This window comes from Pseudophryne corroboree, chromosome 6 (assembly GCF_028390025.1).
Source record: "Pseudophryne corroboree isolate aPseCor3 chromosome 6, aPseCor3.hap2, whole genome shotgun sequence".
Classification (NCBI taxonomy): domain Eukaryota; kingdom Metazoa; phylum Chordata; class Amphibia; order Anura; family Myobatrachidae; genus Pseudophryne; species Pseudophryne corroboree.
Window position 1 is genome coordinate 782,862,334 of NC_086449.1, and position 72,089 is coordinate 782,934,422.

Below are 72,089 nucleotides of genomic sequence, written 5' to 3' on the forward strand. Positions count from 1 at the left end.
ATTATTCCAGTAAAGTGGTCAGGTGATGCGGATTCCAAACGGCATTTGGAAGTATTGCCTTAAAAGAGGGGATGTACCCCAGGTCGCCTCTCAAAATAAGACGCCGTATTATCAGGCGCAGTCCTGGTTGGCAAGCGGACAAAAGGGTTCCTCTTTTCTGCTCGTGACAGAGGGAGAGGAAAATGGCTGCAGAGATCAGCCAGTTCCAAGGAACAGAAACCCTTTTCCGCCTCTGCCAAGCCCTCAGTATGACGCTAGGGCTTTACAAGTTCAGGCACGGTGGGGTCCCGTTCTCAATGAATTTCAGTGCGCAGTGGGCTCACTCGCAAGTAGACCCCTGGATCCTTCAGATAATATTTCAGGGGTACAAATTGGAATTCGAGACGTATTCCCCTCGCCGTTTCCAAAAGTCTGTTTTACCGACGTCTCCCGCTGACAGGGAGGCAGTTTTGGAAGCCATTCACAAGCTGTATTCCCAGCAGGTGATAATCAAGGTACCCCTCCTGCAACAGGGAACGGGGTATTATTCCACACTATTGTGGTACCGAAGCCAGACGGCTCGGTGAGACCGATTTTAAAATCTAAAATCTTTGAACACTTGCATACAGAGGTTCAAATTCAAAATTGAGTCACTCAGAGCAGTGATTGCAAACCTGGAAGAAGGGGACTACATGATGTCTCGGGACATCAAGGATGCTTACCTTCATGTCACCAAGGGTATTTCAGGTTATGGTACAGAACTGTATCAGTTCGGACGCTGCCGTAGGGATGGTCCACGGCACCCCGGGTCTTTACTGAAGTAATGACCGAAATGATGATATTCCTTCGAAGGAAGGGAATTTTAGTTATCCTTTACTTGGATGATTCCCTGATAAGGGTAAGATCCAGGGAACAGTTGGAGATCGGTGTAGCACTATATCAGGTAGTGTTGCGGCAGCACGATTGGATTTTCAATATTCCAAAATCGCAGCTGGTTCCGACGACTTGTCTTCTGTTCCTAGGGATGATCCTGGACACAGTCCAGAAAGAAGGTGCTTCTCCCGGAGGAGAAAGCCAGGGAGTTATCCGAGCTAGTCAGGAACCTCCTAAAACCGAACCAAGTCTCAGTGCATCAATGCACAAGGGTTCTGGGTAAAAATGGTGGCTTCCTACGAAGCAATCCCATTCGGCAGATTCCACGCACAGTGGAACCTTCTGGACAAATGGTCCGGGTCGCATCTTCAGATGCTTCAGCGGATAACCCTGTCACCAGGGACAAGGGTATCCCTCCTGTGGTGGTTGCAGAGTGCTCATCTTCTAGAGGGCCGCAGATTCGGCATTCGGGACTGGGTCCTGGTGGCCACGGATGCCAGCCTGCGAGGCTGGGGAGCAGTCACACAGGGAAGGAATTTCCAGGGCTTATGGTCAAGCCTGGAGACATCTCTTCATATAAACATTCTGGAACTAAGGGCCATTTACAATGCCCTAAGTCAAGCGAAACCCCTGCTTCAGGGTCAGGCGGTATTGATCCAATCGGACAACATCACGTCAGTCGCCCACGTAAACAGACAGGGCGGCACGAGAAGCAGGAGGGCAATGGCAGAAGCTGCAAGGATTTTCGCTGGGCGGAAAATCATGTGATAGCACTGTCAGCAGTGTTCATTCCGGGAGTGGACAACTGGGAAGCAGACTTCCTCAGCAGACACGACCTTCACCCGGGAGAGTGGGGACTTCACCCAGAAGTCTTCCACCTGATTGTAAACCGTTGGGAAAAACCAAAGGTGGACATAATGGCGTCCCGTCTAAACAAAAAACTAGACAGATATTGCGCCAGGTCAAGGGACCCTCAGGCAATAGCGGTGGACGCTCTGGTAACACCGTGGGTGTACCAGTCAGGGTATGTGTTCCCTCCTCTGCCCCTCATACCAAAAGTACTGAGAATCATAAGAAGGAGAGGAGTAAGAACTATACTCGTGGTTCCGGATTGGCCAAGAAGGACTTGGTATCCGGAACTTCAAGAGATGCTCACGGACGAACCGTGGCCTCTACCTCTAAGAAAGGACCTGCTCCAGCAGGGGCCTTGTCTGTTCCAAGACTTACCGCGGCTGCGTTTGACGGCATGGCGGTTGAACGCCGGATCCTGAAGGAAAAAGGCATTCCAGATGAAGTCATCCCTACCCTGGTCAAGGCCAGGAAGGACGTAACCGCAAAACATTATCACCGCATTTGGCGAAAATATGTTGCGTGGGGTGAGGCCAAGAAGGCCCCTACAGAGGAATTTCAACTGGGTCGTTTCCTCCATTTCCTGCAAACAGGACTGTCTATGGGCCTAAAATTAGGGTCCATTAAGGTTCAAATTTCGGCCCTGTCGATTTTCTTCCAAAAAGAACTGGCTTCAGTGCCTGAAGTTCAGACATTTGTAAAAGGGGTACTGCATATACAGCCTCCTTTTGTGCCTCCAGTGGCACCTTGGGATCTCAATGTTGTGTTGAGTTTCCTAAAGTCACATTGGTTTGAACCACTCACCACTGTGGACTTAAAATATCTCACATGGAAGTGACGAGTTAGCCCTGGTTTCAGCCAGGCGTGTGTCAGAATTGGCGGCTTTATCATATAAAAGCCCTTACTTAATATTTCATTCTGAAAGGGCAGAATTGAGGACTCGTCCTCAATTTCTACCTAAGGTGGTTTCTGCATTTCACATGAACCAACCTATTGTGGTACCTGCGGCTACTAAGGACTTGGAGGATTCCAAGTTGCTTGACGTGGTCAGGACCCTGAAAATATATGTTTCCAGGACGGCTGGAGTCAGAAAATCTGACTCGCTGTTTATCCTGTATGCACCCAACAAACTGGGTGCTCCTGCTTCTAAGCAGACGATTGCTCGTTGGATTTGTAGTACAATTCAGCTTGCACATTCTGTGGCAGGCCTGCCACAGCCAAAAATCTTAAAATGCCCACTCCACAAGGAAGGTGGGCTCATCTTGGGCAGCTGCCCGAGGGGTCTCGGCTTTACAACTTTGCCGAGCAGTTACTTGGTCAGGAGCAAATACGTTTGTAAAATTCTACAAATTTGATACCCTGGCTGAGGAGGACCTGGAGTTCTCTCATTCGGTGCTGCAGAGTCATCCGCACTCTCCCGCCCGTTTGGGAGCTTTGGTATAATCCCCATGGTCCTTACGGAGTTCCCAGCATCCACTAGGACGTCAGAGAAAATAAGAATTTACTTACCGATAATTCTATTTCTCGTAGTCCGTAGTGGATGCTGGGCGCCCATCCCAAGTGCGGATTGTCTGCAATACTGGTACATAATTATTGTTACCAAAAAAATTCGGGTTATTGTTGTAGTGAGCCATCTTTTCTAGAGGCTCCTCTATTATCATGCTGTTAACTGGGTTCAGATCACAAGTTGTACAGTGTGATTGGTGTGGCTGGTATGAGTCTTACCCGGGATTCAAAATCCTTCCTTATTGTGTACGCTCGTCCGGGCACAGTATCCTAACTGAGGCTTGGAGGAGGGTCATAGGGGGAGGAGCCAGTGCACACCAGGTGATCCTAAAGCTTTCTTTAGATGTGCCCAGTCTCCTGCGGAGCCGCTATTCCCCATGGTCCTTACGGAGTTCCCAGCATCCACTACGGACTACGAGAAATAGAATTATCGGTAAGTAAATTCTTATTTATACAAGCAAATCATATTCAATCTTTATTATTGGTTAGTTTATTATTTTCTGGCTTTGAATAAAGGAAGGAAAATATTTTTTGTAGTGTTGTGGTTTATAGTGGAACCATCGGTCAAAAGACCAACAGCAGCATCCCAATAGTGAGAGTCCCGACAGGGGTCTGGTCAGTATATTTACCTCCCCTCCTCCTAACCCTAACCTACACCCCCCACCCTCCCCCCACAGCCTAACCCTAATTCTCCCCGGTGGTTTGAATTTAAGCCACTTGCCAAGAGAAGGGGGATGGGGGGGTTTCTGGGCAACCGGAACCACTCTGCATTTACCTGTGCCACTGACCATACATGCACAGCGGACATTTCCAGGGAGGGTCCCTTTGCCGACTGAATCCGCGATCTGTAGCCAAAAGGCTACAACGAGCTGCCGCCATTACCAACTTTGCATTATGGATGTTGGAAAATCTGGCAGCTTGGGATGCGGCTGCAGGCGGGAATAGAGGGATTGCAGCAGTTAAGCCGCAAATATACTGTGATTAATGTGCTCGTGAGCGAGAGAGAGACAGACTGAGAGAGACAGGGAGAGGGAGAGACAGAGAGAGGGAGAGAAGGAGAGACAGACACTGAGGAAAATGTGTTGTAGGTATAATCTGCAGGGGTGTGGTATGCAAGGTCGATCCCAACTAGGTCGACCACTATTGGTCGACAGGGTCTCTAAGTCGACAGGGACTATGTAGACAGGTCAAAAGGTTGACATGTTTTTTTAATGTATTTTTGGTGTCGTTTTCTCTGTACAGCGACCGGGAACCCCAATTAGTGCACCGTGTCCCCTCGCATGGCTCGCTGCGCTCGGCACAGGTTACTATTCCCAATCGTAGTCCACGTGGTTTATAAAGTATGAAAAAGGTCAAAAAAAGAAAAAAATTGTGAAAAAATCATGTCGCCCTTGTGACCTGTCGACCTAGAGATCCTGTCAACCTAGAGAGCCTGTCGACCTAGTTACTGTCGACCAATAGAGGTCGACCTAGATACTGTCGATCTAGAGACCGGATCCCAGTCTGCAGCATGCTGGGGAAGTGGCCTTAGTTAAAAGATGGAAATACTATACTATATACTAAACGCAAAAGTCTCTCTGCAATGTGTGGTTTGTGCAGTATTGTCTACATAATGGTGTTGGAAATATTGTTGGTAACTGTGCTTTGCAATCTCGTTATTGTACGATTGTTCCTGCACTCTCCATGTTATTGACCCTGGCCCAACCAGAGTTTAGGTTGCCTTATCCTGTGCACAGCCCTGCCCCTGACAGACATCCTCCTTGTGCCATATTGCACATATTTCCAGCACATTGTTGATGAGGATATTAGTACAGGTTGAGTCTCCCTTATCCAAAATGCTTGGGACCAGAGGTATTTTGGATATGGGATTTTTCCGTATTTTGGAATAATTGCATACTATAATGAGATATCATGGTGCTGGGACCTAAATCTAAGCACAGAATACATTTATGTTACATATACACCTTATACACAAAGCCTGAAGGTCATTTTAGACAATATTTTTTATAACTTTGTGCATTAAACAAAGTGTGTCTACATTCACAAAAATCATTTATGTTTCATATACACCTTATACACACAGCCTGAAGGTCATTTATTACAATATTTTTAATAACTTTGTGTATTAAACAAAGTTTGTGTACATTGAACCATCAAAAAACAAAGGTTTTACTATCTCACTCTCACTAAAAAAAGTCCGTATTTCGGAATATTCCGTATTTCGGAATATTTGGATATGGGATACTCAACCTGTAATTGTATAGCTGAGCACCAGTGCTAGGTATTTTATATCTTTTTGATACTTACAGAGCATAATATATAATTCTACTGTACGTCAATCCTTTAGACGCCCTTGTACAGAAACCATACTAAAAAAGAGGATTCGAGCAGTCGGAAAACTGGCATCGGTATCCTGACACCCGTCAGACTGTCGATACCGGAATCCCGGCAGTGTCAGGAGGCCGAGACCGGAATCCCAACAGCAGACCTCCCGACCATAAGGTGGGTTATGTTGCGCGGGGGGAGGAGGTTAAGGATAGTCTGCTGGGAGGTAGGGTTAGGGTTAGGCACCACCATAGGGAGGTTAGGTTTAGGCTCTAAAGGGGGGAGAGTTAGGGTTAGGCTGCGGGAAAGGGGGGGGCGATAGGTTTAGTCACCACCAGGGGAGGTTGTGATTAGGTACTAAGGGGGAGGTTAGGTTGCAAGGGGTTTGGGGGGAGGTAGGGTTAGGATGCAGGGCGGTTGGGGGGAGGTTAGGCTGCGGGGAAGGGAGGGTTAGGGGATGACATAGTTACCTTTTCCCTGTCAGCATTTCAAAGATCGGGATGCCCCCAGTAGTAATGCTTCTTGTAGTAGTGCCACTAGCAATGGCCCCTGTAGTTGTGCCCCCAGTGTTAATGCCCCCTGTAGTATTGCCCCCATTAGTATTGCCCCCAGTAGTAATGCCCCTTTGGTAGTGCCCCCTGTAGTTGTGCCCCAATATTAATGACCCTTTGGTAGTGCCCTTAACACACACACACACACACACACACACACACACACACACCTCCCCCCCCCCCCCCCTCCACAATACTTACCTTAAGCCCTGCTCCTGTGTCCGACCGCTGCAGCCTGTCTGCTCTAGCCGTCCACTTCTCGGTACTATGGGAGAGACGTCATGGTGTCTCTCCCATAGTGCACACTGCGTGACTCGGAAGCCGGAGCTCAGGAGTGAACTCCTGCCTCCGGCTGCCACTGTGGGGAAGGAGCCAGTCGCTTGCTGGTAAAAGAAACTCAGTGGGCGCCTGGCATCTCCCTGGGTGCCGGGCAGACATTCTGGGTTAGGTGGGCAAGAGGAGGCAGAACTGGTTATGTCTCCAAATGGAACTGACTGAACGCAATTCCGTCCCGTTACGGCTCACTTTAACCTCTGCGAATACCACGGCTAAGTTATATCTGTATCTCTATTCTATGATTTAAATTTTAGAAAATCCTAACATTTTCTTGTAAAATAGTTTAAGTACATTTGTATAAATCTTTGCTGGAGTTTGCTGAGGTAGTTTATCAGAGTTAACTTACATTTCTTTTATAATGTAAGAAATCATAATGCTTTTACTTTTTGAACCTTCATTAAGGTGGTCATTCCGAGTTGTTCGCTCTGTAAATTTTTTCGCATCGCAGCGATTTTCCGCTTAGTGCGCATGCGCAATGTCCACACTGCGACTGCGCCAAGTAAATTTGCTATGCAGTTAGGTATTTTACTCACGTTTTTTTCTTCGTTCTGGTGATCGTACTGTGATTGACAGGAAGTGGTTGTTTCTGGGCGGAAACAGGCCGTTTTATGGGTGTGTGGGAAAAAAACGCTGCCGTTTCTGGGAAAAACGCGGGAGTGGCTGGAGAAACGGAGGAGTGTCTGGACGAACGCTGGGTGTGTTTGTGACGTCAAACCAGGAACGACAAGCACTGAACTGATCGCAGATGCCGAGTAAGTCTCGAGCTACTCAGAAACTGCACAGAGAAGTCTTTTCGCAATATTGCGAATCTTTCGTTCGCAATTTTAAGAAGCTAAGATTCACTCCCAGTAGGCGGTGGCTTAGCGTGTGTAAAGCTGCAAAAAGCAGCTTGCGAGCGAACAACTCGGAATGAGGGCCTATGTTTGAAATTGATTCTGCTGTAGAAGATGATAATTGTAAATAACTAGTTTGTTTTCTATTTCCACTTAATACAGTTCTTCTATGAACCTCATCGTACTGTGCACACTTTTCTTCTTCACATTATTCTACATGTGCTGCATTATTCAAGCTGTTCATTATAAGCTCTTCTTTCTTCTATTCATAGTTAAAGTTATGCGCTAAAAATTTTTTTGCTGCCCTCCTTTCTCTCCCCCATACAGTCCACAGCCCATGCATATCTGGGATCTGGTCGGTATCCCGGCGGTAATCCCAGTGTCGGAACACTGAGCGCCGACATCCCAAAGGTAAGTATCAGGGTGTCGGTTAGGGTTGGAGCCCGGGGGTGGGGATAGGGTTAGGCACTAGAGGGGGGTTTGATGTAGCCACTGTCCCCCCAAGTCTTAGCCCTAGCCTCCTCCTCCACTATCTTAGCCCTAGCCACCACCCCAGGTGGGCTAGGGTAGGGGACAGAGGAGGGGTAAAATAATTACCTCATCCTCTGTCTGCATTCTAATTGTAGGGATGCCAGTCCCCAACCACCGGGATTCTGTATCACACCCACATATCTCAACTACTTTGTCCCTGGGCCATTTGTCTGTCATTGTACCCATTTTATTTTTGTCTGTCAGAATACCATAAATCCCACAGTTCTGTGTCTATGAACTGTGTAAGTGGCCCCACTGTTATGTGTGAAGCAGGTTACCATTAGTATACTGACGATCAATGTACATGTGATCTACTCTCTTGTATTAAACAATGGTCCTGATTCAGAGATGTATGTATACCCAATGGTTTGTGGGACTGGGCATGTGCACAATCCATTCTGCATATGTGTAGAACTCAGGGTTTAAAGTGGTCCTGGAGAGGTGGTGGAGCTCATTAACCCGCCACCTACAAAGCCCCCCCCTCACCCCCGCCTCACATTAAGCGGAGCCAGGGCCAGTGCTGGTGTTTTCGGCAGCCCCCTGCAAACTATAAATTAGTGTCCTACTTCTCATACTTTGTAAAGGGACATTGATCTCACAAAGCAGCAGCATGGTCACACAATAGTGCCCCCATTTCCAACTACACCACACAGTGGCACAATCTTATCACATTACACTGCATGTAGAGCCCCTGATTCATATTACACCACATACAGTAGTAATGGTCATTATTATGGTTACATCCTTCAGTAGTATTCACATTGCGCTACACTATGGTACCCAGTTTATATACATTATGCCACACAGTAGTGCCCCTTATATACAGTACAATGTCCACAGCAGTGTCTCTTATACACAATTCCCACAGTAGTAGTGCACCTTACACATAATGTCCACAGTTGTAGTGCCCCTTACACATAATGTCCACAGTTGTAGTGCCCCTTACACATAATGACCGCAGTAGTTTCCCCTTATACACATAATGCCCATAGAAGTCCTGCTTATATACAGAATGACCAAAGTAGCAGTGCTCCTTGCACATAATGCCCTCAATAGTAGTGCCGCTTATACACATAATGCCCACACTGGTGCCCCTTATACACATCTCTGCCTCTGTCACTCCAGCAGCTCCATGACCTGTATCCCTCCAGTAGCTTCTCCACCTCTCTTGTCCCTCCAGTCTCCTCTCATCTTGTCTTTAAGATGCACAGCGCCTGCTTCTCTTCATGGCTCCTCTTCACTTCAGCAGCGGTGACAGCATGACCTCACATTTGCCGTGCCGAAAAAGGAAGCCACTGGGACCTGAGGAGGGGATGAATGCTGTCCAACAGACTCAGCATGTGTGAGTACCAGGAGGGGTGGGCTGTAGATGGAGGAGTGCCATGGAGCTGCCAGGACCTGAGGAAGGGGGAGGTGGCTGTAGATCATCAGTAACACTAGCGCCGCCTGCATCATCGATTAACGTAGGTGATGGGGCAGATTTTTCTGTTGGAATTACTGTGCAAGGCTATGGAGGAGGTGGAACTATTTCCCCCTACCATTACAGGTGGTGGAACTCAGTTCCACCTCGTTCCCCCCCACTTTAACCCCTGGCAGAACTAGTCCTGCCTGATCGCTCACAGTCCACACTAACGCTGTATGACTGACATGCTGCGGTGGTTGGGAGCGGAGCTGGGGTGGAAACTGATGCTGGCAATGGTGAGCCTATGCTGTGTCTTTGTCTGCAGCACTCGGATCAGCTCTGCAAACAGGAGGCATCTTTTTCCTACAGACGTCTCCTGCTGCATTAGCGATGCTCCTTCTCTGAATCAGGCCAAATATACCTTGTGTCCAGGGCCAGCGGGATGCACTTAGTGAGGTCAGCAATGCAGACAGGCATCGGGCTACAGAGGAGCTCTCCCTGCTCCAGTGCTGACCGGCGCCTGTTATAGCAATGCAAACAAGCAGAGCGGCCGCAGTGTGTAGCTATTAAGACAGAGCCCCTCTCCATTGATGTACTTACTTACATGGAGAACGTGGCTTCTGGCTGCCGTTAAGTTAAAGCTCCACCTACCTCCTCACCCTGGAGCCCACAGCAATCTATCATCAGCAGACCCAGTGGATCCCCAAGCCCTGTAGACCTGCTGATGCTCCGCTGGGTGTACACTGCTTTGCATCTACCATTGATGGGGGAGGGGGCCCGGAGGTACTGTGAGTGGGGGAGGGGCAGGTAATGCGTCTCCTGCTTCTCCTCATGGAAGCAGCGATAATACAAAGGGAGGCGGCATTTAAACTAACTTCAATTCATTAATAATCCATACTGTGATTACAGCAAATGTGTTCTAACATATTCAGAGAACCTGAAGGAATAAAATTCTGAAATGTTAGAACATATCTGCTGTAATCACAGTATGGATTAGTAATGTATTGAAGTCCATTCTGCATATTACTATTACATATATACAGTATAGCAGAGTGCCCAGTTGACTATATATATATATATATATATATATATATATATATATATATATAATGTGACAAGGATCACAAACACGGGGACTCAGATGAGCACTTTTGGTGTTTATTTTGAACAGCAGGTCACCACATAGCAAGTTAAATCCACATGCAGTCGGTATTACAGGCAGTAGCATACAGGCACTCTCAGCATGGCGGACTCTTGATAGGCTCCAGTGGTCCCTAGTCTAACCCACACAACCCGGCCTATCACTTGGGTAGCTATTCCACCATCTAGAGCAAGGTGACTCTGCCCTGGAAACCCTTATATCAGGAAATCGCAGGTGCTGCTGATCACACACCTGGGATTAGGCTACTGCTTCCAAAACCTGGTCTGGATCCTCCACATTATTTTCACATGGAAAAATGCTGTCTCTACCACACTTCTCCCCCCTTAGATTCAACCACCCTGGTGAAGCTACATTATTTTCAGGCAAGCTCTCTGCCTTGCCCACCCCTACCTGTGTCATCCGCCCAGGTACGCAGCCTTCCACTACCTTACAGAGGTCACCCACCTCGCCTTCTTCCTCCTCCCCTAGCTTCACCATAGGGCTGCTTGGAGGAACAGGACCTACAAACCTCCTGGAAAGGGCATCGGCATTGAGGTGCTGTTTCCCCAGATGATGCCTCACCTCAAACTTAAATGGCTGCAAAGCCAAAAACCAACAGGTCACACGAGCATTCACCTCTTTGTATGCATTCACTGTAAGGGTGCATGGTCTGTGACCAACAAAAACTCTTGCCCCAATAAATAATACCTTAATGACTCAACAGCCCATTTAATGGCCAAGCACTCCTGCTCTACAGTTGAGTAACGGCGCTCCCTGGGCAATAATTTACGGCTAAGATAGAGGATGGGCTTCTCCTCTCCATCTACCTCTTGGGATAGGACTGCTCCTAATCCTGTCCCAGAGGCATCCGTTTGTAACACAAATTGCTTTTTAAAGTCAGGAGCTCGCAAGACAGGCTCAGTACACAAAGATCGTCTTAAATCCTGCCAAGCAGTTTCCACTGGTTCAGACCACGTTATCTTGTCTGGGAATAGTTTTTTAAGACATTCGGTTAGTGGAGACGCTCTAGTGGCGAAATCTCGAATGAACCTGCGATAATATCTGACCAAACCGAGAAATGTCCTAAGTTGTGATTTACATTTAGGTCTAGACCAGGTGATCCTCAAATGATCCTGAAGAAGCCTTATGGTGAAACGTTGGTGAAAGGAGCTTGGAAGTTCCAGGACTATGGACAACCAGTTTTGCCGGCAAAACAGCCCTCCGTCGACTGAGACAAGGTACAAAATGCAATATTGATTGCTAACCAAATTTGAAGAAGTGACTCAATTCTAGAAATTCTCTATATGAAAAAATGTCACTATTAAGATACTATCAATTGGGATTGCGACTCACATCTAGGAATTTCATACATATGTTTTCACTAACATTTTTTTGATGGACAATTTTTGTTAAGCATCCAAGAGGATCCTCAATTTTTATCAATTATTTTCAATTTTTATAAAATTCTTTCACAAAGACAAATATAAAAAAAAAAATATATTTTTAATATTTTTATTTTTGTATAATTTTTTTTCTCTTTTCCCCCCCTCTTTTCTCTTACGTCCTAGAGGATGCTGGGGACTCCGTAAGGACCATGGGGTATAGACGGGCTCTGCAGGAGACATGGGCACTCTAAGGGGTATATGCAATAGCGGGCGAATCGCGTCATTTAATCCGCCCCTGTAAAATTCGCCCGCACTCGCCAGCCGCAGCCCTGTCGCCGGGACCCTGAATTCACCATATGCAATGTAAAACGGATTCGACCCACCCCCAGGCGGATAACGGCCAATCGGCGAGTAGTGGGCGTCCAGAATTCGCCTTCCCGCCGAAAGCAGCCCTTTATTAGGGCTTGTTTGCTGCGTGCTCTGCAGCCATTTTGTGAACCTGCAGAGAGGTGTGAGGAGGTGCAGAGCTAGCAATTTGGTTGTTTGCTGTGGATATCGTTTGGACACCCCAGCAGGCTTTATTCCAGGACAGTCAGGAGGATTCCTGTTACCCCGGAGGAGAGCCATTTTAGGAGCTTTTACAACATTTGTAGGTAAGTACCACATGTGTGTCTGGTGTTGCATGTATGTGTTTGTGTAGTGGGGGTTGCCATGAGGTGTACATGGGGTGTTTGTGTATGTGTGCATGTGTGCAGGTATGTGTATAGCCCCTTGCTTGTGTTGCTGCATTTTTTTGGGGGAGACTTGTATTTTGGGGTAGTTTTTCACGTTTTTTTTTTATTCTTTAAATGACTTTTTGGGTCTTCTATTAGCATTGGTGTACCTCCTGAGTGTGCTGGGATGTTTTTTGGCTATTTTGGGGTGATTTGGAGCAAGTTTGGTCGACAGCCTGGTCGACATGTGCTGTGGACTGTTTGGCAAACATGTGTTTTCCCTCCTCATTTAGCATTGGTGTACCTCCTGAGTGTGCTGGGATGCTTTCTGGCCATTTTGGGGTGATTTGGAGCAAGTTTGGTCGACAGCCTGGTCGACATGTGCTGTGGACTGTTTGGCAAACATGTGTTTTCCCTCCTAATTTAGCTGTGGTGTACCTCCTGAGTGTGCTGGGATGCTTTCTGGCCAGTTTTGGGTGATTTGGAGCAAGTTTGGTCGACAGCCTGGTCGACATGTGCTGTGGACTGTTTGGCAAACATGTGTTTTCCCTCCTAATTTAGCTGTGGTGTACCTCCTGAGTGTGCTGGGATGCTTTCTGGCCATTTTGGAGTGATTTGGAGCAAGTTTGGTCGACAGTCTGGTCGACATGTGCTGTCGGCTGTTTGGCAAACATGTGTTTTCCCTCCTAATTTAGCTGTGGTGTACCTCCTGAGTGTGCTGGGATGCTTTCTGGCCAGTTTTGGGTGATTTGGAGCAAGTTTGGTCGACAGCCTGGTCGACATGTGCTGTGGACTGTTTGGCAAACATGTGTTTTCCCTCCTAATTTAGCTGTGGTGTACCTCCTGAGTGTGCTGGGATGCTTTCTGGCCAGTTTTGGGTGATTTGGAGCAAGTTTGGTCGACAGCCTGGTCGACATGTGCTGTGGACTGTTTGGCAAACATGTGTTTTCCCTCCTAATTTAGCTGTGGTGTACCTCCTGAGTGTGCTGGGATGCTTTCTGGACAGTTTTGGGTGATTTGGAGCAAGTTTGGTCGACAGCCTGGTCGACATGTGCTGGGGACTGTTTGGCAAACATGTGTTTTCCCTCCTAATTTAGCTGTGGTGTACCTCCTGAGTGTGCTGGGATGCTTTCTGGCCATTTTGGAGTGATTTGGAGCAAGTTTGGTCGACAGTCTGGTCGACATGTGCTGTCGGCTGTTTGGCAAACATGTGTTTTCCCTCCTAATTTAGCTGTGGTGTACCTCCTGAGTGTGCTGGGATGCTTTCTGGACAGTTTTGGGTGATTTGGAGCAAGTTTGGTCGACAGCCTGGTCGACATGTGCTGTGGACTGTTTGGCAAACATGTGTTTTCCCTCCTAATTTAGCTGTGGTGTACCTCCTGAGTGTGCTGGGATGCTTTCTGGCCAGTTTTGGGTGATTTGGAGCAAGTTTGGTCGACAGCCTGGTCGACATGTGCTGGGGACTGTTTGGCAAACATGTGTTTTCCCTCCTAATTTAGCTGTGGTGTACCTCCTGAGTGTGCTGGGATGCTTTCTGGCCATTTTGGAGTGATTTGGAGCAAGTTTGGTCGACAGTCTGGTCGACATGTGCTGTCGGCTGTTTGGCAAACATGTGTTTTCCCTCCTAATTTAGCTGTGGTGTACCTCCTGAGTGTGCTGGGATGCTTTCTGGCCAGTTTTGGGTGATTTGGAGCAAGTTTGGTCGACAGCCTGGTCGACATGTGCTGTGGACTGTTTGGCAAACATGTGTTTTCCCTCCTAATTTAGCTGTGGTGTACCTCCTGAGTGTGCTGGGATGCTTTCTGGCCAGTTTTGGGTGATTTGGAGCAAGTTTGGTCGACAGCCTGGTCGACATGTGCTGTGGACTGTTTGGCAAACATGTGTTTTCCCTCCTAATTTAGCTGTGGTGTACCTCCTGAGTGTGCTGGGATGCTTTCTGGCCATTTTGGAGTGATTTGGAGCAAGTTTGGTCGACAGTCTGGTCGACATGTGCTGTCGGCTGTTTGGCAAACATGTGTTTTCCCTCCTAATTTAGCTGTGGTGTACCTCCTGAGTGTGCTGGGATGCTTTCTGGCCAGTTTTGGGTGATTTGGAGCAAGTTTGGTCGACAGCCTGGTCGACATGTGCTGTGGACTGTTTGGCAAACATGTGTTTTCCCTCCTAATTTAGCTGTGGTGTACCTCCTGAGTGTGCTGGGATGCTTTCTGGCCATTTTGGAGTGATTTGGAGCAAGTTTGGTCGACAGTCTGGTCGACATGTGCTGTCGGCTGTTTGGCAAACATGTGTTTTCCCTCCTAATTTAGCTGTGGTGTACCTCCTGAGTGTGCTGGGATGCTTTCTGGCCATTTTGGAGTGATTTGGAGCAAGTTTGGTCGACAGCCTGGTCGACATGTGCTGTCGGCTGTTTGGCAAACATGTGTTTTCCCTCCTAATTTAGCTGTGGTGTACCTCCTGAGTGTGCTGGGATGCTTTCTGGCCAGTTTGGGGTGATTTGGAGCAAGTTTGGTCGACAGTCTGGTCGCCATTTTGTGTGGGTCAGCCATTTTGTGTGGGTCAGCCATTTTGTGTGGGTCAGCCATTTTGTGTGGGTCAACCATTTTGTGTGGGTCAGCCATTTTGTGTGGGTCAGCCATTTTGTGTGGGTCAGCCATTTATACATGTATGTATGTATGTATGTTTATTTTATTTTTATTTTATTTTCTAACAGAGATGTCAAAGGACAAGCAGACCCGATCCGCCCCTTCCCCCACCCCCTCGGATCTATCCCTGCATAGCAACGAGGAGTGGGAGCCAACCCAGGAGGCGGATACGACCGACCAGGCATGTAGTGACCAGCCGCGGTCGTCAAGGGCCCATGAGAAGTCCAAGAAAAAGCCTAGTAGAAAGGTACTAACCACACCTGCAGACACAAATAGCATCAAACTTTACCCACTGTAGTTTGTGCAATGCCATGCACACCTACTGGAATATGTGCGCAATGCCAGGGATACTGACACTCACAGGTACATACCGATCTTATTAAAAAAATTTTTTTTTTTTTAATCCCTAAAGGCAAGAAGCCAGCCAGAGGAGCAGTCGGAGGAGGAAGCCTCTGGTGAAGATGCAGGACCGAAAAAGCCGCGTGGACCCAGATACACTGAGGCGGAAAACTGTACCCTAGTGGATTGCGTCGACAGGTCCTACGACGTTTTGTATGGACCAAGGGCACAGACAACAGCAGCTAGGACAAAGCGAAGCATCTGGGAATCCATTGCGAGTCAAGTCACTGCAATATCTGGAAACCACCGGAGCACCAGAAATTGCTTGAAGCGGTACAGTGATTGCCGCAGACAGACCAAGAAGAAGATGGGGATTCAGCGCCGACATGAGACAGCTACGGGAGGTGGCCCGGCTCTCAACCTGAAGTGGCTACCCTGGGAGGATGTTATTAGAAGGCGCATGAACCCTGCCATGGTCGAAGGAGTTCGCGGAGGTGTGGACTCTAGCCGTCCTGCTGGCTTTCCCGAGGAGGAAGAACCGCCCAGAAGACGGAAGAAGGCGGGAGATAAGCCGTCCAAAAGGAGGTCTGATGGTAAGAATACATTCACATGAACTGTACTTCCCTTTAAAATTTTTGTATGTGCTAATGTGAGTTGTTGTTTTTTTTCAGACAGGCCTGCCCAGAGGACATCACCTGCGCGCAGGACATCGCCAGCGCACGGACCATCACCTGTGCAGCAGGCATCGGCAGCAGCGCGCGGACCATCACCTGCGCCGCAAGCATCGGGAGCGCACAGATCGTCACCTGTGCGCCACAGTTCGTCATCGCGCAGTTTGTCACCTGTGCACCAGACGACGTCAGCGCGCAGACTATCACCTGTGCGCCAGACATCAGCGCACAGAACTTCACCTGTGCGCCAGACACCGTCGGCGACCACACCACAAGATGGGCGCCAAACATCAGCTCCTGCGCGCAGGCCATCACCAGATCGTCGTCTCTCCAGGAGCTCTGGGACTGTGACTGAAGAGCCTCAAGACACAACCCTTGTGGACCCATCACCCGATCTGTTTGAGTCTACAGGGTTAACAGACGAAACTTTTCTTGGGTTTGAGGACAGCCGTGCAGACGTATCCAGCCAGACCCTTGAAAAGTCTTCCGAAACGAGGACAAGTGGAGCTCCTGGAGCAGCGGCATCACAGGATGGAGAAGGTTTGTATTTATTTTGTGTGTGTGTGGGAGGGGGGGGGGGGGGGGCAGCAGTTGTGTAAATTTTATTAACTTTCCCCAAAAAATTATTTTGCAAACAGTGGTGCCACGGACCAGCAGCGGACTAGCTTCGGGGATTGGTTCCTACTTCAGGCCGGATCTCCTCCTACAGGAGTCGTCAGAGGATGACGAGGTGGAAGTGCAGCAGGCTGCAGTTGCTACATCCCTGTGTGAGTAAATTGAATTGTGAGCCTTTAAAAAAATGTATGATGAATGTGTATAATATTGTCTAATTTTCTTTTCAGCTGCCCAAATCCAAGTGGTGGCAGACATCCAGGAAGGGCAGAATCCCTCAACTGTTCAGAGGGTTCACACCCTGGCATCGGAGATTGGGACCCGCCAGGATACGTATACAAATGTCGTGGGAAGCAGACTGGACAACATTGAGAGGACAATGGAGAAGATGTCAAACAGTCTGCTTGAACTGCAGAAGACTCTTTCCGACAGCACGGCCACAATACTACAGGTCATAATGCAAGATCATAGGGAGAATATGAACGTACTTAACATTCTGGCCGAATCCATGACCCGGCTCGTGGACAACAGCTCATGTCTGGCAGAAAGCAATAAAAACATGTCGGAGAGTCATCGACACTCCTCATCCAGCCAACAGGTAATCGCAACCACACTGCAGATGATCTATGATAAGCTCCCAGGACCAGCTCATCAACACGCTGGTGATCCACCATATCCGCCGTCGCAAGCCACAAGGACGCCTCGTACCCTTCCTCAAGTCCCATCCCAGTACAGACAATCACAGATGTACCAGGGATATACAGGGATGTACCCCACCCCCCAGATGCATCCACCACCGGCCGCACAATCTACAGCCGCATGGGCACAGAGGCCCAGTCAACGTACTACCCAGCCTCCCAGGACATCGACGCCCTATCAGGGGGAAGAAGAGGATCCGGACAGACTTCCACCATAAACCCGGTCGTATTGTTTTATTTACTTATATATGTTTTTCATGTATCCCTTTCTTCCCCTCCCATTAGTTTGTTTTTTTTCTTACTATTGTTTTCTGTGTTGGGCTTCCCCACCCGTGACCGGGTACTACCAAGGAGCTTTGTGTAGGCATACATGCGCGGGCATGTATGCGGGCGCGTGTGGTAACGGATGAAAGCTCCTTGTGGCTACATGTATGATGGGCCAAAGAGCTATTCTGATACCACTTTTTTCTTCCAAAAATCCTTTTTGTAATGGTGTACAGTAGGCTTTCATTGTGTGAATTTACTATTCACTAGTCTGTGTTTTTGACTTATTCATAGGATTGGTGGGGAAAAATGAAGTGGACGGCATAAGTTCGTGTTGTGCGTACCAAGGTGAGTAGAACCATGTTTCAATGTATCTATTCAAGAAACTTTGAACCGCATGCCTTTGTAGAACCACACAGTCCAGCAATGGGTCATGCTGGGCTGTGTGGTTCCACAAATGTTAGCGTTTCAAAGTGCTGACCACTGACGCCACTATTTCACTTTGAACCGCATGCCTTTGTAGAACCACACAGTCCAGCAATGGGTCATGCTGGGCTGTGTTGTTCCACAAATTTTCATTGAAAAGAAATGAACATGAATTTAGTGTGTCTTTACTTTAATATACTTTTTTTCTTTTCCCCACAGATATCTATATGCACAAGAAAAGAATGTAAAGAAGAACAAACTACTTTTTTGTTTTAATTAACTTTCAAACTTTATTTAAAAAATAAAATTTTTCTTCAATAAACTTTAAAAAATAGAAGTTTCCTGTGGTTTTTATTAAAATTTGTAATGCAGTTGAATTGTACGTAAGTAGATTGCCCAGGGAACATCAGGGGAACTGTGTCTCTTCACATCCACGCCACTTAGGAAGGATACACCGGAAGACCTGTGGAAGAGAACAGTATGAGCTTCCAGATATGGGTGATAGTGTCACCCTGGGACTGGAAAAAAGAGGTACATACAACAGTCCACACAACACAAGCGGGTTGCAGCGGCCCAAATGCAACCCTCCGGCACTTGCATCACTACACATCCAAACATTCTCTGACTAGCATTGCTGTTTCAGGGAATGTTTGGATGTGCAGTCTTGCAAATGCCGGAGGGCTGCACTTTGGACATGTCGGGGTGATTTTGGACAAGGGAGTTTTGGGCAATACATCTCACCTGAGGGGGGGTTGTCTGCTACATGGCGGAGGGTCAGGTCCACATCACCAGTAGGTCGGCCATGGAACATCAATTGAAATGTCGTGTCTCTTCACATCCACGCCACTTGGGAAGATACATCGCAGGACCTGTGGAAGAGAACAGTTTGAGCTTCCAGATATGGGTGATAGTGTCACCCTGGGACTGGAAAAAAGAGGTACATACAACAGTCCACACAACACAAGCGGGTTATAGCGGCCCAAATGCAACCCTCCTGCACTTGCATCACTACACATCCAAACATTCCCTGACTAGCATTGCTGTTTCAGGGAATGTTTGGATGTGCAGTCTTGCAAATGCCGGAGGGCTGCACTTTGGACATGTCGGGGTGATTTTGGACAAGGGAGTTTTGGGCAATACATCTCACCTGAGGGGGGGTTGTCTGCTACATGGCGGAGGGTCAGGTCCACATCACCAGTAGGTCGGCCATGGAACATCAGTTGAAATGTCGTGTCTCTTCACATCCACGCCACTTGGGAAGATACATCGCAGGACCTGTGGAAGAGAACAGTTTGAGCATCCAGATATGGGTGATAGTGTCACCCTGGGGCTGGAAAAAGAGGTACATACAACAGTCCACACAACACAAGCGGGTTACAGCGGCCCAAATGCAACCCTCCTGCACTTGCATCACTACACATCCAAACATTCCCTGACTAGCATTGCTGTTTCAGGGAATGTTTGGATGTGCAGTCTTGCAAATGCCGGAGGGCTGCACTTTGGACATGTCGGGGTGATTTTGGACAAGGGAGTTTTGGGCAATACATCTCACCTGAGGGGGGGTTGTCTGCTACATGGCGGAGGGTCAGGTCCACATCACCAGTAGGTCGGCCATGGAACATCAGTTGAAATGTCGTGTCTCTTCACATCCACGCCACTTGGGAAGATACATCGCAGGACCTGTGGAAGAGAACAGTTTGAGCTTCCAGATGTGGGTAATAGTGTCACCCTGGGACTGGAAAGAAGAGGTACATACAGTCCACACAACACAAGCGGGGAACAGTGGGTCCAAATGCAACCCTCCGCCACTCGCGTCACTACACATCCAAACATTCCCTGACAAGCATTGCTGTATCAGGAGGGAATGTTTGGATGTGCAGTCTTGCAAATGCCGGAGATGCACTTTGGACATGCCGGGGTGATTTTGGACAAGGGAGTTTTGGTCAATACATCTCACCTGAGGGGGGTTGTCTGCTACATGGCGGAGGGTCAGGTCAACATCACCAGTAGGTCGCCCATGGAACATCAGGTGAAATGTCGTGTCTCCTCACATCCACGCCACTTGGGAAGATACACCGCAGGACCTGTGGAAGAGAACAGTTTGAGCTTCCAGATGTGGGTAATAGTGTCACCCTGGGACTGGAAAGAAGAGGTCATACAGTCCACACAACACAAGCGGGGAACAGTGGGTCCAAATGCAACCCTCCGCCACTCGCGTCACTACACATCCAAACATTCCCTGACAAGCATTGGTGTATCAGGAGGGAATGTTTGGATGTGCAGTCTTGCAAATGCCGGAGGGCTGCACTTTGGACATGCCGGGGTGATTTTGGACAAGGGAGTCTTGGTCAATACATCTCACCTGAGGGGGTTGTCTGCTACATGGCGGAGGGTCAGGTCCACATCTCCAGTAGGTCGCCCATGGTAGAGTTGGATAAAAGGGTCAAATATTTGCGGTAACCCAACAGGATAAAACAGGGGGGAACGAACTGTACAAACATGGCCTGGGGATATACATCAACAGGATGTAAAACTCTGAAATAGATAAATGAAGAGGTTTTTTTAAAAATATTCCAATGTCAGTTTACACGATAATACAAATGTTGTCAGTATACTCACAGGCAACTGCAAAATAATTTTGGATCAATGTCCGCCGGGAATCCTCTCCTTCGCCCATACCCACCGGTAGAGCAGAAGACCGGTTCCCGCGTCGGAAAGCACTACGACGAAGAGTCACCGGCAAACGGTTTGCGACACATATGTTGTGTAAAATACAACATGCATTTACCATGCCGCAAACCTTCGACGGTGAGTACAAAAGAGCACCGCCGGAAGTGTCTAAACATCGAAACCGGCTTTTAAGTACACCGAAGGCACGTTCAATTATTTGCCTCGATGCAATGTGTGTCTCTTGGTAACGTTTTTCTGCTCTACCAACAGGATTAGACAATGGGGTCAACAGCCACGGTTTGTTTGGATAACCCGCATCGCCTATAGAAGATATAAAAAAAATGTTAGGTACTTGTAAAAAATAATTAAAAAAAATAATAATAAAAAAATGAAAATACATACCTAACAGCCAGCCACCAGGCATGTTTCCTGTTTCGAACTTGTCAAACAGCGATGACTGGCTTAGGATGAAGGAGTCGTGAGATGATCCAGGAAATCCCACAAAAATGTTCAAAAATCTCATGTTTACATCACAGACCGCCTGCACGTTCAGGGAATGGAACTGTTTTCGGTTCCGAAAACATTCCTCTGAATTCCGTGGCGGTCTGATCTGCACGTGGGTACAGTCAATCGCGCCCAGCACATTGGGAAATTTGTATTTGTTGAAAAAGCCTAATTTGATCTCACGACATTCGCTGTCCGTCTCTGGAAATGTAATGTACTGGATCGTCAATTTGCGGAAAGCCCTAATGACCTGGGTTATACAGCGCGACAGTGTCGACTGTGAAAAACCGCATGTTTGAGACAGTGTAGGCTGGAATGTGCCTGACGCCAAAAAATGTAACGTCCCCAGCAGTTTTTGAAAACCGCTGATTGCACGATTTGTCCGTGCCCGAGGTTCCAAGTCGGCCTCCAACAGAGCGTACAGCGAATATATGTCGCGAGTCGATAAGCGATAATTTTGTATCACCTCGAACTCGCTGAGATCCTCCAGTTCACGCCTAGTGCGATACTGGCGTGGACGTGGAAATGAAACCCGCAATACTGGCTCACCCAATGCAGACATTTGCTGACCTGGATCCTGATGTTCATCAGCACTTTCTTCCTCCATCATGCTTGCAGCCAGCATGAACATCACAATCTGGTCAGAAAAAGGCTCCATCATTGTAGTCAGTACAAAAATAGGAATGTGTTTTAAAACGCAGGAATTTTCCTAAAAAAACGATTCCACAGAGCTGACTGTAAAATGGCTCCTTCTCCCTGTAGTCTCAAACCTGGGAGTGAGGAGATGGGAGGGGCTTTGCAGAAGTGTATCCTGGGTAAAACTGTGGAATCATGGGTAAATTTCCCTCAGGAGATTGAAGAAAAAAATATTCCTTTAAAAAATCAATTAAATAATACTTGTGAAGCAAAAAAAGACAAACCAAGTAGATAATCCTTTCAAATATAAATAGATATGCTACTAGCAATCCTCAAATATCAAAAAAAATCATGTACTAAAATTTTTTTTTTAGATCCCGCCAGTCAACTGAGGCGGACTGAAATAGTCGAATTTGCGGTCGAAAAGCACTGCAGGCGAATTTCCAAACTTGAATTGAATATGCTTTGGGCGAATTGCAGCATCTGTACCATTGCAGAAAAGTCGAATGCGAAAAAAGTCGAATTGCCAAAAGTCGAATTTTGAATGTCCGTTTTTTTGCGATAAAGTACTGTACTGCATAGGCAAATTGTTTTTTTGAGGCGAAAAAGTTCCGGAATTCGACTATTTCTGGAATTCGCCTGCAATTGCATATACCCCTAAGACTTTAGAATGGGTGTGCACTGGCTCCTCCCTCTATGCTCCTCCAGACCTCAGATCCTGTGCCCAGAGGAGACTGGATGCACTGCAGGGGAGCTCTACTGAGTTTCTCTGAAAAGACTTTTGTTAGGTATTTTTATTTTCAGGGAGCACTGCTGGCAACAGGCTCCATGCATCGTGGGACTGAGGGGAGAGAAGCAGACCTACTTAAATTATAGGCTCTGTTCTTAGGCTACTGGACACCACCAGCTCCAGAGTGTCGGAACACAGGTGTCGTCCTTGCTGTTCGTCCCGGAGCCGCGCCGCCGTCCTCCTCACAGAGCCGGAAGATAGAAGCCTGGTGAGTATAAGAAGAAAGAAGACATAACAGGCAGCAGAAGACTTCAGATCTTCACTGAGGTACCGCACATTGCTCCCAGACTCACACACACATAAGGCACTGTAAGGGCGCAGGGGGGTGCCCTGGGCAACAATAATAACCTCAAGGGACACTGGCCAGCATAATAGATACTGCTGAGGCAGTATATTACAAAACCTCCGCCAGTATAAAGCATTTGAGCGGGACCGAAGCCCGCCATTGAGGGGGCGGAGCTTGATCCTCCAGCACTAACCAGCGCCATTTTCTCCACAGCAAGCTGCAGAGAAGCTGCTCCCCGGACTCTCCATTGCTGAACACGAGTACAGAGGGCAAAAACGAGGGGGGGCACATTTAATTGGCGCAGTAAGTGTATTATTATATCTATAAAAGCGCTGTACAGACTGGGACTTTGTTCCAGTGTCCAGTAGCGCTGGGTGTGCGTTGGCATTCTCTCACTCTGTCTGTCCTGGGGGCCTTATTGGGGGGCTGTCCCCATATTTTGTATATCCCAGTGTGTGTGGGGGTGTCATTACGTGTGTGTCGGCATGTCTGAAGCGGAAGGCTCGTCTAGGGAGGAGGCAGAGCAGATGATTGTGGTGTCTCCATCGGCACTGCCAACACCTGATTGGGTGGATATGTGGAATGTTTTAAATGCAAATGTAACTTTATTACATAAAAAGGTTGGACAAAGCAGAGTCCAGGGAAAAAGCTGGGAGTCCATCCATAGCTTTGACTGTGTCACAAGGCCCTTTGGGGTCTCATAAACGTCCCCTTTCCCAGATAGCAGACACTGATACCAACACGGATTCTGACTTCAGTGTCGACTATGATGATGCGAGGTTACACCCAAGGGTGGCCAAGAGCATTCATTATATGATTATTGCAATAAAAGATGTTTTGCATATCACAGAGGACCCCTCTGTCCCTGACACGAGGGTCTGCATGTTTAAGGAAAAGAAACCTGAGGTAACGTTTCCCCCATCTCATTAGCTGAATGCCCTATTTGAAAAAGCTTGGGAAACTCCAGACAAGAAACTGCAGATTCCCAAGAGAATTATTATGGCGTATCCTTTCCCTGCACAGTACAGGTTACGATGGGAATCCTCACCCACGGTGGACAAGGCTTTAACACGCTTGTCCAAAAAGGTGGTGCTACCATCTCCAGACACGGCAGCCCTCAAGGATCCTGCTGATTGCAGACAGGAAACTACCTTAAAATCAATTTATACGCATACGGGTGCCTTGCTCAGACCGGCAGTAGCGTCGGCATGGGTGGGTAGCGCAATTGCTGCATGGGCAGATAACTTGTCATCTGATATTGACACCCTATATAAGGATAGCATTTTATTGACCTTGGATCACATTAAAGACGCAGCGTTATATATGAGGGAGGCTGCGAGGGACATTGGGCTGTTGGGTTCAAGAGCCAATGCCATGGCAATTTCTGCTAGATGGTCCCTGTGGACCCGCCAATGGATGGGTGATGCCGATTCAAAAAGACATATGGAAACTTTACCTTACAAAGGTGAGGTTTTATTTGGGGAGGGCCTCGCGGACCTGGTTTCCACAGCTACCGTGGGTAAGTCTTCTTTTTTGCCTTATGTTCCCCCACAGCAAAAGAAAACACCTCAATATCAGATGCAGTCCTTTTGGTCGCATAAGTTCAGAAAGGGTCGAGGCTCTTCCTTCATCGCCAGAGGTAAAGGTAGAGGGAAAAGAACGCCTGCTACGGCTAGTTCCCAGGAACAAAAATCCTCCCCGGCCTCTACAAAATCCACCGCATGACGCTGGGGCTCCGCTGAGGGAGTCCGCACCGGTGGGGGCACGTCTTCGATTCTTCCGCCAGGTCTGGGTTCAGTCGGATTTGGGTCCTTGGGCGATCGAAATTGTATCCCAAGGCTACAAGCTGGAGTTCGAAGAAGTGCCTCCTCGCCGATTTTTCAAATCGGCTTTGCCAGCTTCTTCCCCAGAGAGAGAAATTGTTTCAGCTGCCATTCAAAAGCTGTATCAACAGCAAGTGATTATCAAGGTTCCCCTAATGCAACAGGGAAAAGGGTGCTATTCAACCCTGTTTGTGGTCCCGAAGCCGGATGGCTCGGTCAGACCCATTCTGAATCTAAAATCCCTGAACCTGTATTTAAAAAGGTTCAAATTCAAGATGGAATCTCTCCGTGCAGTGATCTCCAGCCTGGAAGGGGGGGATTTTATGGTATCACTAGACATAAAGGATGCATACCTTCATGTCCCCATTTATCCCCCTCATCAGGCGTACCTGCGATTCGCTGTACAGGATTGTCATTACCAGTTTCAGACATTGCCGTTTTTGGGCTTTCCACGGCCCCGAGGATTTTCCCCAAGGTAATAGCGGAAATGATGGTGCTCCTGCGCAGGCAAGGAGTCACAATTTTCCCATACTTGGATGATCTCCTGATAAAAGCGAGATCGAGAGATCAATTACTGAAAAGCGTGTCGCCCTCCCTGAGAGTGCTGCAGCAACACGGCTGGATTCTAAATCTACCAAAGTCACAGTTGTTACTGACAATTCGGATATCATTTTTGGGTATGATTCTGGACACGGAAATGAAGAGGGTTTTTCTCCCAAAGGAAAAAGCCCAGGAACTCCAGAACATGGAGTATTGGGAAAAATGGTGGCGGCCTACGAGGCCATCCCCTTCAGCAGGTTCCATGTGAAAACGTTTCAGTGGGACCTTCTGGACAAGTGGTCGTGGTCCCATCTACAAATACATCAGAAAATAAGCCTGTCCCCCGGGGCCAGGGTCTCTCTCCTGTGGTGGCTTCAGAGTGCTCACCTCCTAGAGGGTCGCAGGTTCGGCATTCAAGACTGGGTTCTAGTGACCACGGATGCGAGTCTCCGAGGATGGGGAGCAGTCACACAAGGAAGAAATTTTCAGGGACTGTGGTCAAGCCAGGAGGCTTGTTTACACATCAACGTGCTGGAATTAAGGGCCATTTACAACGGCCTACGACAAGCGGAGAATCTTCTTCGCGACCTACCTGTTCTGATTCAGTCAGACAATGTCACAGCTGTAGCGCATGTAAACCGCCAGGGCGGGACAAGGAGCAGAGTGGCAATGGCGGAAGCCACCAGGATTCTTCGCTGGGCGGAAAATCACGTAAGCGATCTGTCAGCAGTCTTCATTCCGGGAGTGGACAACTGGGAAGCAGACTTTCTCAGCAGACACGATCTCCATCCAGGAGAGTGGGGTCTTCATCAAGAAGTTTTCGCAGACATCACAAGTCGTTGGGGACTTCCCCAAATAGACATGATGGCGTCACGCCTCAACAAGAAACTTCGGATGTATTGTTCCAGGTCAAGGGCTCTTCAAGCAGTAGCGGTGGACGCCCTGGTGACACCATGGGTTTTTCAGTCGGTATATGTGTTCCCTCCTCTTCTGCTCATCTCCAAAATATTGAGAATCATAAGACAAACAAGAGTGCAGACAATACTCATTGTTCCAGACTGGCCTCGAAGGGCCTGGTATTCAGATCTTCAGGAAATGATCGCAGAAGATCCATGGCCTCTTCCTCTGAGGGAGGACCTGTTGCAACAGGGGCCCTGTGTGTCCCAAGACTTACCGCGGTTACGTTTGACGGCATGGCGGTTGAACACCAAATCCTAGCTAGGAAAGGTATTCCGGGGGAAGTCATCCCTACTCTGATCAAAGCTAGGAAGGAGGTAACGGCGAGACATTATCACCGTATCTGGAGGAAGTATGTGTCTTGTTGTGAAGCCAAGAATGCTCCGGCGGAAGATTTTCAGCTGGGTCGTTTTCTCCATTTTCTTCAGACAGGAGTGGATATGGGCCTAAAGTTAGGATCCATTAAGGTGCAGATTTCGGTCTTATCTATATTCTTTCAGAAGAAATTGGCTTCTCTCCCGGAAGTCCAGACTTTTGTTAAGGGAGTGCTGCACATCCAACCTCCTTTTGTGCCCCCAGTGGCACCGTGGGACCTGAACGTGGTGTTACAGTTCCTTAAGTCACACTGGTTTGAACCTCTTCAAACGGTTGAATTAAAATTTCTCACTTGGAAAGTGGTCATGTTGTTGGCCTTGGCATCTGCGAGGCGGGTGTCCGAATTGGCGGCATTGTCTCACAAGAGCCCCTATCTGATTTTCCATGTGGATCGAGCGGAGTTGAGAACTCGTCCTCAATTTCTACCTAAGGTGGTTTCGTCGTTTCATATGAACCAACCTATTGTGGTGCCTGTGGCTAAGGGGGACTTGGAGGATTCCAAGTCCCTTGATGTAGTCAGGGCCTTAAAAATGTATGTAGCCAGGATGGCTCGAATTAGGAAAACAGAGGCCCTGTTTGTCCTATATGCGGCCAACAAGGTTGGAGCTCCTGCTTCTAAGCAGACTATTGCTCGCTGGATCTGTAACACGATTCAGCAGGCTCATTCTACGGCTGGATTGCTGTTGCCTAATTCGGTAAAGGCCCATTCCACAAGGAAGGTGGGCTCTTCTTGGGTGGCTGCCCGAGGCGTTTCGGCATTACAGCTTTGCCGGGCAGCTACTTGGTCGGGTTCAAACACTTTTGCAAAATTCTACAAGTTTGATACCCTGGCTAATGAGGACCTCATGTTTGCTCAATCGGTGCTGCAGAGTCATCCGCACTCTCCCGCCCGGTCTGGAGCTTTGGTATAATCCCCATGGTCCTTACGGAGTCCCCAGCATCCTATAGGACGCAAGAGAAAAATAAAATTTTAAACCTACCGGTAAATCTTTTTCTCCTAGTCCGTAGAGGATGCTGGGCGCCCGTCTCAGTGTGGACTATTTCTGCAAGGCTTTTATATAGTTGTTGCTTACATAAGGGTTATGTTGCAGTTGTGATCAGTCTCTGGCTGATGCTGTTTTGTTCATGCTGTTAACTGGTTTAGTGTATGCCAGGTTGTACGGTATGTATGGTGTGGGCTGGTATGTATCTCGCCCTTAGATTAACAAAAATCCTTTCCTCGTACTGTCCGTCTCCTCTGGGCACAGTTCTTTAACTGAGGTCTGGAGGAGGAGCATAGAGGGAGGAGCCAGTGCACACCCATTCTAAAATCTTAGAGTGCCCATGTCTCCTGCGGAGCCCGTCTATACCCCATGGTCCTTACGGAGTCCCCAGCATCCTCTACGGACAAGGAGAAAAAGATTTACTGGTAGGTTTAAAATCTTATTTTCTCCTCCTCCTCTCTTTCTATCCTCTTCCCTCTCCCCCTATCTGTCCCTTCACTTTTTTCTTCTTTCCATGTCGATACACTATGTAACAATTTGATGATAGCTATCTGTTGGAAACAAAACTATTTTTATCTACTATTAGTTTATATAATCTGTATTATTAATTTTTAAACACTATTACCATAGAAGGTTTTTGCGCTGGAATACACACTTTCTACATCTAGGCCAGGTGAGGACTGCTTCTCCCTTACTAGGCTGAGGTTTAACCTGTCCTCTGCCCACTACGTACCCCAAATACTTGGCCTCAATCATACCAATGGCACATTTCTCAGGGTTGGTGTTAAACCTGTGTGTCCGTAGAGACTGTAAAACGGCTTCTTCCTTTGGTAGGTGTGACTCCCAGTCAGAGCTGAAAATAACAATGTAATCTAAATATGCGGTCGCATATTTCCTGTGGCGCAGCAGCAACTTATTCATAGCTCTCTGGAAGGTTTCTGGGGCACCATGTAAACCAAATGGGAGCATTTTATATTGGAATAAGCCTACTTGGGTAGAGAAGGCTGTTTTTGCCTTTGCAGCTTTTGTTAACTGAATCTGCCAATAACCTTTTGTCAAATCAAGTGTAGTGACTCATCAACCCGGGGCATGAGGTAAGAATCAAACCGGGACACTTGATTTAATTTACAGAAGTCATTGCAGAACCATAAGGCACCTGAAAGCTTTGGTAATAGGATAATTGGATAATTCCACTCACTGGTGGATTCCTCTATAACCCCTAGGCGTAACATCTCTTCCACCTCCTGCTTTACCGCTGCCCGCTTTGCTTTGGGTATGCGATATGACCTCTGTTTAATGACCACCCCGGGTGGAGTCAAAACATCATGTTGGATGATCTGTGTCTTTCCTGGAATGGCAGAAAACACATCTTGGTAGCGTTTTGCCAAGTTCACCACTTCCCATTTCTGTTCAGGCGTAAGCGTGACTTCTATGGGTAAGTGGAATTCTGAAATCTTTTTAGCTACCAAAGTGGGCCGATTGGCAATTTCCATCCAGGGTTTTAACAGGTTTACATGGTAGATTTGTACCTCCCTCCTTCTACCCTCCTGTCGGACCCTGTAATTCACTGTGAACAAAAGTTTGGAGTTTCTTACTAGGCGCAATACGAAGCAGCCAAACTGTAGATCTAAGTGATACACCAAATTCTTCACACAATATAAGCAATAGAAATTCGATCAGACAGAAACAGCGCTAGGTATAGGAAGAAAAATATCTACTCCCCTGTTCAAATGAGTTCCTTGTTATCTTCACAGATGAGGATTCAAATGACATGGAAAAAAAAGCCAAACACAAAAAAATAGTGTAATTCCGTTACAATATTCCACAGTATTTCAACACTACCTAATGGATTCCTGGAGCTCTACCACCACCACTCCTATATGCAGGGACGTGCGGTGAGCTAAATGGCTCAGGAGGCACTGGCTAACCCCAGAGCCAGATTTACATGCAATATATGAGCCAAAGGGTACATCTGATATTTTATTCAGTCAAAACTCTGGGTTTTTTTTTAATTCAATACTTTTTTATTAGTTTTCTGTTTAACATTAAACATAGTAGAAAAAAAAACAAGAAAAAAAAAACAACAACACAACCCACAGTAGATCCCCAGCCCAGGGAATGCGCAGATTCCCCTGTCCATTAGGGACCAATTATCATAGTTATCATAGGACACCGGTGCAGGCCTAAATTCCGAAACATAAGTTGTAAGTTAGAATCAATATTGCATGCTAACAAGGCGCGTATAGATCAATGAAAGCTGTACACAGATATCTATGGCAGCACAACATAAATTTGAGCTAATTTCAGAGCTAAAGCAATGGCATGGGAACGGGAATGGCTGACCGTGGGCGCAGGGGATAACACAGAGAAAAAGAGACAGTGTACCCAATGCAGATCAAAAGTCACACACCCATTCTAATCCCCCGCAGCATATCTAGACGCCCCGGGTTCCAGAGAGCGGGGACTCAAGCCATCGACCCCACAAGTCCTGATATTTTTTCTCCGCTTTTCTAGCTAGGTATACAGATGTAGCCACCTTTATCTTGAGTGGCCGCGGCGGTTGGCCCGTTCGACCATACGCAGCGCACTGTGGCGTAGCGAGGCGCGCATAGCCACAGAGAGGCTATCTAATCGCACGGAGACAGACATTTGACGTTTGGCGTTACCTTTACGTGTAATACCTGCGATCAGCCACCAGATGTCGCTTTTTACAATCACCACTGCGCATGCGTGTGGTCTCCCGTAAAATACAATACTGACATACATAATAAGGACTACTTTACTAAGGCGTCTCATTACGCTGCATACAGCAAATACTGTACTCATTACGCTGCATTATTTAATACAGTACTGTACAGTATATACAGTACGACACCGACGCAAATACAGTAGTACAGCATACAGTATATGATCCATCTACAATACTTTATGAATACTGTATGTGAGCGTCCGAGTCCCGCAGACAAAACACAGTACTGTAAAACCAGTAGTGTACACTGTCGCAAATGGATGTGTGTTACAAGTTCACTATTGCCTCTCAAGATTAGGAATTTTCTACAGTATGTTATCGTCTTAATCCCGTAGCCATTACAGCATAATCAAAACCAACGGATTTATACATTTGTCTGCGGCGAAGTGGTGAAGTGTTTCGCTTCCTATACTCAGAGTCCAGGGTTCGATTCCTTAAGTACTAATGCATGTTACTGTAGTTTTTTTCACACTTTATTATTTTTTTTATTCACCCCCACCTCGTGGCAGGCAGCAGTTGGGTATGGAATGAGAAATGGCATAAGCTGTGCAGGCTACGGGGCGATGCTGAAGGAGCGTCACAATCCCCTAGCCAAAATACACAGATACTGTAAGCGTATACTGTAAGATACTGTAAGCGTGAGATACTGTATTGAGCTAGGGGATTGTGACGCTCCTTCAGCATTGCCCCCTGAACTGTGAAATGTACAGTATGCCATATTGTATCTCACTACATATCCGAGCGCTGCCACGTGCTGGGAGTTCACGGTCGGCGGCCATTTTGTCAGGTTGCTAAGCGATCCAGCTCGGTATACCGTAATGTGCATAGACCTCGCTTATCCCAATGTAATTGAGCTAGGGGATTGTGACGCTCCTTCAGCATCGCCCCGTAGCCTGCACAGCTTATGCCATTTCTCATTCCATACCCAACTGCTGCCTGCCACGAGGTGGGGGTTCAGGAGGTGGGGGTTCATGGGTAGTGGTCGTTTTGACAGTGTGCTATGCGATTGAGTCCGGTGTACCGTAATACTGTATGCAATCCTACAGTAGCTTATCCCTCCCCTGTGTATTTTGGCTAGGGGATTGTGACGCTCCTTCAGCATTGCCCCCTGAACTGTGAAATGTATGCCATATTGTATCTCACTACATATCCGAGCGCTGCCACGTGCTGGGAGTTCACGGTCGGCGGCCATTTTGTCAGGTTGCTAAGCGATCCAGCTCGGTATACCGTAATGTGCATAGACCTCGCTTATCCCAATGTAATTGAGCTAGGGGATTGTGACGCTCCTTCAGCATTGCCCCCTGAACTGTGAAATGTATGCCATATTGTATCTCACTACATATCCGAGCGCTGCCACGTGCTGGGGGTTCACGGTCGGTGGCCATTTTTAGTGTGCATAGAACTCGCTTATCCACATAGGCCCCTGTGTTTTTAACTACTATATTGAGATGCACATTTCTAGGCCTACAGTATTTAATATACAGTAAGCAGCATTGTTGTTAGGCAATAATTGAAGAATTTACATACAGTACTGACATGTACTGTATGTAATGCTTGTACATCATGTCAGTCGACCCTTATGCTGTACACTACTGTAAGTCTCACAGGGCCCATGCACTTCCAAGGAGGGTTATTTACTGTACTGTATCTGTTTCATACAGGAAACTAATTGCAGTCCATAACACTGAAGTTGTATTTTCAGTACTGTACAGTATACAATACTTAAATTTGAACATCAGGTACTGGATAGTAAACATGTACAGTATTAACTTCTATCATAAAACTCTTATGCATTTTCAGATGTGTAAATTTTAGACTACAGTATTCACAAATGTTTTCTCTCCATACAGGAATTATAGTTGGACAACATGCCAGTAACTATCAACAAAACGATGAGCAAGATAATCGCCAACATGAAAAAAGAAAATAAAACCATCAAAGAGATCCATGCATGGCTCAAGGAAAGTGGCATTATAGTCACTTTAGAAACAGTGCGCTATCATGCATTCGAGAGAACAACGCCCAGATTTGTATTTCCTACAAAATGCACATGGTACGTACTGTACACTACTGTAATGTTTAAATGACTTGCTTTATACCATAAACAATTTTTTTGAAATAAAATAAAAACTTCATCAATTGTAACTGTGATTGTGCTGTTCATGAATTCATATTTTTCATACTGTATTGTACTGTAGGAGAGTGCAACAAATTGTGGAGGAACTAACTCGTGAGGATGATGAGCGTACTGCTCTGCAAATAAAACGAATTCTCCATTCCAAGTATGACCTGGACATATCGGCCACCAGCATCAGAAGGATGCGACGGAAAATGGGATGGACCTTTGGCGCAACAAGGTAAAATACTGAAAGCAGTATAAACCATACAGTAAATGCACTGTTAATAATCCCTTGATACGTGATATAATAATGCCATAAATCATTATACAGAGTGTGTACTTTATACTATATACAGTATGTGTGTGTGTATATACTGTATATACAGTATTCTATCCCAAAAGAGATACCTACTGTATAGGCACTCAGAGACAGCAATGAAGCATTGCCGGCTTATTGTGATGATTACATACTGTATACTGTATACTGTGTTTGTGTGTATGTACAGTATGTATATATATATTACTCTGTATGTAACTTAATGTACTGTATGTACAGTTTAATGTATACAGTAGGTATATAATACAGTATACTGCACATACAGTCTACTGTATATACAGTAATCTGTAAATCTGTAATTTCATAACTGTATCTGATTTCATTATTTTTGGCTCTTCACAGGATATCTCCAATGATAAGAGATGTGAATAAAGAAAAGAGAGTGGAACAGGCACGGCGATGGATTGAGAGTGGTGAAACATTTGATGATGTCATTTTCACAGATGAATCGTCTGTTGCCCTTGAGCGGTTCTCCAGAATGTCATTCAGGAAACGTAACCATATCTCTTTAAAACCACGCCCAAAGCATCCATTGAAAATCCATGTATGGGGAGGCATATCACGATTAGGAGCTGGTCCCCTATTATTTTTCGAAGGTACAGTACAGTACTATACTTTATTCTGTGCCTGTGTTCTGTAAAAATACATGTTGTACTGTAGAGTACGTGTAACTGCACAATAAAAGGAGTTGCTTATTAATGAACAACATTTTTTGATTTCTGTAGGAATCATGGATAAGAAATAGAAAAAAGAAAGAAAGCACATCAGGTCTCGAACCCTGGACTCCCAGCGAGGGAGGTGGGAGCCTTCACCCCTAGCCCACGACGCCTCATGAGAGATTTCCAATTTCATGTGTGAAAGTACTGCAAACAGCGCCCGGCCCCCGCCCCATTGCTGTTGGTTTATGCCTTAGAGGACTCGGACGCTCGCATTTGTAAAGCACGGTGTTTTCCTCCGCCTCCTGCTAGCCTGTTGCCCTTCCCCCATGGGAGCCTGCACAGATCATGCAGTAGACAGGGAGGGAATGCAGGTCATGTGCAATACACAAACGCCCACTGTAGTACTATTTTGCTCACTTACAGTACCGTACTGTACTGTAGGTTGCATTTAGCGTAAAGAATCGCTCCTGCAGATGTACTTTGATTTATGTGAAACCTGTGTGCATCCTTCCATTGGATGTACTGTATTGGAGATAATTTTTTTTTTTTTAAAGTGAATGTCACGGGAACACATTAAAAATAAGGTTGGCACTTCCTTCCCATTGGTGTTGGTTTACAGTATGCCGTAGTGTACTCGGACGCTCATGTAATTGCATTTCAAAGGCACAGTATTTTCCATCGTCTCCCCCCTACCCCCATCGCCCTTCCCCCCTGGGGGCCTGCACAGGGAGGAAATTCAGGTCCTGTGCAATACACAAACGCTGAAGATCTACTGTACAGTACTGTTTTGCTCAGTTGGTAGCGTCAGAATACACTCATTTCATTCCCGCTGTTTAGGTGCATTTAGCGTAAAGAATCGCTCCTGCAGATGTACTTTGATTTATGTGAAACCTGTGTGCATCCTTCCATTGACTGTCTTACAATGTAAATAAAATAATACAGTGCATTATTACAGAAAAAAAAAAAAAAAAGAAAGAAAGCACATCAGGTCTCGAACCCTGGACTCCCAGCGAGGGAGGTGGGAGCCTTCACCCCTAGCCCACGACGCCTCATGAGAGATTTCCAATTTCATGTGTGAAAGTACTGCAAACAGCGCCCGGCCCCCGCCCCATTGCTGTTGGTTTATGCCTTAGAGGACTCGGACGCTCGCATTTGTAAAGCACGGTGTTTTCCTCCGCCTCCTGCTAGCCTGTTGCCCTTCCCCCATGGGAGCCTGCACAGATCATGCAGTAGACAGGGAGGGAATGCAGGTCATGTGCAATACACAAACGCCCACTGTAGTACTATTTTGCTCACTTACAGTACCGTACTGTACTGTAGGTTGCATTTAGCGTAAAGAATCGCTCCTGCAGATGTACTTTGATTTATGTGAAACCTGTGTGCATCCTTCCATTGGATGTACTGTATTGGAGATAATTTTTTTTTTTTTAAAGTGAATGTCACGGGAACACATTAAAAATAAGGTTGGCACTTCCTTCCCATTGGTGTTGGTTTACAGTATGCCGTAGTGTACTCGGACGCTCATGTAATTGCATTTCAAAGGCACAGTATTTTCCATCGTCTCCCCCCTACCCCCATCGCCCTTCCCCCCTGGGGGCCTGCACAGGGAGGAAATTCAGGTCCTGTGCAATACACAAACGCTGAAGATCTACTGTACAGTACTGTTTTGCTCAGTTGGTAGCGTCAGAATACACTCATTTCATTCCCGCTGTTTAGGTGCATTTAGCGTAAAGAATCGCTCCTGCAGATGTACTTTGATTTATGTGAAACCTGTGTGCATCCTTCCATTGACTGTCTTACAATGTAAATAAAATAATACAGTGCATTATTACAGAAAAAAAAAAAAAAAGAAAGAAAGCACATCAGGTCTCGAACCCTGGACTCCCAGCGAGGGAGGTGGGAGCCTTCACCCCTAGCCCACGACGCCTCATGAGAGATTTCCAATTTCATGTGTGAAAGTACTGCAAACAGCGCCCGGCCCCCGCCCCATTGCTGTTGGTTTATGCCTTAGAGGACTCGGACGCTCGCATTTGTAAAGCACGGTGTTTTCCTCCGCCTCCTGCTAGCCTGTTGCCCTTCCCCCATGGGAGCCTGCACAGATCATGCAGTAGACAGGGAGGGAATGCAGGTCATGTGCAATACACAAACGCCCACTGTAGTACTATTTTGCTCACTTACAGTACCGTACTGTACTGTAGGTTGCATTTAGCGTAAAGAATCGCTCCTGCAGATGTACTTTGATTTATGTGAAACCTGTGTGCATCCTTCCATTGGATGTACTGTATTGGAGATAATTTTTTTTTTTTTAAAGTGAATGTCACGGGAACACATTAAAAATAAGGTTGGCACTTCCTTCCCATTGGTGTTGGTTTACAGTATGCCGTAGTGTACTCGGACGCTCATGTAATTGCATTTCAAAGGCACAGTATTTTCCATCGTCTCCCCCCTACCCCCATCGCCCTTCCCCCCTGGGGGCCTGCACAGGGAGGAAATTCAGGTCCTGTGCAATACACAAACGCTGAAGATCTACTGTACAGTACTGTTTTGCTCAGTTGGTAGCGTCAGAATACACTCATTTCATTCCCGCTGTTTAGGTGCATTTAGCGTAAAGAATCGCTCCTGCAGATGTACTTTGATTTATGTGAAACCTGTGTGCATCCTTCCATTGACTGTCTTACAATGTAAATAAAATAATACAGTGCATTATTACAGAAAAAAAAAAAAAAAAGAAAGAAAGCACATCAGGTCTCGAACCCTGGACTCCCAGCGAGGGAGGTGGGAGCCTTCACCCCTAGCCCACGACGCCTCATGAGAGATTTCCAATTTCATGTGTGAAAGTACTGCAAACAGCGCCCGGCCCCCGCCCCATTGCTGTTGGTTTATGCCTTAGAGGACTCGGACGCTCGCATTTGTAAAGCACGGTGTTTTCCTCCGCCTCCTGCTAGCCTGTTGCCCTTCCCCCATGGGAGCCTGCACAGATCATGCAGTAGACAGGGAGGGAATGCAGGTCATGTGCAATACACAAACGCCCACTGTAGTACTATTTTGCTCACTTACAGTACCGTACTGTACTGTAGGTTGCATTTAGCGTAAAGAATCGCTCCTGCAGATGTACTTTGATTTATGTGAAACCTGTGTGCATCCTTCCATTGGATGTACTGTATTGGAGATAATTTTTTTTTTTTTAAAGTGAATGTCACGGGAACACATTAAAAATAAGGTTGGCACTTCCTTCCCATTGGTGTTGGTTTACAGTATGCCGTAGTGTACTCGGACGCTCATGTAATTGCATTTCAAAGGCACAGTATTTTCCATCGTCTCCCCCCTACCCCCATCGCCCTTCCCCCCTGGGGGCCTGCACAGGGAGGAAATTCAGGTCCTGTGCAATACACAAACGCTGAAGATCTACTGTACAGTACTGTTTTGCTCAGTTGGTAGCGTCAGAATACACTCATTTCATTCCCGCTGTTTAGGTGCATTTAGCGTAAAGAATCGCTCCTGCAGATGTACTTTGATTTATGTGAAACCTGTGTGCATCCTTCCATTGACTGTCTTACAATGTAAATAAAATAATACAGTGCATTATTACAGAAAAAAAAAAAAAAAAGAAAGAAAGCACATCAGGTCTCGAACCCTGGACTCCCAGCGAGGGAGGTGGGAGCCTTCACCCCTAGCCCACGACGCCTCATGAGAGATTTCCAATTTCATGTGTGAAAGTACTGCAAACAGCGCCCGGCCCCCGCCCCATTGCTGTTGGTTTATGCCTTAGAGGACTCGGACGCTCGCATTTGTAAAGCACGGTGTTTTCCTCCGCCTCCTGCTAGCCTGTTGCCCTTCCCCCATGGGAGCCTGCACAGATCATGCAGTAGACAGGGAGGGAATGCAGGTCATGTGCAATACACAAACGCCCACTGTAGTACTATTTTGCTCACTTACAGTACCGTACTGTACTGTAGGTTGCATTTAGCGTAAAGAATCGCTCCTGCAGATGTACTTTGATTTATGTGAAACCTGTGTGCATCCTTCCATTGGATGTACTGTATTGGAGATAATTTTTTTTTTTTTAAAGTGAATGTCACGGGAACACATTAAAAATAAGGTTGGCACTTCCTTCCCATTGGTGTTGGTTTACAGTATGCCGTAGTGTACTCGGACGCTCATGTAATTGCATTTCAAAGGCACAGTATTTTCCATCGTCTCCCCCCTACCCCCATCGCCCTTCCCCCCTGGGGGCCTGCACAGGGAGGAAATTCAGGTCCTGTGCAATACACAAACGCTGAAGATCTACTGTACAGTACTGTTTTGCTCAGTTGGTAGCGTCAGAATACACTCATTTCATTCCCGCTGTTTAGGTGCATTTAGCGTAAAGAATCGCTCCTGCAGATGTACTTTGATTTATGTGAAACCTGTGTGCATCCTTCCATTGACTGTCTTACAATGTAAATAAAATAATACAGTGCATTATTACAGAAAAAAAAAAAAAAAAGAAAGAAAGCACATCAGGTCTCGAACCCTGGACTCCCAGCGAGGGAGGTGGGAGCCTTCACCCCTAGCCCACGACGCCTCATGAGAGATTTCCAATTTCATGTGTGAAAGTACTGCAAACAGCGCCCGGCCCCCGCCCCATTGCTGTTGGTTTATGCCTTAGAGGACTCGGACGCTCGCATTTGTAAAGCACGGTGTTTTCCTCCGCCTCCTGCTAGCCTGTTGCCCTTCCCCCATGGGAGCCTGCACAGATCATGCAGTAGACAGGGAGGGAATGCAGGTCATGTGCAATACACAAACGCCCACTGTAGTACTATTTTGCTCACTTACAGTACCGTACTGTACTGTAGGTTGCATTTAGCGTAAAGAATCGCTCCTGCAGATGTACTTTGATTTATGTGAAACCTGTGTGCATCCTTCCATTGGATGTACTGTATTGGAGATAATTTTTTTTTTTTTAAAGTGAATGTCACGGGAACACATTAAAAATAAGGTTGGCACTTCCTTCCCATTGGTGTTGGTTTACAGTATGCCGTAGTGTACTCGGACGCTCATGTAATTGCATTTCAAAGGCACAGTATTTTCCATCGTCTCCCCCCTACCCCCATCGCCCTTCCCCCCTGGGGGCCTGCACAGGGAGGAAATTCAGGTCCTGTGCAATACACAAACGCTGAAGATCTACTGTACAGTACTGTTTTGCTCAGTTGGTAGCGTCAGAATACACTCATTTCATTCCCGCTGTTTAGGTGCATTTAGCGTAAAGAATCGCTCCTGCAGATGTACTTTGATTTATGTGAAACCTGTGTGCATCCTTCCATTGACTGTCTTACAATGTAAATAAAATAATACAGTGCATTATTACAGAAAAAAAAAAAAAAAAGAAAGAAAGCACATCAGGTCTCGAACCCTGGACTCCCAGCGAGGGAGGTGGGAGCCTTCACCCCTAGCCCACGACGCCTCATGAGAGATTTCCAATTTCATGTGTGAAAGTACTGCAAACAGCGCCCGGCCCCCGCCCCATTGCTGTTGGTTTATGCCTTAGAGGACTCGGACGCTCGCATTTGCTAGTCCTCCATTCCCATTATGCATTAGCGAACTCAGACGCTCATATATTTTAAAAGCACGGTGTTTATACATTGTACTGTACATTCTTCCTTTTACACAATTACTGTAGTTGCGTCTCCATACACATACTGTACAGTACTCCATACTTTTTTCCACCGCCTCCCGTTACGCCTACAGTATTGCCAGAGCTGTAGATCAATCCGCCGCTATACTGTACGATCGAAAGTACTGGATTAGTGGAGCATTAGCGACACAGTGGTGGAGATGTGTAATGCATGATGAGTATCTAGATCGTCTCAACGCGCCTGCCTGTGATGAAACTCAGCTATCGCATTAGCGTGGCTAGACGCCCGTCTCGGCGGAGAAACAGTCAAGATAAAGGTGGCTACATCTGTACATATTTCTCGTGAGAGGCCGTATCATTTACAAGGGAGACCCAGGATCGCAGTGTGGGTGCATCCTTGGCTAGCCAAAGCCTGGCGATACACACCTTGGCCAGGCCACACAAATTAATTACATATCGTTTGGCAGGGGGGTCCAGGGCATCCTCCTCCACAGCAGATAACACACATGTCGTCGGGGAGCATACAGACGAGGGAGTACTCGTTGACACCAGGGCGTCAATAACACCCGACCAGAATACGGCAACCTTGGGGCATAGCCAGATAATGTGCCAAAAGTCTGCATCCAGACTATCGCACTTAGGACATCCAGAGGAGTGGGTACCCCCTATATGTCGCAAGCGCACCGGCGTCATATATACTCTGTGTATTATAAACAGTTGAATTTGCTGATATCTAGTGGTAGTAGTGGATAATCGTGGGGAACACAGAGCACCCTCCCAGATCTCATCAGAGATGGCACCCAAGTCAGATTCCCACTTGTTCCTGAGAATGGACAACGGGTCAGAGTAGTGAGAGCGAAGCATGCTTGCATAAATGTTGGACACCAGATGTCCGCTTCCCAGGGACCGCAGGAGAGACTTGACCGGGGAGTCGGCAATCATTGGAGGTGATTCGGGAAATTGTGCGTTAAGCGCATGTCTCAGCTGCAGGTAGCGGTAGAAGTGAGAAGAGGGTATATTGTAATCCTGTTGAAGCTGCAGGAAGGACCTCAGTATACCATCGTTATATAAGTGGCCCAGGGACGTCACACCCCACCTCCCCCACACCGCCCCAGTCCGCAGCGAGGCCAACTCTGGGAAGCCGAGGGCATTGTCCAGAGGAGTATCCGGGTCAATACCCTGGCCCAATAGGATAACATGTACCTGTTTCCATATGAGGACGGCCTGTCTTATTATAGGGATCTTGGACAAGTTAGGGTTCCCACAAAGAAGCATCTGTAATGGAGATCCGGCAGGGTATATCTGGAAAAGCAATTGGGACTGCAAAGTGAGAGCATCCGGGGCGTTCACCCACTCCCATATATGTGCCAACTGCGCGGCATAGTAGTAAAATCGAAATATAGGGAGAGCTAAGCCTCCCAACACTTTCGGCCTAGACAGAACGTCTAGTCTCAGCCTCGCTCTCCTGCTGGCCCATATTAAAGAAGAAAGCAAACTGTCAATCTGTCGAAATGTCTTCAGGTTAATATATATAGGGGATTGCTGGAGAACATAAAGGAGTTTGGGCAAGTATACCATCTTTACCAAATTGACCCTGCCAGTAACAGTCAGGGGCAGAGACCCCCAAACCCTAACCTTCGAGCGGAGATACCCCATCAGCGGCCTGACATTAAGGGAAACAGGTACAAGGGTTATTCGATACCCATACCCCCAGGTATTTGAAGGAGTCTACCCATTTAAGGGGGGTTTGAATCACCGGGGCCTCAGAAACCGGGCCTCTAAGTGGAGTGATGGTGGATTTATCCCAGTTAATTTTGAGCCCGGAGAAACGTCCATAGTCAGTTATCAAGTCAAGGAGTTTAGGTAAGGAGGAAACAGAATCGTCCACAAAGAGCAACAGGTCATCAGCGTATAACGCTATCCTGTCTTCCCTGGCGCCAACCCTAATACCCACAATATCCTGAGTTGCCCTAATCAAACATGCCAGTGGCTTAATAGCGATAGCAAACAGAGTCGGGGACAGAGGGCAGCCCTGCCTCGTTCCCCTGGATAGGGGGAAGGAGTCCGAAACAAACCCGTTCACCGAGACTCTGGCCATGGGCTGAAAATATAACAATTTAACATAATTGATAAAGTTGGGGCCCACACCAAACCTACTCATAGCCTCCCAGAGGAAGGCCCACTCCACCGAATCAAAGGCCTTTGCGGCATCTAAGGAGGCTATAACGGCAGAGCAGTCCTCCCGAGAAGCCTGAAAATGAGTAAACAGGCGCCTCAAATTCACAGCAGTGGACTTGCCAGGCATGAAGCCCGTTTGGTCAGGGTGAATAATTTGGGAGACGACCCGGCCAAGTCTGGAAGCCAGAACCTTGGCCAGGATTTTAATATCCGTGGGCAACAGGGAAATAGGACGGTAGGATTCAACCTTCCTGGGGTCTTTATCCGGCTTGGGAATCACTATAATCAAAGCCTCCGCCATAGACGGGGGAAGCGCACTTTGGGCAAGAATTTCGCTGAACAACTCAAGCAACTGAGGGGCAAAGAATTTTATATATTTCTTATACAGTTCTGACGGGATGCCATCAAGGCCAGGGGCCTTACCATCGGGGGAGGCAGAGATCGCAGTCTCAATCTCCACCGACAAAGGAGCATCTAGAAGGGCCCTGGCCTCACTGGAGATGGAGGGCAAGTGGACCCCATCCAAGTAGTCACATAGCTCTAGCGGGGAACAGGTCAACTGAGAACTATATAATGCCTGATAATAAGATACAAATTCCGCCACGATCTGGGGGGTGCGGTCCAGCACCGACCCAGCTGAATCCAAAATCTCCACTACAGTACGAGAGGAACGGTCACCCCTTGCAAGATTGGCCAAATAAGAACCTGGTCTATCCCCTGTAGCATACTGGACATACGAGGAGAAGAGAAGTCTGTGCTGGGTTTTCCCCCACAGATAGTCATTCCATTCACCCTGCGCATGAAGCCACACCAATTTAGAAGCATCCAAGCCATCTCGCGCATACGTCACTTCTGAAGCGGCCACCCGAGCCTCCAATTCAGACTCGTGTTTTCTATAGGAGGATTTAAGTCTCCCTACCCGTTTGATCAATGTAACTCTCAAGAAAGCCTTGAAAGTGTCCCACAGCAGAGACACATCCGTGGTGTCATCATGCATAACAAAAAATTCTGACCAGCTAGCCTCCAAATCGGATCCCTCACCCACATGCGTCAGCCAAAAGGGATTACATTTCCACACTGCTTGGCCTCGCTGACAGTTTAAGTCGATATGTAACGATATAGGGGAGTGATCCGAGATACCCCTAGTCTCATACTTGACAGTCTGCACTTTGGGCAAAAGTTCCCGGGACAGAAGAGCCAAATCTATCCTAGAGAAGGAAGAGTGAGAGCGTGAAAAACACGAGTATTGCCTCAAATCAGGATTTTTCAATCTCCAGGGGTCTATCAGACCCAACTCTGACACAGTGTCTGCAAACGGGGAGTGCCCAGGCCGCGGGTTGGAGGACGCCCTAGACAACCTATCCAGCTCGTGATTTAAAACATTGTTAAAGTCCCCCATACAGATAACTGGTATATCAGGGGAAGCAGCCATAAAGACAGACGCCTTTTTAAGGACATCGTGCGAATATGGAGGGGGTACATACACAGCCAGCAATAACAAGGGGACGGAGTTAATTCTGCACTTGAGAAATACATATCTACCCCATTGATCGGTTTGCACAGAATCAAGCACAAAGGGAACAGATTTCCTAATTAGAATCGATACTCCCCGGGACGCTGCAGTATGCATAGAATGGTAAGCCCATCCCACCCAAGGTTTTTAAAGGGACATAATCTTAGTACCCAGTAGGTGGGTTTCCATCAAGCAAATTATATCCGACGCATAAGATTTAATCTGTCTAAGGATCAAGGAGCGCTTAATCTTGTCATTGATCCCCCGCACATTCCACGACAGAAACTTAACCGACGCCATAACAGGGCATTGTTGTGATTTTGCATAGCACCCGCGGCCAGCCACCGCCAGTGAATACCAAAGAGGATACGCCTGCAGTCAGCTGCAACATAAACATAGCAGAAATAAGCACATTGCACAGCAAAAAATGAAAACACCTCAATGTTAACAATCTAAAATAACCCCCATCCCCACCCCGTATACCACCTAAAACTAGCAGCATACCTGATTCCCTAACAACAGAACACCCTAAGTACTAACAATCCCAACTAAGGCAGAGAGCCCGGTAACATACTCCGCCAATACCAATTAAGGTCAAATTCCTATATCCACTAAGGGGGCCAAGAATTTAATGACCATAAGACAGGAGAATCTCCCAGCTAAACTCAAAACAAAACCAATCCCCCCCCTAGACCAATACCCCCACCCCAACTGAGTAACCGTTTACCCCTTTAAAGACTATATGGCAGGGCAAACACCGAGTTCCTAAGGCCCAAAATCAGCGTAAAGGCAACATCTACCAATCACCTGTCTCCACAGAGCTACCCCCTCCCAATAAAGGCCCGTAAGGGCCGCAGATAGCCCCTCCGTAAATCACATAGCAGCACATCACAAACAGTAGTATATTGACTTAGCTGAGAAATCAGAGACAGGAGTGCAATCAGCAGCCATCGCTCCCCTATTTGAAAAGCGTCCATCTAGTCAAACTGACATCCTGCAGGGAATCATAAGGAACATAACCACAAACAACTATACATCCCTCCCAAGACAATATAACAATAACATATCAAGCATAAACGAAGCAGTATACTTGCAAGTAGGGAAATCAAACACATAAGTTCAATCAGCAGCTAGCGCTCGCCGCGCCGGAAAGCGTCCGTCCAGCCACATTGATGCTTCACGAGGGGTCGTGAAGAATTTTGTTTCCCCATCCGAGACCACCCGCAGTTTAGACGGAAAGAGCATGGCATAGGGGATATTCAATTCTCGCAGCCTGCGTTTCACAGGGACAAACTGAGCTCTATCCTTCTGGACATCGACAGCAAAATCCGGAAAGACTGAAACTGGGGAACCTTTCCACGTAAGGGGACCCTTGGTGCGGGCCAGTCTCAGAATCACGTCTCTATCCCGGTAATGGAGGAGTTTGCAATAAACGTACGGGGAGGTGCCCCTGGAGGTAATGGGCGCATCGGGACCCTATGGGCGCGTTCCACTGCGAAGTGTGAAGTGAACTCCTCCGCTCCAAATACATCCAACAGCCAACGTTCAAGAAATTTTTCAGGGGAGGCACCCTCTTCTTTCTCCGGGAGTCCGACGAAACGGACATTGTTCCGCCGCAACCTCCCCTCCATATCCGTCATCTTTCTATGTACATCCATCATCTGAGACTCCAGAGCAGAAGTGCGTCTACCAAGAGGCGTAACCGTGTCTTCCAGCGTGGAGGTGCGCGTCTCAACCTCACCGACCCTCTCTCGCACCCGTTGAAGGTCCTGGTGTATAATGGATAAATCCGACTGGACCTGACCGATCCTGTCGGCCAAGCGGGCTTCACTGGCCGTGACCGCATCCAGCACCTTTTGCAGAGCAGCATCGGTGGCATCCGCAGATGAGGAGCCAGCTGACGGAGAAGGCGGCGCAGAGGTCGGCTGCATCTCCCCACTCTGTTGGGACCGCGTCGGCGGATTTCTGACATACTTCTCCAACTTCGCCGCGGCCGCGGCAGACTGATGCGGTTTGACCATTATAACCGAGCGGGCGGCAGGAGGCAAGAAGTATATTAAATAGTATATCAAGAACTGTCCAGGGACGGCCAATAATGACTGAATGTAGTATATCAGAATTATCCAGTCGCTGCTTGCGGGTAAGTACAGTATACCAAAACTGATCAGTGACCGTGTAGAATATCAGGAACCTCTGTTAGCACAGAAGAAATAATTGCAGCAGGATAAAGAAATCTTTCCTCCCCTCCCAGCATATGAGGGACAATAAGTTGAAATGGAGTGTGTGCTAGGAAGCTGAGGTTGACCAGCGTATCACAGGATCTGCAGGGGTTAATATCACTGCTCCTTATCCTAATGGAGCAGAGTTCAGCAAGGCAGCAGTAGTATGGGGAGGGCACAGGCACTTATAGAATCCAGCCGTGCCGTGCACCTCCTCCCCAGCGGTATAGCACAGTGCAGGAGCCGGAGGTACGGGCTGGGGCCGCCGGAGCGAGCAGGGAGAGCGGCGGCGGGTCACGTGGTGATGCAGCGGCTGGGGGAGCGCTCGTCGGCCGGAGCACGAGAGGAGAGGCGCCCACCACAGCGTCCCCAGCAATAACAGAGGGGAAGCCGCTGACCTGGTGAGCAGCGCTCAGGACGGGAGCCGGATGCAGGTCTCGGTGCGGGCAGCAGGATGGCGGCGTCCCACGTGCAGTAGCAGGCCCGGGGTCCCCGCACACTATATTCACTCCACTGCAGCGGATAGCTTGCTGACGGGTCTCAGAGCGGCCCAGGGGCACCCCCACATTATAGTGCTGGTATTGGGGCGGATTGCAGGCCCAGGGGGGGACACAGGATGTTGGGCAGGATATAATAGCTGGAGAGACACACAGTCTGTGTGCTACTCCATGTCCGTCGAAGCCACGCCCCCCAGGAATTATTGTTATGTATTGGTGTGCACTGATGTTTTCTCAAATTGGGTAGAGGCATTTCCTGCCGCCACGGATGCTGCTGTGTTTACCGCAAAGAAAAATTGCGCAGAAATTTGTGTGTAGATAATGGTACCCCTAGAAGTAGGAGCAAAGCTTGAAATTGTACCATTGTGATCATAGATACGGCCACTAGTATTATGTAGCTTCGGAACTACTCCCAGATCTTCACTCAACTAATCACCCTCTTCGAAATTTGTTTTTGTTTTGGTATTTGTGTCTTTTTGGTTGTTTTTGGAAGACAACCTCATGTCATGATTGATCCGCACAATGATCAGAGATGCACCAATGAGGTGACAGTACAGTACCTTATTGAGATGAGCCAGCATTTGAGAACTTGACAAAAGAACTTGAAACTGATTGCTGGTATGCCAAATACTAACTGTCTTGATTGTGAACCAAGAGACTGTGTGATTGTTCTTACGCTCAGGTTGCCTAATAGACAGGTGGGAAAGACCATACCAAGTTTTGTTGACAGCACTATCCCAGTGAAAGTAGCCGAGAGAGAGACTTGGGTCCACGATTCACATTGCAGGAAAGTCGGTAGTCTGGAAGGAAATCGTAAATGGAGTGAGATCGCAAAAGTATCACCAGAGACTCTGTTCCGTGAAGACTGAGAGGCAGCACTGTTGAACACTACCTGAGCATACTAAAGGATTGCAGAAAGACCAGTCATTGTAATTGATTTGTTATGAACAAGAGTTGTTTTGTTCTATTTCTCTTTTCTATCTTTCCCGCTGACAAAGATTTTCTTTCAGGATATTCTATTTTTGTGAGGTTTTTTTTTTTTTATGAGGAGTCGAGTGTGGGACCGGAACTGGTTCTGGAGGAAGGAGTGATTTCCTTATAGGATCCCAGGATTAGCCGATCAGTTTGTTAAAGTCATAGAAAAAATCAAAGTTCTAGTAGTTATGGAGTTCAGAGGTAATCAGGAGCAATCAGACAATGGCTATTCACACATTGCAGATAAAGAGCTCATTAATGTATGTGGAAGAAAGGTTTATGAGTGGCTCTCCCCGAACTCCGAAGGTTTATGTTATTTAGGAAGGACACTACTTATAACCCTTGTTCAATTATTAAACAGACCTAGCATACGTTCCAGAAATGGAAACAATGTTCAGAAAATGATAGGAATATGTAGATCATGAAAATTTTATATGTCACCGTCACGATTTGTTTGTGTCTTCTTCATCTACCCAGCAGAACCTCAATCGAATCCAAACATCACTGTACAAAGACGTAGGTACATGTATGTGTGAAATGTTCATCCCAAATCAGACATTATAGGCCAAAGCACTGTCCCAGCATACTCTATAGGTTGAATGTTGTCCCACACCCAACCAGTGGTCCCGTGACCACCGAGTGCATATAGAGGATGTCTCGTCCTCCTCCCTGTCTTCCCCAAATATAGACAAGTGTCTGATTTGCAAAATTAATATATACTTGTGTCTAGGTCACCGATTATTGGAGATCATTCCGAGTTGTTCGCTCGCAAGGCGATTTTAGCAGAGTTGCTCACGCTAAGCTGCCGCCTACTGGGAGTGAATCTTAGCATCTTAAAATTATGAACGACGTATTCGCAATTTTGCGATTACACACTTCTTAGCAGTTTCAGAGTAGCTTCAGACTTACTCGGCATCTGTGATCAGTTCAGTGCTTGTCGTTCCTGGTTTGACGTCACAAACACACCCAGCGTTCGCCCAGACACTCCCCCGTTTATCCAGCCACTCCTGCGTTTTTTCCGGAAACGGTAGCGTTTTTCCCCACACGCCCATAAAATGGCCTGTTTCCGCCCAGAAACACCCACTTCCTGTCAATCACACTACGATCGCCTGAGCGAAGAAAAAGCCGTGAGTAAAAATCCTAACTTCTTAGCAAATTTACTTGGCGCAGTCGCAGTGCGGACATTGCGCATGCGCACTAAGCGGAAAATCACTGCGATGCGATGAAATTTACCGAGCGAACAACTCGGAATGAGGGCCCTTGTATGAAATATTTCTCTGATGTCCTAAGTGGATGCTGGGGACTCCGTCAGGACCATGGGGAATAGCGGCTCCGCAGGAGACAGGGCACAAAAATAAAGCTTTAGGATCAGGTGGTGTGCACTGGCTCCTCCCCCTATGACCCTCCTCCAAGCCTCAGTTAGGTTTTTGTGCCCGTCCGAGCAAGGTGCAATCTAGGTGGCTCTCTTAAGGAGCTGCTTAGAAAAAGTTTTTAGGTTTTTTATGTTCAGTGAGTCCTGCTGGCAACAGGCTCACTGCATCGAGGGACTTAGGGGAGAGAAGTTCAACTCACCTGCGTGCAGGATGGATTGGCTTCTTAGGCTACTGGACACCATTAGCTCCAGAGGGAGTCGGAACACAGGTCTCACCCTGGGGTTCGTCCCGGAGCCGCGCCGCCGACCCCCCTTGCAGATGCTGAAGATTGAAGGTCCAGAAACCGGCGGCAGAAGGCTTTTCAGTCTTCATGAAGGTAGCGCACAGCACTGCAGCTGTGCGCCATTGTTGTCACACACTTCACACCATAGGTCACGGAGGGTGCAGGGCGCTGCTGGGGGCGCCCTGGGCAGCAATGTATAATACCTTTTATGGCTAAAAAATACATCACATATAGCCCTTGAGGCTATATGGATGTATTAAACCCATGCCAGATATCTCAAACTCCGGGAGAAAAGCCCGCCGGAATAGGGGGCGGGGCTTATTCTCCTCAGCACACAGCGCCATTTTCCTGCTCAGCTCCGCTGTGAGGAAGGCTCCCAGGACTCTCCCCTGCACTGCACTACAGAAACAGGGTAAAACAGAGAGGGGGGGCACTTTTTTTGGCGATATTTTATATATTTAAGCTGCTATAAGGATACAACACTTATATAAGGTTGTTCCCATATATATTATAGCGCTTGGGTGTGTGCTGGCAAACTCTCCCTCTGTCTCCCCAAAGGGCTAGTGGGGTCCTGTCTTCGATAAGAGCATTCCCTGTGTGTCTGCTGTGTGTCGGTACGTGTGTGTCGACATGTATGAGGACGATGTTGGTGTGGAGGCAGAGCAATTGCCGATAATGGTGATGTCACCCCCCAGGGAGTCGACACCGGAATGGATGGCTTTGTTTATGGAATTACGTGATAATGTCAGCACATTACAAAAATCAGTTGACGACATGAGACGGCCGGAAAACCAGTTGGTACCTGCCCAGGCGTCTCAGACACCGTCAGGGGCTGTAAAACGCCCTTTACCTCAGTCGGTCGACACAGACCCAGACACGGACACTGAATCTAGCGTCGACGGTGAAGAAACAAACGTATTTTCAAGTAGGGCCACACGTTATATGATCACGGCAATGAAGGAGGCTTTGCATATCTCTGATACTGCAAGTACCACAAAAAGGGGTATTATGTGGGGGGTGAAAAAACTACCTGTAGTTTTTCCTGAATCAGAGGAATTGAATGATGTATGTGATGAAGCGTGGGTTAACCCAGATAGAAAAGTGCTAATTTCAAAAAAGTTATTGGCATTATACCCTTTCCCGCCAGAGGTTAGGGCGCGCTGGGAAACACCCCCTAGGGTGGATAAGGCGCTCACACGCTTATCAAAACAAGTGGCGTTACCGTCTCCTGATACGGCCGCCCTCAAGGATCCAGCTGATAGGAGGCTGGAAACTACCCTAAAAAGTATATACACACATACTGGTGTTATACTGCGACCAGCCATCGCCTCAGCCTGGATGTGCAGTGCTGGGGTGGTCTGGTCGGATTCCCTGACTGAAAATATTGATACCCTGGATAGGGACAGTATTTTATTGACTATAGAGCAATTAAAGGATGCTTTTCTTTATATGCGAGATGCTCAGAGGGATATTTGCACTCTGGCATCGAGAGTAAATGCGATGTCCATATCTGCCAGAAGAAGTTTATGGACGCGACAGTGGTCAGGTGATGCGGATTCTAAACGACATATGGAAGTATTGCCGTATAAAGGGGAGGAATTATTTGGCGTCGGTCTATCGGATCTGGTGGCCACGGCAACTGCCGGAAAATCCACCTTTTTACCTCAGACCCCCTCCCAACAGAAAAAGACACCGTCTTTTCAGCCGCAGTCCTTTCGGTCCTATAAGAACAAGCGGGCAAAAGGACAGTCATATCTGCCCCGGGGCAGAGGAAGGGGTAAGAGAGGACAGCAAGCAGCCCCTGCCCAGGAACAGAAGCCCTCCCAGGGTTCTGCAAAGCCCTCAGCATGACGCTGGGGCTTTACAAGCGGACTCAGGAGCGGTGGGGGGTCGACTCAAGAATTTCAGCGCACAGTGGGCTTGCTCACAGGTGGACCCCTGGATCCTGCAGGTAGTATCTCAGGGTTACAGGTTGGAATTCGAGAAGTCTCCCCCTCGCCGGTTCCTAAAGTCTGCTTTGCCAACGTCTCCCTCAGACAGGGCGACGGTATTGGAAGCCATTCACAAGCTGTTTTCTCAGCAGGTGATAGTCAAGGTACCCCTCCTACAACAAGAAAAGGGTATTACTCCACGCTATTTGTGGTACCGAAGCCGGACGGCTCGGTAAGACCTATTCTAAATCTGAAATCTTTGAACCTGTACATACAGAAATTCAAATTCAAGATGGAGTCACTCAGAGCAGTGATAGCGAATCTGGAAGAAGGGGACTTTATGGTGTCCCTGGACATAAAGGATGCTTACCTGCATGTCCCAATTTGCCCTTCACATCAAGGGTACCTCAGGTTCGTGGTGCAAAACTGTCATTATCAGTTTCAGACGCTGCCGTTTGGATTGTCCACGGCACCTCGGGTCTTTACCAAGGTAATGGCCGAAATAATGATTCTTCTTCGAAGAAGAGGCGTATTAATTATCCCTTACTTGGACGATCTCCTGATAAGGGCAAGGTCCAGAGAACAGCTGGAGGACGGAGTAGCACTAACCCAATTAGTGCTGCAACAACACGGGTGGATTCTGAATTTTCCAAAATCTCAGTTGACACCGACAACACGTCTGCTGTTCCTGGGAATGATTCTGGACACGGTTCAGAAAAAGGTGTTTCTTCCGGAGGAGAAAGCCAAGGAGTTATCCAAACTTGTCAGGAACCTCCTAAAACCAGGAAAAGTGTCTGTGCATCAATGCACAAGAGTCCTGGGAAAGATGGTGGCTTCTTACGAAGCGATTCCATTCGGCAGATTCCACGCACGAACTTTTCAGTGGGATCTGTTGGACAAATGGTCCGGATCGCATCTGCAGATGCACCAGCGGATAACCTTATCACCACGGACAAGGGTGTCTCTTCTGTGGTGGTTGCACAGTGCTCATCTGTTAGAGGGCCGCAGATTCGGCATACAGGACTGGGTCCTGGTGACCACGGATGCCAGTCTGAGAGGCTGGGGAGCGGTCACACAGGGAAGAAACTTCCAGGGAGTATGGTCAAGCCTGGAGATGTCTTTTCACATAAATATACTGGAGCTAAGAGCGATTTACAATGCTCTAAGTCTGGCAAAACCCCTGCTTCAGGGTCAGCCGGTGTTGATCCAGTCGGACAACATCACGGCAGTCGCCCACGTAAACAGACAGGGCGGCACAAGAAGCAGGACAGCAATGGCAGAAGCTGCAAGGATTCTTCGCTGGGCGGAAGATCATGTGATAGCACTGTCAGCAGTGTTCATTCCGGGAGTGGACAACTGGGAAGCAGACTTCCTCAGCAGACACGATCTACACCCGGGAGAGTGGGGACTTCATCCAGAAGTCTTCCACATGATTGTGAACCGTTGGGAAAAACCAAAGGTGGATATGATGGCGTCCCGCCTCAACAAAAAACTGGACAGGTATTGCGCCAGGTCAAGAGACCCTCAGGCAATAGCTGTGGACGCTCTGGTAACACCGTGGGTGTTCCAGTCAGTGTATGTGTTCCCTCCTCTGCCTCTCATACCAAAAGTACTGAGAATTATACGGCAAAGGGGAGTAAGAACGATACTCGTGGCTCCGGATTGGCCAAGAAGAACTTGGTACCCGGAACTTCAAGAGATGCTCACGGAGGATCCGTGGCCTCTACCTCTAAGACGGGACCTGCTTCAGCAGGGACCGTGTCTATTCCAAGACTTACCGCGGCTGCGTTTGACGGCATGGCGGTTGAACGCCGAATTCTAAGGGAAAAAGGCATTCCGGAAGAGGTCATTCCTACACTGGTAAAAGCCAGGAAGGAGGTGACTGCACAACATTATCACCGCATTTGGAGAAAATATGTTGCGTGGTGTGAGGCCAGGAAGGCCTCCACGGAGGAATTTCAACTGGGTCGATTCCTACATTTCCTGCAAACAGGATTGTCTATGGGCCTCAAATTGGGGTCCATTAAGGTTCAAATTTCGGCCCTGTCGATTTTCTTCCAGAAAGAATTGGCTTCAGTTCCTGAAGTCCAGACTTTTGTAAAAGGAGTACTACATATACAGCCCCCGTTTGTGCCCCCAGTGGCACCGTGGGATCTTAATGTAGTTTTGGATTTTCTCAAATCCCATTGGTTTGAGCCACTCAAATCGGTGGAGTTGAAATATCTTACATGGAAAGTAACCATGCTACTGGCCCTGGCTTCAGCCAGGAGAGTATCAGAATTAGCGGCTTTATCATATAAGAGCCCATATCTGATTTTCCATTCGGACAGGGCAGAACTGCGGACGCGTCCTCATTTTCTGCCTAAGGTGGTGTCAGCGTTTCACCTGAACCAGCCTATTGTGGTGCCTGCGGCTACTAACGATTTGGAGGATTCCAAGTTGTTGGACGTGGTCCGGGCATTGAAAATATATATTTCAAGAACGGCTGGAGTCAGAAAGTCTGACTCGCTGTTTATATTGTATGCACCCAACAAGCTGGGTGCTCCTGCTTCTAAGCAGACGATTGCTCGTTGGATTTGTAGCACAATTCAACTTGCACATTCTGTGGCAGGCTTGCCACAACCAAAATCTGTCAAGGCCCATTCCACAAGGAAAGTGGGCTCATCCTGGGCGGCTGCCCGGGGGGTCTCGGCATTACAACTCTGCCGAGCAGCTACGTGGTCGGGGGAGAACACGTTTGTAAAATTCTACAAATTTGATACCCTGGCTAAGGAGGACCTGGAGTTCTCTCATTCGGTGCTGCAGAGTCATCCGCACTCTCCCGCCCGTTTGGGAGCTTTGGTATAATCCCCATGGTCCTGACGGAGTCCCCAGCATCCACTTAGGACGTCAGAGAAAATAAGATTTTACTTACCGATAAATCTATTTCTCGTAGTCCGTAGTGGATGCTGGGCGCCCATCCCAAGTGCGGATTGTCTGCAATACTTGTACATAGTTATTGTTACAAAAAAATCGGGTTGTTATTGTTGTGAGCCGTCTGTTCAGAGGCTCCTACGTTTGTCATACTGTTAACTGGGTTCAGATCACAAGTTGTACGGTGTGATTGGTGTGGCTGGTATGAGTCTTACCCGGGATTCAATATCCTTCCTTATTGTGTACGCTCGTCCGGGCACAGTATCCTAACTGAGGCTTGGAGGAGGGTCATAGGGGGAGGAGCCAGTGCACACCACCTGATCCTAAAGCTTTATTTTTGTGCCCTGTCTCCTGCGGAGCCGCTATTCCCCATGGTCCTGACGGAGTCCCCAGCATCCACTACGGACTACGAGAAATAGATTTATCGGTAAGTAAAATCTTATTTTTTTCCTTATGTTAATAATTGATGGCATCTATTGTTTGCTGGTCGAAGTCAAAAATATTACATAAAAAGAACATACAAACTACACACATTATGAGTCGCTCTACTTGCAAATACGCGCAGCGAGCACAGCAATATATGGTAACACAAGCATTTACACGTACATGCCACAGAGATGGATTCAACACTTATTTCATGCAGTACATAATAATAAGAATATCAAGTGCCAGACATCATGATGATTTAAATTTATAAAATAAAGCAATGTCATGTATGTGTATTATTTGAACAAAACCAGATAGACCTGTCATATTTACTATGGGGTTGTATTGCAGCCAGTGGCACAGGGAACATTTCACGAGTAGAAGGAAAAATGGATTCAATAAGATTCCAGCAAATTTTGGACGCTAACTTGATGCCATCTGTGAAAAAGCTGAAGTTATAGAGAGGCTGTCTTCTACAAATGGATAATGATCCTAAACACACCTCAAAATCCACGGTGGATTACATCAAGATGCGTAAACTGAAAGTTTTGCCATGGCCTTCACAATCTCCTGACCTCAACATAATTGAAAATCTATGGATAGACCTTAAAAGAGCAGTGCGTCACAGACAGCCCAGGAATTTTAAAGAATTGGAAGACTTTTGTAAGGAAGAATGGGCGAAGATACCTCAAACAAGAATTGAAAGACTCTTGGCTGGATACAAAGAGCGTTTACAAGCTGTGATACTTGCCAAAGGGGGCAGTACAAGGTATTAACTCTGCAGGGTGCCCAAACTTTTGCAGACGCCATTTTTTGTTTTCTGTTCTTTTAAAAGTGTAAATGATGGAAATAAAATCAAACTTTTTTTGACATGTTATAAGAATGTCTAATCAGTAATTTCATGGCTTTTGGAGATTTTTCCATCTTTCCTTGGCTTCTTTTTGCACATTAAAATTAATTTTTGCCTGGGGTGCCCAGAATTTCAATCCCCACTGTAATCCATGTTTTTCAAGTCTATAGTGAAAGACTGTGTGTTACCTTATAACCAATGACAGGCCTCCTGAGATGTCCATTTTATTTATGGCAGCTTCAAATTAAAAATTATTCACATTTTTCTTCATTGAAGATTTGAGGACAAAAAGGTGCGGTGGTGAAAAGTTGAAGGAGATAACTGGTCCAGCACCAACGTCACAGTCACTGACTTCCACAGTGAATGGTAGAAGAACTTTAGGAGGGCGTAACACAGATGAAATAGTAAAAAAACATAATTTTAGCTTTTGATGAAACTGCTTTATGGACCAAATAGCCCTTTTGGGATAAATCAATGAAAGGTAAAACTGGACTAAGTGGGAACCATTTTTGTTAAAGTATATATGATCATTTAAAACGAAACACAAAAAAACCCCTATGGATAGACTTTAAATCTTTGGGTTGTGCCCATGTTTGTTTTGAACTTTAACAGTATCTATACATAAAATTAAACTTGCAAAGAGATGATAAATAATATAATATCATGAACATATCCCACCACGATTACTTAGATATGCCTGAGAAATGTTCTTTGCACAGAATTTGGACTTTCAAGCCTTTTTTAAAGAGTGGACAAGTGGAGAAGTTACCCATAGCAATTAAATCAGCACAGAGGTTGCATTTATCGAGTATATTCTCTAAAATGTTAGGGAGAAACTCATTGGTTGCTATGGGCAACTTCTCTACTTAGACACTGTTTGGAAGGCTTAATACATATCTCCTTTAATTGCAAACTACTCAATAGTCAAGTTTAGTAAATACTTTTTCACTTCACAGCTGGTTAATTAAATAAGGAATGAAGGGAAGACAGTGGGGCAGATGTATTAACCTGGAGAAGGCATAAGGAAGTGATAAACCAGTGATATGTGCAAGGTGATAAAGGCACCAGCCAATCAGCTCCTATGTGTAAATTAGTTAGGAGCTGATTGGCTGGTGCATTTATCACCTTGCACATATCACTGGTTTATCACTTCCTTATGCCTTCTCCAGGTTAATACATCTACCCTAGTATTTGCCCCTAATCATGATTTTAAATACCTTACTATAATCGATGCAGCTACAAAGAGCACTGTTCTGTTTATTTATCACAAAGAATAAATCTGAACCAGCAGTAACATGGAAAAAAAAACAAATAAAATGTTTTGGGGGTTTTTCAGTATATTCTTTTCTGGCTCAGATAAACTGTTCCTCTAGGGCAGGGGTGGGGAACCTCCGGCCCGCGGGCCGTATACGGCCCGCAAAGCCGTTTGGTCCGGCCCACCAGTTGGTGTCAGTGAGACACGCTGCCGCTCAGTCCGGCGGCAGCGTGTCTCAGCTGTTAGAACAGGGAGACGGAGGAGAGCGCGGCTCTCGTGCGGCTGCGGCGGCGTGTATTACTTCAAACCAGCCGCCGGTTCGTGAGCCAATCAGAGCTCGCGGACCGGCAGCCAATCAGGAGCCGCGGCTGCCGGTCCGCGAGCTCTGATTGGCTCTCGAACCGGCGGCTGGTTTGAAGTAGTACACGCCGCCGCAGCCTGATATAGCCGCGCTCTCCTCCCTGCCCTGACCCGACAGCCGTGCTCTCCTCCGTGTCCCAAGGTAAGCAGCACGGAGGGGAGGGGGGAGGGCATCTGCATACCTGGCACTGTGGGGGGCATTTGTATACCTGGCACTGTGGGGGGCATTTGTATACCTGGCACTGTGGGGGCATCTGTATACCTGGCACTGTGGGGGCATCTGCATACCTGGCACTGTGGGGGCATCTGTATACCTGGCACTGTGGGGGCATCTGTATACCTGGCACTGTGAGGGGCATTTGTATACCTGGCACTGTGGAGGCATCTGTATACCTGGCACTGTGGGGGCATCTGCATACCTGGCACTGTGGGGGCATCTGTATACCTGGCACTGTGGGGGGCATTTGTATACCTGGCACTGTGGGGGCATCTGTATACCTGGCACTGTGGGGGGCATTTGTATACCTGGCACTGTGGGGGCATCTGTATACCTGGCACTGTGGGGGGCATTTGTACACCTGGCACTGTGGGGGCATCTGTATACCTGGCACTGTGGGGGCATCTGTATACCTGGCACTCTGGGGGCATCTGTATACCTGGCACTGTGGGGGCATCTGTATACCTGGCACTGTGGGGGGCATTTGTATACCTGGCACTGTGAGGGCATTTGTATACCTGGCACTGTGGGGGGCATTTGTATACCTGGCACTGTGGGGGATTCTGTATACCTGGCACTGTGAGGGCATTTGTATACCTGGCACTGTGGGGGGCATTTGTACACCTGGCACTGTGGGGGCATCTGTATACCTGGCACTGTGAGGGGCATTTGTATACCTGGAACTGTGGGGGGCATTTGTATACCTGGCACTGTGGGGGCAATTGTGGATCTGGCACCGCACTATTGGGGGCATATGTGTATCACGTCCCATTTTAACTGGCCACACCCATTTTTTGGGCGTGTGCGCGCCTCCGGCGCGCACACACAGCACCTCTAAGGGGCAGACCTACTGGGGGGGCAGGGTCATTTTTTAAGTTGAGAATTTTTGTATGGCCCCCGAAGGATTTTATAAATATCCGAATGGCCCTCGGTGGAAAAAAGGTTCCCCACCCCTGCTCTAGGGAGAACAGGATATGGATTAAATCAATATAGTAATAAAAGAGTCTCTGCGGAGGAAACTTCTACTGTATGCAAACTTTTTGGCAAATAGCATCCTTAAAATCAGCTTAGTCTGATTGTAGTCCTTCAGGAATATCAGTGACTACAGGAGTATTTTGACTTAAAAGAAAACAAAACTGGCCCCATTTATCAAATTCTTCAGTCTGCCAATCTATCTATGGATTATATTTGTGTAACCATGTATAGCCTACTGTGACTGACAAGACGTAGAATGGACTAGGGAGCAAGATGTATTTTTAACACGCAAGAAAATGCTACAGTAAAGCAGATTCCAGGAATCGCAAAACAAATGACACTATCCTTCATGGTTATAGGGGGGTCATTCCTACCTGATCGCACGCTGATGTTTTTCGCAGCGCAGCGATCAGGTCACTACTGAGCATGCGTATGTACCGCACTGCGCAGGCACGTCATTCGGGTACAAAGCGGATCGTTGCTGAGCGATGGATTTTATGAAGAATCCATTCGCACAGCCGATCGCAAGGAGATTGACAGGAAGAAGGTGTTTATGGGTGTCAACTGACCATTTGCTGGGAGTGGTTGGGAAAACGCAGGCATGTCCAAGCGTTTGCAGGGCGGGTGTCTGACGTCAATTCCGGACACGAACAGGCTGAAGTGATCGCAGGAGCTGAGTAAGTTCTGGGCAACTCAGAAACCGAGTACAAAACTTTTTTGTACCGCTTGGCTGCAAAAGCGTTTGCACGCTTGCAAAGCTAAAATACACTCCCCCATAGGCGGTGACTATCTGATTGCAGCGCTGCAAAAAGTAGCTAGCGAGCGATCAACTCGGAATGACCTCCATAATGTCTAAGGTTAAACCATGTGTCAACTTGAACAGATGGCAAGGTTAATGATTTAGCAATAGATAAGAGAATTTAAAATGTAAATCTATAATAATGTATTGGAAAGAAAATGTTTATTGCGCCTATGATTTGTAAGCAGCTCTATATTAATGTATGATAGAAAAGGGTAGAGCGCTATGTGTAACAATGTTGTCCTAAAAGAAAATAGTGAGTATAGAAAGAAAAGAGAGTTAAATTAAAAGAAATACAATAAAAGATAAAATAGAGCAAAAAAATAAATAAAATAAAAATAAATAAGCTCTCTTATGATTTGGTGCAGCTTTTCTGGTTAGTATTGAAGGTAATAGTGATAGAGTCCGTATAGTTATTACAGCCTAACCGCTAACTGACCCTACAAACTACCTTAATCTTGTAGACCTGTGGTTGGAATTGTTGCTCCCGGGTGCTCTGCTTTAATGAGCGGTCTGTTGCAGCTGCTCCACTTCGCGGCTGTGAACGGCTGGTCTCCTTGCGGTTGGACCCGTCTTCTCCATGCTGACGTCCTCCGCTCTTTCCAGTATGGCTGCTGGCTCCAGAGGGTCAGTTAGCGGTTTGAGATAGGATTAGGCTATAGTTATCGTTTAAGGTTAGTTCAGTCATCAGCGGACAAATACATTATCAATATGCTGACTGTTGATATTCACATTGCTGATATTCCGGCAATGCCGGCATTATGTCAGTGTCAACACTGTGAATGTCAACATTTAACACATTATCCTACTGTCCACTCCTCTGTATCTTCTGAAGGCTTCTTATAAAGGTCCAGAGATAAATTTATGTACAGACATATTAAGTTGTTGTCACTTACCGGGGGTTGAATATTAAATTGTTGTCCTGCAATAAAATTAGTTGGGTCCTATTTAGAATGAATTTATACTTTCAATTTAATATAATTAGTAAATAAAAATTGCTCTATAAATATAATTACACATTACTTTGGACCCCACATAAATTTGTTAAACAAAGGGGTCAGTCCACTGTGACCAAGGAGGAGCCAGATGGAGCTCTGGGCAACCCTACTATGGCTTGCCACCTAGACTAGGGAGAAACTTTGTGACCCAAGCATCCTAAGGATGATCCAGACAGCAGCTTTCTGGGCCGTGGCTCATCTACTAGCCTGTAAAGAAAATAGCAGATATCCCTAAAGCCTGGGTGTTTTTCAAGTGTCGCCCCTAATTTTCAACCATGACAGTCGGAAAAAGAGTGACAAGAGAAAATAATAGCTTATAGGGTCTTCTACAAACATTAATCTTTTAATCAGGTTTATATCATAGATGATAATCTGCCCTGCCCTGTACCAAAGATGTGACATCATGATATTACAAGCACAGGGCCGTAACTAGGTGTGTGAGGAGTGTGCCACCGCACAAAGCACTGCAAGGTCGGGGGCGTTGTTGGCTGCACTAGTCAATTATCTGTTTTATTTACTTTCAGTTGCAACTTGGCCCCTTTTTGAAGCCCAGCATCTCCTGACCGCCCCTATCTCCTACCCGTACCTCTTCTATCGCTAATACCTATACAACATTCATGAACTGAACTTGAGAGCTCTTTGTTTTTCAGTCACACTATTAAATTTCAAGATGCTGACATACCCGGGATTCGAACCCATTGCCTGTAGCATTACAGTCAGACAGTCTATTAATTTAGCTATCTAACCTAGCGAATTCTGCCTACAGTAATTTAAAGCTTACCCTATACCTTGTGAAGAAATTATCAGCATTTCAGCTGAGCAGATCTATGTAGTGTGTTGCTGCAAGGGATCGAATGTGTGGCTGTACACTACATAGATCTGCTCAGTTGCAATGTTGATTATTTTTTGACAAAGTACAAGTAGCTTCATATTGGGCCTAATTCTGAATTGATCGCAGCAGCAATTTTTTTTAGCAGTTGGGCAAAACCATGTGCAGTGCAGGGGGGACAGATATAACATGTGTAGAGAGAGGTAGATTTGGGTGGGGTGTGTTTAAACTGAAATCTAAATTGCAGTGTAAAAATAAAGCAGCCAGTATTTACCCTGCACAGAAACAAAATAACCCACCCAAATCTAACTCTCTCTGCACATGTTATATCTGCCCCCCCTGCAGTGCACATGGTTTTTCCCAATTGCTAACAAACTTGCTGCTGCGATCAACACAGAATTACCCCCATAGTTCTCATAGTTTTTATGCAGGATCAAATAGCTCAATAAATAGTGTGTTTGACTGGAATGCAACAGGTAATAAGTGTGAATCCTGGGTATGACAGTATGTTAAAATGTGTTATTTAATTAAGGGTATTGTAACTGAATAACAACAAGCTCTCAAGTTAAGTGCATAAATGTGATATAAAGAGGACTTGGGATCTATTTTGTCATGCCTCTGCCCCCCGAAAATGGGGGAGGGGGGCAACAGGCTCAACTGCCACAAACATGGTCATGGTATATAGTACAGGTTGAGCATTCCTTATCCAAAATTCCCAATTTTTAGGTCTCGTACTGAGATAATGACATATGATATATATATATATATTTATTTATACATATATAATAGCCCAAATCTGTGACTCTGTGCCTGTGTCTCTAATGCTGGGCGTGGCTAGGAGCTCTTATTGGGTTAGCAGCAGGTCTATCACATCCAGGCCACAGCTGATTGGGTGAGAAACGCCCTCTCACACAGGTTACATCCAATGGGAGGCTCTGCCCTCTGGCTGCTGTGTTTTCCCAGAGCAGGATTAACAATTGGACTGATGGAGCTGCAGCTCCAGCCCCACACCCCAAAATAGGCCCACTACATCTGCAGCAACATACCCTCCAACAATTTACACATAAAAAATTAATACAAATTCAAAAAGGGGGCGTGGCCATGGGTACAGCAGCGTGACCACGCCCCTTTTCCTATACTTTCAATGGAAGTTTGGAGAGTCAAAAATCGGTGCAGACCATAAAAAAAGGTACTGTACCTGCCAAAAAGGTACAGCTGGAGGATATGCCACTGCACCTGTAGCAAGTCTCTGCGCTGTAGATAGGAAAGAGAAAAACTTTTACTGCATTATCCTATGTACTGCTGCCAGTCCACCTGCCCCTTCCAGCATCAACAATCCCCACTCCCTAGCCGCGGCGCAGGTGGAACAAAAGGTGCTGCGGCCACCGGCATAGATGTGTATGTAAGCGGTGCAGTGGAAGGCTTTCATAGCCCTCCCTGCGCCACATACTCTCTGAGCCCCGGAGCCTCCTCTGCGTGTGATGTCACAGAAGTGCCTCCCCTCCACAGCCGCACCCAAATTCCCAGAGGCCCTGTCTCCGCAACACAGCACCTGGGCTGTCAGTCTGGAAGCCCCGAGATGGCTAACGTAACGGATAGAGAGGGTGATATCGCCGAGGGTAATGTATGGACGCTGAATCAATGTAAAAGGTGACAGTGCTGTGCAGTGCAGTGGGTGTGCAGTCAGGGCCAGTGCTAGGGTGGCTGGTGCTAGCGCCGGCCTGTGTGCAGTGTCACTGACACTGCACAGCACTCTCACCTTTTAGATTGATTCAGCCAGTCAGTCAATTCTGCCAGCCAGTCACTATTGTAAGCACCAGTGTCCCAACGCGCCGCATCACAGGGAAGTAGGGGGGGAATTCTGAGTTGATCGCAACAGGAACTTTGTTAGCAGTTGGGCAAAACCATGTGCACAGCAGGGGGGGCAGATATAACATGTGCAGAGAGAGTTAGATTTGGGTGGGTTATTTTGTTTCTGTGCAGGGTAAATACTGGCTGCTTTATTTCTCTGACGTCCTAGTGGATGCTGGGGACTCCGTAAGGACCATGGGGAATAGCGGCTCTGCAGGAGACTGGGCACATCTAAGAAAGCTTTAGGACTACCTGGTGTGTACTGGCTCCTCCCCCTATGACCCTCCTCCAGACCTCAGTTAGAATCCTGTGCCTGGCTCGAGCTAGATGCACACTAGGGGCTCTCCTGAGCTCCTAGAAAAGAAAGTATATTTTAGGTTTTTTATTTTACAGTGAGACCTGCTGGCAACAGGCTCACTGCACCGAGGGACTAAGGGGAGAAGAAGCGAACCTACCTGCTTGCAGCTAGCTTGGGCTTCTTAGGCTACTGGACACCATTAGCTCCAGAGGGATCGACCGCATGGAACCGTCCATTGAGGTTCGGTCCCGGAGCCGCGCCGCCGGCCCCCTTACAGAGCCAGAAGCAAGAAGAGTCCGGAAAATCGGCGGCTGAAGACATCAGTCTTCTCCAAGGTAGCGCACAGCACTGCAGCTGTGCGCCATTGCTACTCATTACACACTTCACACTGCAGTCACTGAGGTTGCAGGGCGCTAGGGGGGGGGCGCCCGGAGCAGCAATAAATACACCTTGGCTGGCAAAAATATCACAATATATAGCCCCAGAGGCTATATATGTGATAATTACCCCTGCCAGAATACACAAAATCGCGGGAGAAAAGTCAGCGAAAAGGGGGCGGAGCTATCTCCCTCAGCACACTGGCGCCATTTTTCCCTCACAGCTCCGCTGGAAGGAAGCTCCCTGGCTCTCCCCTGCAGACTACACTACAGAAAGGGTAAAAAAGAGGGGGGGCACAAATTTAGGCGCAATATAAGTGTATAGCAGCTATAAGGGGATATAATTTAGTTAATCCCTGTATTATATAGCGCTCTGGTGTGTGCTGGCATACTCTCCCTCTGTCTCCCCAAAGGGCTTCGTGGGGTCCTGTCTTCTATCAGAGCATTCCCTGTGTGTGTGCGGTGTGTCGGTACGACTGTGTCGACATGTTTGATGAGGAGGCTGATGTGGAGGAGGAGCAGGTGCCTATAAATGTGTTGTCACCCCCTGCGGGGCAGACACCTGAGTGGATGGACTTGTGGAAGGAATTACGCGAAAGAGTCGACTCCTTACATAAGAAAGTTGACGACATGCCAAATGTGGGACAGACGGCTTCTCAGCTCGTGCCTGCCCAGGCGTCTCAAGGGCCATCAGGGGCTTTAAAGCGCCCGTTCCCTCAGATGGCAGACACAGATGTCGACACGGATACTGATACCAGTGTCGACGACGATGACGCAAACGTAATGTCCACTAGGGCCACTCGTTATATGATTGAGGCTATGAAAAATGTTTTACAAATTTCTGATGTAACCCCAGGTACCACAAAAAAGGGTATTATGTTTGGGGAGAAAAAACTTCCAGTAGTTTTTCCCCCTTCTGAAGAATTAAATGATGTGTGTGAGGTAGCATGGGCTTCCCCCGATAGAAAATTGGTGATTCCAAAAAGATTACTAATGGCATACCCTTTCCCGCCAGAGGATTGGTCACGTTGGGAAACACCACCTAGGGTGGATAAAGCGCTCACACGTTTGTCAAAAAAGGTGGCACTACCGTCTCCGGATACGGCCGCCCTAAAGGAGCCTGCGGATAGAAAGCAGGAGGCTCTCCTGAAGGCTATATATACACACACTGGTGTTATACTGAGACCAGCTATTGCTTCAGCCTGGATGTGCAGTGCTGCAGCGGCGTGGTCGGAATCCCTGTCAGAAAACATTGACACCCTAGACAGGGACACTATATTGCTTAACATAGAGCATATTAAAGACGCGGTCTTTTACATAAGAGATGCACAGAGGGATATTTGCCGGCTGGCATCTCAAATCAGTGCGCTGTCCATTTCTGCCAGAAGAGGGTTATGGACCTGGCAGTGGACAGGAGATGCAGATTCTAAAAGGCACATGGAAGTTTTGCCTTACAAGGGTGAGGAGTTGTTTGGGGATGGTCTTTCGGACCTAGTGTCCACAGCAACGGCTGGGAAGTCAGCCTTCTTACCACATGTCCCCTCACAACCAAAGAAAGCACCGTATTATCAGGTGCAGTCCTTTCGTCCCCAAAAGAACAGGCGAGGTAGAGGCGCGTCCTTTCTGCCCAGAGGCAGAGGTAGAGGGAAAAAGCTGCAGCATTCAGCCAGTTCCCAGGAACACAAGTCCTCCCCCGCTTCATCAGCTAAGTCCACCGCATGACGTTGGGGCTCAACAGGCGGTGACAGGTACGGTGGGGGCCCGTCTCAAATATTTCAGCAATCAGTGGGCTCGCTCACTGGTGGACCCCTGGATCCTTCAAGTGGTATCTCAGGGGTACAAGCTGGAATTCGAGACATTACCTCCCCGCCGTTTCCTCAAATCTGCCTTACCAACGACTCCCGCAGACAGGGAGGCGGTGTTAGAGGCGATTCACAAGCTGTATTCCCAGCAGGTGATAGTAAAAGTGCCCCTACTTCAACAAGGACGGGGTTACTACTCCACAATGTTTGTGGTACCGAAACCGGATGGTTCGGTGAGACCCATTTTAAATTTAAAATCCTTGAACACATATCTAAAAAAATTCAGGTTCAAGATGGAATCGCTCAGGGCGGTGGTTGCAAGCCTGGAAGAGGGGGATTACATGGTATCTTTGGACATCAAGGATGCTTACCTACATCTCCCCATTTACAATCTTCACCAGGAGTACCTCAGATTTGTGGTACAGGATTGCCATTACCAATTCCAGACGTTGCCGTTCGGCCTGTCCACGGCACCGAGGGTATTTACCAAGGTAATGGCCGAAATGATGATACTCCTTCGAAAAAAGGGAGTTTCAATTATCCCATACTTGGACGATCTCCTGATAAAAGCGAGATCCAGAGAGCAGTTGTTAGTGGGCGTAGCACTATCTCAGGAGGTGCTACACCAGCATGGTTGGATTCTGAATATTCCAAAGTCACAGCTGGTTCCTGCGACACGCCTACTGTTCCTGGGACTGATTCTGGACACAGTCCAGAAAAAAGTGTTTCTCCCAGAGGAAAAAGCCAAGGAGCTGTCATCTCTGGTCAGAGGCCTCCTAAAACCAAGACAGGTGTCGGTACATCACTGCACACGAGTTCTGGGAAAGATGGTAGCTTCCTACGAAGCGATCCCATTCGGCAGGTTCCATGCCAGAATTTTTCAGTGGGACCTCTTGGACCAATGGTCCGGATCGCATCTTCAAATGCATCGGCTGATAACCCTGTCTCCAAGGACCAGGGTGTCTCTCTTGTGGTGGCTGCAGAGTGCTCATCTCGTGGAGGGCCGCAGATTCGGCATACAGGACTGGGTCCTGGTGACCACGGATGCCAGCCTTCGAGGCTGGGGGGCAGTCACATTGGGAAGAAACTTCCAAGGACTTTGGACAAGTCACGAGACTTCCCTACATATAAATGTTCTGGAATTGAGGGCCATTTACAATGCCCTGAGTCAGGCAAAGGCCCTGCTTCAAAACCAACCGGTTCTGATCCAGTCAGACAACATCACGGCGGTCGCCCATGTAAACCGACAGGGCGGCACAAGAAGCAGGGCGGCAATGGCAGAAGTCACAAGGATTCTCCGATGGGCGGAAAATCACGTGTTAGCACTGACAGCAGTGTTCATTCCGGGAGTGGACAACTGGGAAGCAGACTTCCTCAGCAGGCACGACCTCCACCCGGGAGAGTGGAGACTTCATCCAGAAGTCTTCCAAATGCTGGTAAACCGTTGGGAAAGACCACAGGTGGACATGATGGCGTCCCGCCTCAACAAAAAACTAGAAAAATATTGCGCCAGGTCAAGGGACCCTCAGGCGATAGCGGTAGACGCTCTAGTGACACCGTGGGTGTACCGGTCAGTTTATGTGTTCCCTCCTCTTCCTCTCATACCCAAGGTGCTGAGGATAATAAGGAAAAGAGGAGTAAGAACGATACTTGTTGTTCCGGATTGGCCAAGAAGGTCTTGGTACCCGGAACTTCAAGAGTTAATCTCAGAGGACCCATGGCCTCTGCCGCTCAGACAGGACCTGCTGCAGCAGGGGCCCTGTCTGTTCCAAGACTTACCGCGGCTGCGTTTGACGGCATGGCGGTTGAACGCCGGATCCTAAAGGAAAAGGGCATCCCTACGCTGATTAAAGCCAGGAAGGATGTAACTGTTAAACATTATCACCGCATATGACGAAAATATGTGGCTTGGTGTGAGGCCAGTAAGGCCCCAACAGAGGAATTTCAACTGGGTCGATTTCTACACTTCCTACAGGCAGGAGTGACTATGGGCCTAAAATTAGGCTCCATTAAGGTACAGATCTCGGCTCTGTCGATTTTCTTCCAGAAGGAACTAGCTTCACTACCTGAAGTTCAGACATTTGTAAAAGGAGTGCTGCATATTCAGTCCCCCTTTGTGCCTCCAGTGGCACCCTGGGATCTCAACGTGGTGTTGAGTTTCCTAAAATCACATTGGTTTGAACCACTGAAAACCGTGGATCTAAAATATCTCACGTGGAAAGTGGTCATGTTATTGGCCTTGGCTTCGGCCAGGCGTGTATCAGAGTTGGCGGCTTTGTCATGTAAAAGCCCTTATTTGATTTTCCATATGGATAGGGCAGAATTGAGGACCCGTCCTCAGTTTCTCCCTAAGGTGGTGTCAGCTTTTCACTTGAACCAACCTATTGTAGTGCCTGCGGCTACTAGGGACTTGGAGGATTCCAAGTTACTGGATGTAGTCAGGGCCCTAAAAATTTATGTTTCCAGGACAGCTGGAGTCAGGAAAACTGACTCGCTATTTATCCTGTATGCACCCAACAAGTTGGGTGCTCCTGCTTCAAAGCAGACTATTGCTCGCTGGATTTGTAGCACAATTCAGCTGGCGCATTCTGCGGCTGGACTGCCGCATCCTAAATCAGTAAAGGCCCATTCCACAAGGAAGGTGGGCTCATCTTGGGCGGCTGCCCGAGGGGTCTCGGCTTTACAACTTTGCCGAGCTGCTACTTGGTCAGGGGCAAATACGTTTGCAAAATTCTACAAATTTGATACCCTGGCTGAGGAGGACCTGGAGTTCTCTCATTCGGTGCTGCAGAGTCATCCGCACTCTCCCGCCCGTTTGGGAGCTTTGGTATAATCCCCATGGTCCTTACAGAGTCCCCAGCATCCACTAGGACGTCAGAGAAAATAAGATTTTACTCACCGGTAAATCTATTTCTCGTAGTCCATAGTGGATGCTGGGCGCCCGTCCCAAGTGCGGACTGTCTGCATTACTTGTATATAGTTATTGTTAACTAAAAGGGTTATTGTTGAGCCATCCGTTGAGAGGCTCTGTTATGTTCATACTGTTAACTGGGTATAGTATCACGAGTTATACGGTGTGATTGGTGTGGCTGGTATGAGTCTTACCCGGGATTCAAAATCCTTTCCTATTGTGTCAGCTCTTCCGGGCACAGTATCCTAACTGAGGTCTGGAGGAGGGTCATAGGGGGAGGAGCCAGTGCACACCAGGTAGTCCTAAAGCTTTCTTAAATGTGCTCAGTCTCCTGCGGAGCCGCTATTCCCCATGGCCCTTACGGAGTCCCCAGCATCCACTACGGACTACGAGAAATAGATTTACCGGTGAGTAAAATCTTATTTTTTACACAGCAATTTAGATTGCAGATTGGACATGCCACACCCAAATTTAACTCTCTCTGCACATGTTATATCTGCCCCCACCTGCAGGGCACATGGTTTTGTCGAACTGCTAACAAAGTTCCTGCTGCGATCAACTCAGAATTACCCCCCAGATGCACTAAATAAACAACAGCTCCCAGCAGCCCTTAGCGCCAAAGCATTCCGGCCCTTAGGGCTGCTGGGAGCTGTAGTTTCTTGAGTGCATCTTCTTCTCTGTAATGCGGCGCCTTGGGGCACCAGCGCTAACAATAGTGACTGGCTGCTTGGCTACTGTGCGAGTCTCTGGGATAGCCACTGCCAAAGGGAGAACAGCAGCTTAACTGCTGACAGGAGGAGAAGTAGGAGAAGCACTACCCACCCCTCCTCCACTCGCAGTACCTCTGGGCCCCATCCGGGGCACCCCCACACACTCCCTCCAGCATCCACGGTAGCTCCGGACCCCCTCCCCCACCTGCAGCACCCTCGCACCCGCCCTTCCCCCACCTGCTGCACCACCGCATCCGCCTCTCCCCCACCAAGGGCACCCCCACAACTACTCCTCCCCCACCTGCGGGGCTTCCGGACTCCACCCACGCACCATCTACCACCGGTGGCATCACCGCACCAGCCCCACCTGCGGCACCACCACAACCGCCCCTTCTCCTCCCGCGGCACCCCCGGATCCCATCCGTGTCTTCTCCGCAGCCGCCACTCCTCCAACCAAAGCATCTACTAGGTAATTCATCAGGCCCTGCGTCGCTGTTCATGCCATTGCAAGAGGCTTCGACCCATTGCACGCCCTTTGTCCGTGCAATAGTTAACCACTCACACAATTATGATTGGAGGTAATACTCCATATAATAAAAATATTGCACGCCACAAGGGTGTGCAAGGGTTAAGGGGGCGTAGCCCCTTATGACGGTGTGAAGAGCGCCCGTAGGGCGTGATGAATCATCTAGTATATATATATATATATATATATACAGGCCCGCCGACAGGGGGGGTCAAAGGGGACACACGCCCCGGGCCCTGTTGTTGTTAGGGGCCCCAAGGTCCAGGCAGCAGCGCCTGCATTTCATCATAAGGTTAAACAATAATATATTGTTCCCGGCATCACGGTAGCTGCGGGCCACCCGCTGTGTGTTCAAGATTTTTTTTTCAGCGGGCGCCCCCTTCCGAGTCCTATGTTCACCCCTCAGTGCCCCAGGTCACCTGTCATCCTGCCAGCCAGTCCCCGCCCGTGCTGTGTGCTGTGCAGTGCGCTGACGTTGCACCGCAGCACCAGTCACAGCAGGAAGCTCGTCCGGACCGCCCCTCCTCTTATAGTCCTCAGCGCATGCTGCCTCTCTGTTTCTGCTGTGTGTGTGAGGAGCCGCCAGAGCGCCAAGCAGGAGCGGCCCGGGACACGAGCCTGGTCAATTAGCGGCGCCGGCGGCTGTGTCAGTGTGTTGCTGCTGCAGCCTGCTGGTAAGGCTTTTCTCACTTGTATAGGGATTTGGGGTTGGTTTAGGGCTTTAGGATTGGTTTGGGGCGGGATCAGGGCCGGATTAAGGCTGGTGGGGGCCCATGGCAATGAAGGTGTGGGGGCCCCCAAAACACACACACACACACACACTACCTGAATGTCACGGAGTAGCAGCCTGGCCAGGGACATCGCGCCGGTGTCTCGCAGGATTTTTCTTTACTATCACACGAGACTGTACACACCGCGCACCACAAATAAAGGGTGTGGTCTCACAAGGAGGTGAGTGGTTACACAATAGTATCCTCATTTAAAAGTATGCCACATGGTAGCACAATCTTATTCACATTACATCGCACATAGTGCCCCAAATTCATATTACACCACACTGTAGTGCCCCTTTATTAATGCCCATAGTACTGCTGCTTATGTAATAGTACCCCTGTGTGTAAGTGAAGTTGTACCTGCTTTTCCCGGATGACGCTTGCGGCTTCGGGACCTCTCACAACTGCTTCCTCAGGAGTCTGTGGCAAAAGAATGATCACCCGAAGGAGGACCCCACCAATCAAGGAAATGCAAACGGATGGTGACAACACGTTTATTTAAATCAGGGAAAGAAAGTCACCATTTAGTTGTATTCAAATACCGGCAAATAAATCAACGCTATCCTAGAAAATTTGCGGAACATCACATATCATTTGTATATTATGCATAAGTGTTAACACATATCACTTGCTTGATAGTCATGAGTAGTATCACATATCATTTGCTTAATAGGCATGAGTGGTATCATAATACTGGAACTGTCAGAAATAGCTTAACTCAGGAATAATCAAACAGTATGCTAAAACACCGCAAGATGGCGCTGTGGGCGCAGTAATGGCAGTCTCAGGCCTGATACACAATCCGGAGAAGTTCAAGTATAAGTCTATGCAAGGCACAGAATAATCACCAAATTGTAGAAGGGTTCATTTTCCACTGTTTGATTTGGCAAATCCTGCACACTGCAGACAGCAGGGACAATAATGAGTCCAAAGTCTAGTGGACGATCGCCAGTGGTAGCTCAGAGGGCTAAACAATGGACTCCAGGGAATAAAGAATTAGCACATGCAGCTGAGCAGATATCTCAGTTCATTGTATAGCTGCTGGGGTAGGATCAACTTATTAAGGCTGAGGGTTTGGCATAGCCTAAAGCCTAAAACACTGCCCCTAGCTGTGGTCCCGTTGGCATGCAGAAATATTGATGACTTTACAAAAGGGTGCCGGTTAATGGTGATATGCCTTTAGGGCCAGTGTGTCTCTATAAGGCTGTGGGTCAGGTAATGGCTCTAGGGCTGCCTAGACTTAGACACAGTGGTGGCTCAGAATACTGACTTGAATATAGGCCCTCATTCCGAGTTGATCGGTCGCAAGGCGAATTTAGCAGAGTTACACACGCTAAGCCGCCGCCTACTGGGCGCATCTTAAAATTGCGACCGATGTATTCGCAATATTGCGCTCACAAACTACTTAGCAGTTTTAGAGTAGCTCCAGACTTACTCTGCCTGTGCGATCAGTTCAGTGCTTGTCGTTCCTGGTTTGACGTCACAAACACACCCAGCGTTCGCCCAACCACTCCCCCGTTTCTCCGGCCACTCCTGCGTTTTTTCCGGAAACGGTAGCGTTTTCAGCCACACTCCCATAAAACGGCCTGTTTCCGCCCAGTAACACCCATTTCCTGTCAATCACATTACGATCGCCGGAGCGATGAAAAAGCCGTGAGTAAAAATACTATCTTCATAGCAAAGATACTTGGCGCAGTCGCAGTGCGAATATTGCGCATGCGCACTAAGCGGAATTTCACTGCGATGCGATGAAAAATACCGAGCGAACGACTCGGAATGAGGGCCATAGTCTCTACAGCTACAGCAGTGCACTGGTAATTAGCCGGGGGTCGAGTAGAAGGGAATGGGAGAAGAACTGTCCCAATTCCCCTGCTAAGTGTCCCTTGGCGAAAAGGGGATACAGGGCTGTCATTGTGGTGGGTACCTGTCATCCAGCAGCCTTGTCACCCTTCAACTCCACTGGGGCTCTACAGGCAGTGGTAAGACGCAGCCAGCCTCGTCCTTCAGGCTGCTTTACTCTCTCCGGCCCCTTCAGGGGCGCATGGTCTGGCGGCCCCTGTCGGGTCCCGGCTAGTGGGCTGTGGCTGGTGGCTCCCCTTTTCGTGGTCACGCTGTCCCGGTGGCTCTCGGCGGCAGCAGGCCCTCCTTAGCGCCGGTGCCCCACTCCTTCCGATTCAGGCAGCCACGCGTCGTCCCCCCCGACTCTCCGCACTCCCGCGCTGGCTAGCCGCACACACACTCCCGCACTCTGCTTCCCGGTCTCTCTTTTCGCGCCTCACAGTTCGCTACTACTTATTTCTCTGACGTCCTAGTGGATGCTGGGGACTCCGTCAGGACCATGGGGAATAGCGGCTCCGCAGGAGACAGGGCACAAAATTAAAAGTTTGACCACTAGGTGGTGTGCACTGGCTCCTCCCCCTATGACCCTCCTCCAAGCCTCAGTTAGGTTTTTGTGCCCGGCCGAGAAGGGTGCAATCTAGGTGGCTCTCCTAAAGAGCTGCTTAGAATAAAAGTTTGTTAGGTTTTTTATTTTCAGTGAGTCCTGCTGGCAACAGGCTCACTGCAACGCGGGACTAAGGGGAGAAGAAGCGAACTCACCTGCGTGCAGGATGGATTGGCTTCTTAGGCTACTGGACACTAGCTCCAGAGGGACGATCACAGGTACAGCCTGGATGGGTCACCGGAGCCGCGCCGCCGGCCCCCTTACAGATGCTGAAGAGAGAAGAGGTCCAGAAATCGGCGGCTGAAGACGTCCCAGTCTTCTTAAGGTAGCGCACAGCACTGCAGCTGTGCGCCATTGCTCTCAGCACACTTCACACCGCGGTCACTGAGGGTGCAGGGCGCTGGGGGGGGGGGCGCCCTGGGCAGCAATGTAATTACCTTTACTGGCTAAAAATACATCACATATAGCCCCTGGGCTATATGGATGTATTTAACCCCCGCCAGGATTACAGAAAAAAACGGGAGAAGAGCCCGCCGTGAAGGGGGCGGGGCCTATCTCCTCAGCACACAGCGCCATTTTTCCCACACAGATCCGCTGGTGGGAAGGCTCCCAGGCTCTCCCCTGCACTGCACTACAGAAACAGGGTTAAAACAGAGGGGGGGGGCATATTTTGGCGATATTAATATATATTA

General features: G+C 47.8%; 1 protein-coding gene and 2 long non-coding RNA genes across 3 annotated transcripts; 2 read left to right on the forward strand and 1 right to left on the reverse strand.

Moving 5' to 3' along the window:
- The first annotated feature begins 5,571 nt into the window (after positions 1–5,571).
- LOC134933504 (uncharacterized) lies at positions 5,572–11,721 on the forward strand. Its single transcript, XR_010179722.1, has 4 exons — positions 5,572–5,709; positions 7,580–7,663; positions 8,987–9,125; positions 11,432–11,721. It is a non-coding gene; the product is annotated as an uncharacterized LOC134933504 (long non-coding RNA).
- A 407-nt stretch (positions 11,722–12,128) lies between these two features.
- LOC134933503 (serine/arginine repetitive matrix protein 1-like) lies at positions 12,129–18,345 on the forward strand. The gene is made up of 7 exons (XM_063928751.1): positions 12,129–12,364; positions 15,132–15,310; positions 15,476–15,995; positions 16,074–16,613; positions 16,712–16,840; positions 16,916–17,995; positions 18,293–18,345. The coding sequence occupies exons 2-6, from the start codon at positions 15,134–15,136 to the stop codon at positions 17,599–17,601; spliced, it is 2,052 nt and encodes a 683-aa protein (XP_063784821.1). The 5' UTR covers positions 12,129–12,364; positions 15,132–15,133; the 3' UTR covers positions 17,602–17,995; positions 18,293–18,345.
- A 1,157-nt stretch (positions 18,346–19,502) lies between these two features.
- On the reverse strand, positions 19,503–21,059 carry LOC134935727 (uncharacterized). Its single transcript, XR_010180372.1, has 4 exons — positions 20,693–21,059; positions 20,436–20,608; positions 20,031–20,157; positions 19,503–19,753 (listed from the first exon to the last, which is right to left on the reverse strand). It is a non-coding gene; the product is annotated as an uncharacterized LOC134935727 (long non-coding RNA).
- Between the last annotated feature and the right edge of the window lie 51,030 nt (positions 21,060–72,089).

Coding starts and splice junctions, on each gene's coding strand:
- LOC134933503 (XM_063928751.1), top strand. CDS start 15,134: ATGTCAAAGGACAAGCAGACCCGATCCGCCCCTTCCCCCACCCCCTCG. Junction 15,996..16,073: donor GTCCAAAAGGAGGTCTGATG/GTAAGAATACAT, acceptor GTTTTTTTTCAG/ACAGGCCTGCCCAGAGGACA. Junction 16,614..16,711: donor GGCATCACAGGATGGAGAAG/GTTTGTATTTAT, acceptor TTTTGCAAACAG/TGGTGCCACGGACCAGCAGC.